This window comes from Balaenoptera borealis (assembly GCF_965194805.1).
Source record: "Balaenoptera borealis genome assembly, chromosome: 4".
Classification (NCBI taxonomy): Eukaryota; Metazoa; Chordata; class Mammalia; order Artiodactyla; family Balaenopteridae; genus Balaenoptera; species Balaenoptera borealis.
Genome location: NC_138861.1, coordinates 147319100 through 147380047, shown reverse-complemented (window position 1 = coordinate 147380047; position 60948 = coordinate 147319100). Strand labels below are relative to the sequence as shown.

The window sequence follows — 60948 nt, the reverse complement described above, 5'->3', positions numbered from 1 at the left end:
GGGGGCTGTCAGGCCTCTGTTCTTGACAAGGGGGGGTGGCGGTGTGGGTTTGTTTTCAGATGATACACTCCACCGTAGGCGTGGGCCCTTTTCTCTATGTGTCACATTTCACAGGAAAAATGATTCTGAAAAAATAAAAACGTTTCAAGCATGTCAACTCTTCATTTACCCACTGTGCCGTTTTTAGAAAACATTTACTTGAAGAAACATTTCAACCAAAACGAAAAAGACATTGATAGAAGAAGACGACACTGAATTCAAGAAAAGTGGGTATAACCTGACACGTGGAATGAAAAGAAATGTGCACAAGGACACGGCACGCTGACAGAGGTGCGGTGGGGAGCAGGGCGATCGCGTGCGTGTGTGCTGTGTGTGCGTGCACATGTCTGTGTGTATATTCACATGTGTGCCCTGTGCACACTCACGTGTGCTGTGTGCACACGTGTCTGCATGTGTATATTTACATGTGGCCGTGTGCATAGTCACATGTGCAGTGTGAGCGCGTGTGCTGTCACATCTTGTTCCGTTTACCTGGGTTTGGAGGGGCCGGGGCTGTGAGTCTGGGAGGGTCTGCAGAGGTGGGTCAGGGCCAGACTCTGGCCTCGCCTCTGGACCTGAGAAGACAGAGGGCAGCCATTTGTGGGACAGCGTGTGGCTTGTGACCACCGTGTGTAGAGATGACGGACGTCAGAGAGGACTTGGGCAGCAGGAGGGAGGAGGGCCCCTCTCAGTGGGTGAGGGGTGAGGGGTGAGGTGAGAGGCTCACCGCCTCTGAGGAGCCCTGGAGGGGTGGCCCCAGAGTGGGGGGGCCTCCTTTGAAGTGAGGGGAGGGAACAGGATGGAGGCCAAATTGAGGAGGACGGTCCATTTCCCCAGGAGGCTCTCCTGGCCGGAGATGTCCCCAGAGCCTGGAGCGGGTCCTGGGTGGAGCTTGGTGACTCCAGGTGGGTAAAGGGACAGCACGTGGTCTGCTCCATCAGAGTGGACACCTGTGGGTGTAGGGAGGCTTGTTCCCGGGGCTCAGAGAAATCCGTGGCAATGAGGAAATTGGGGCCATTCTCCGCCCTCCCCCATTGCCCTTCCCCTCCCCTCCCTGAGTCTCCACGCCCCTGGGTATCTGGCCTTCCCTGATATGGAACTTGGGGGTCTGGCTTGCAGTGACGCGGCAGGCACGGGCCCCAGAATGTTAGAGCTAAGAGGACCTCGGTTTCACGAGCCCCACCTGAGTGGAGTGTTTTCCCTGAGCACCTGCTCTGCTGCAGGCACCGGGCTGGCTCTGGGGGCGTGGCTGGGACTTCAGAGAAATTCACAAACTCCTGGAGCCGGCCTTCTGGGAAAGGAAGCGGTCAGTATACAACTGAACAGTGGGACAGACCGGATGTGGGAAGCAGGGACTTCCCTGGGGGCCTGGTGCGGCCAGGCTTCCTGGGGAGAGAGGATGGATGGGCTTTAGAGAGGGTTCAGGCTCCTGCTGTCACGAATCACCATAAATGCAGTGACTTAAAACAGTGCCACTTACTCTCACAGTTCTCAGGGTCAGTGTCACTGCTGAATTCCAGGTGTGGGCAGCGCTGGTTCCTCTGGGGGCTGCAGGGGAGAACCCATTTCCCCATCTTTTCCAGCTTCCAGGGGCTCCCACAGTCTTCAGCCCCTTCATGTCACCCCAACCTCGCATCCATTGTCTGACCCTCCTGCCTCGTTCTATCGGGACGCTGTGGTCACGTGCCCCCCCCCCCCCCGGAGAATCCAGGGTGACCTCCCATCTCAGGACCCTGCACCTGATGACAGCTGCAAGGTCCCTCTGGCCACGTGAGGTGACATGACAGGTTCCGGGGGGTATGACGTGAACACCCGTGGGACCATTTTTCAGCCTACCACGGAGGGGATGGTCAGTAGAAAGAAGCAGGCACAGGGCAGCCTGGGAGAGCGTCCAGGGAGAGGGAGCGGCTCTCACAAAGGCGGGACGGGGGAAAGTGAGCGGAGGGAGATGAGAGCAGAGCCAGATCCCGAAAGACCTGATAAACATGCAACAAGAGCGGGGCAGCCATGGGGGCTGCGGGGAGGCGGGGAGGCGAGGGTCCACGCCTGCGGTGGAGGGCAGGGGGTGATGGGAGGCGGGACCCGCCCTATGGAGACACAGAGCTGGGCAGTGTTGGCAGGTGGGCCCCAGCCTGGTCTCCCCCAGGCACGGCTCAAGGCTGGGGTATCAGTGCCAGGTCCTCTGCTGTTTCCCTCGCATGTTTCTGACCCATTCCAGAAGTTGCATCTTTGGTCTCTGTGTTCTGGATCCACTAATCCCGGAGGGGGCTGCGGAGGAACTCTGGGAGGAAGATGCCATGACCTGCAGGTCTGTTGCTCACAGCGATCCTACCCCGGAACGCTGGCTCTGGGAGCTCCTGGCCCGGTCCCACGTGCTCGGGCAGATGGATGTTTGTCCAGCTGCAGCTGTGGCCACAGCTGTCTGCTCTGGCCCAGCCCTGTCCCCTGCAGGCCAGCCCCCACCTCATGTGTGACCCCAGGTCCTTCTCCTCTCTGGGCCTCAGTTTCAGCTTCTGTGCAATGGGTTGTTTGGTAAGCTGTGATGCCCCTTTCAGTCCCATCCTTCTGGAACTCCAGGTGTTTAGGGCGGGCTGGAAGCGGGGGTCCCTCTCCCCACGGGGCTCTGACCTTCTCAGCACCTTGTTTACAGCTCCTGGGACGCAGAGTAGGGGGTGGGCTGTGAGCTCAGCCACCAGGGGCTGCGTCAGGAGCCTGGGGGTTGCACACGGCTTGGGCGGCAGCTGGCGGGCTCTGAGAAAGTTGTTCTTCTCCAGGAGCAGCCGGAGTAGCCGCGGAGAGGCCAGCTCTGCCCAGCGGGGGGCGGTCAGGGCTGAGTGGCTGGCGGAGGACAGAGGCCTTGACTGCCACAGAGCCCACCACTGCAGGGCCGGCTGGGGCGGGCGAGCAGGCGGCCCCCAGCATCAGGCGAGGGGTCCCTCCGCCCGGGAGGTGGCATCCATAGGCCTCCCTGGATGCAGAAGCGTAGAGTCAAGGGCCCCGACAGAGGTCAGCCAGGGAGGGGCCGAGCCGAGACCACGGCCCAGGCCCAGCTGACTCCTGAGCTGAGAGCCCCACCTCCTACCTCCCGTTTCACACATGGACAGCCTGAGGTCACGGAGGGTAGGGGAGCCATGTCACCCCGGGGGCTGGTGGCAGGGAGCAAGCGGATGTGAAGTGACACTTTGGGCACTTTGGGGCCAGACTGTGAGTCAGGAACGCCCTGTGCGGCACTTTTTTTTGGCGGTGCCATGCCGCTCGCAGGGTCTTAGTTCCCGGGTCAGGGATCGAACCAGGCCACCTAAGTGAAAGCGCCGAGTCCTAACCGCTGGACTGCCAGGGAAGTGCCCTATGTGACATTTAATTCAGCACTTACTGCAGCAAAGCCGCTTTAGGGACAGATGGGTCTCACCCCGCCCTCTCTGGGCAGCGGGGCTGCGTCCCACGTCTGCCCGCTTCCTCCCTCCCCTCCAAACCCGAGGGTCTCTGGGTGGCAGTGGAGAAGGGGGGATGCTGATGGATTGGTCACCGTTGCTGCCCGCAGAGGCCACGCTCAGGGAGCCCGGTCCACCCCAGCTCCACGCCTCAGGGGAAGACGGTTCCCTGAAATGTCCAGAGGGAGCCGGCGAACCGCCTGGGGCACGGCAAGCACGTGACCCGACTGGACCTGCCGGGCAAGTGCTGGGCACGCCCGACGTCTGTCTCTCAAGGTCTCGGGCAGGAGGGGCTGTCGGTGTCCCCCACGTTGCCCCACCGCTGAGGTCAGAGCAGTTCTGGGCTCGCTGTCAGCCTTACCTCCAGGGCCTGCGTCCCTCTGCCTTTGGCCTGGGGGCTCCCTTCGGGCATAGCGGACACTAGCTCCGCCCCCTGGAATGAGGGAGGGTGGGGTCTGTGGACGACCACCCCGCTTTCCATTTTGCACAGCTCTTTGGAGGGTCCCAGCCGGGTCTGCCCCATTGCCTGAGCCCACCAGCTCACCACCGCAGGCCTCAGTCGGCTTCTCTCCCTTCCCCACCCCCGCTGCTCTGCTAAGGGCCGGATTGTGTCCCCCACATTCATATGCTGAAACCCTACCCGCAGCGTGATGGTAGGGAGAGTTGGGGCCTGGGGGGCGAGCAGGGCTCGGTGAGGGTGGGGACTTCACGGTGGGATTGCCGGCCCTATGGGCAGCCCCCCGCGCCACGTGTGCACACAGGAGCAGCGACCTCGGCAGCTGGGAACCGAGTGGATCCCCTTGATCTTGGACCCCAGATCCCTCTCAGATGCCTGGCCCTGGTCAAGCCTGAGGCTCTACTCTCAGTGCCCTGCTTCCAGCTCACCCTCTGCCCAAGTGCAGGCCCACACGCCAGCGGCCGTGTCCTGGACTGCCGCTTCCACAGCCCCGGGCTCCTTACTCTCAGGGGGGACCAAGTGGCAGCTGGGCATGCGCTCGGGGCGGCTGACGATGGAGAGCAAGGACCACGCTGTGCGGGCCGTTGTGAGTGTGCAAAGCAGGGGGCCTGCCCGGTGGGAGTGAAAGCAGAGACCTCAGAGGGCGGACAGACTTCGGACGTTCGGGCTGTTCTAGGTTGAGGGGTGGGGTGGCACAGGGCCTGCTCTGTGGGGACGGTGTGGCCCACTCTGGATGGGAGGGGAGGGATGGGGGCTGGCTGGGAGGGGGGCCGCCCCACGGCGTGGGCTGAACCAGGCTCGGGGGCCGTGCTCTGATGTTTTCGGAGGATGCTGGCACCGCTCTAACTGTGGGAGTCCAGCGCAGGGGGGACGGGAGGGGGCGGGCCGGCAGGCAGGCGGTGGGGACCACGGCCTGGTAGGGGTTGGGACGTGCCTCGCAGGGCTGCCTCTATGCCTGGCCCCCTCTTTCCCCAGCAGGGCCTGGGTACACCCCAGGGGTGGGGACTGAGAAGGGTCCTCAGTTCACATGATCATCTGAGCCCTGGGATTGCAAAACTGGGATGGTGAACCAGATCCCAGAGCTGTCATTAGAAAGCCGCCTGTGACGGTTTCTGGTTCTTTTCTGCGTGTGGGTGCTGAGTGCTTTTTGGTCTGATTTCCCTTCCCCCATCCGGCCAGCTGGCCACACTCAGCATCTCCAGCGCCCACGTGCCTGTCTCCACGTATCTCCTGTGAGCCCTTCTCGGTACTGAGCAGGATTCCGGCTGCCGCCATGGCCGTCTGAGACCATCTCCTGAAATTCGCCCCGTGGCGGTCATTTAAGTCTGGACCTATTGAACCTCAGGCTCTCGGAGCTCGGAAAAACTTGAAGTCTGCAGTCTGAGGTCACTCCCCCGCCCCACCCCCGAGGCAGAAGGTGGCCGCGGTCACACAGAGGCCGGCTGGCGACAGACCCTGCCGCTCTGTGAGGTTTGGAACCAAGGGGCCTCGATCCTTTCAGGCCGGTGGTCCAGAACACAGGGCTGGGCCCCTCCCTCTCAGCCCTGATGGGCGCCCCTCACCCTCACAACCCCACTTGTGACCCTGGGAGCTGGCCCTGGGCAAGTTCACAGCTCCCGCCATCCCTGGGCAGCCCCGCGGTGTCCCTGGGCAGCGAGCTTTGTCCCTCCCGTTCTGCCTCATTCCCTGTTGCTGGGTGGTCTGCAGTGAGGATGGCACAGCACAGATGCAGGGAAGCCTTTATCACACGGCCTGGCCGCCCACACTCTGCACACTCGGCGGGCTCGCCGCTGCCAGCCGGGCGCCTCTCCAAGGGCTCTGCCCGACTGCCAGGAGGTCGGTGGTCTCAGGACCCTCCTGCCTGGGGGGAGAGGCCACGGCACGGGGAGGGGAGGGGTCTTGCCGGGGACCGGGGGGCTGGGAGTAAGTGGGGAGCCAGGGCTGAGTGGTGGGGTGGCCGGGGCGTGCTCCAGGCGGTTGGCCCCGGGTCTCCGTGCCCACCGATGTGTCAGCTCTGGGTCAGGAGAAGCTGCACAGCGGCGGGTGGGCTGCCCCAGACGCCCCTGCTGGCACAGGACCGTGCGCTTGTAAACTTTAATTCCCATACAGTAGAGAAACGTACAGTACAAGCAACATGGGGGACCGACCGCACAGTGAAGCTCACGGGGCCGCCTGGAAACAGGCTCCCTGCGGAGAGGGGAGCACCTCGCCTGCTCCGGGGCGATGCCGTGAGTCCCGCTCCGCACAGAACAGCCCGGGGAGGTGCAGCCGGCTCAGTCCTCCCCTCCCCTCCCCCTGCAGGTCCCAGCGTCCTCTGCCTTCTGCCCTCTGCCCTCCACCCCAGGGTCCGCTCCCGGAGGACGGGCGGCCTTCCCGGGGGTCAGACACGCTCTGCTCCCTGCCAGCCTCTCTTGCGCCTGGGAAGGCGAACCTCATCGCCAAGCCCCGGGGCTTGGCTGGACAGCCAGGGGACATCCCGCGGTGCCAGCTCCGGGCCAGACCCGTCACACCTGACTCCTCAAGGGGAGCAGATTGGCCGGGCAGACAGCCCTGGTCATTCAATGTGGTGGGCACGGTGCTATTGGGTGTGGGAGGCCAGGGAGGCGCACCTGGGAGAGGAGGAGGCTGGGGGCTGAGACCTGAACAGGTGAGGGTCAGTGAGGGGAGGGGAGGAGCAGCGGGCATTTCAGAGAGGTATCCTATCAACAGGTGCAAAGGCAGGAAGGCGGGAGAGAGGATGGGGCTTCCTCCGGGGAAATAGAAGAGTTTTCTAGATCTGGGAACTTGGAAGGGCCCTCAGGAGCATTTGGTGGGCGGGGGGGGACATTGGGCTGCCCCCAGGGGCACTGTGATGCTGGAGCCAATCCTCCCAGAAGGCTGAGATGCGGACCCCTGGCCAAGCCCAGCCTGTGGCTCTGGCCCTGGACGGCCGCGAGGAGGCCTCTGGCTCTGCTGAGGACCGACCTCGGTCCTTTGTCCCGACCCCATGGGAGGCAGCGGCTCTGGGCGGAACCCGTCTGCTGGCCCCTGTCCCGGCTGCAGGCTCCAGTCGGCGATGGAGGGAGGTGGCCCCACCCTCACAGGACCACCTCGGGCACAATGCTGAAGAGCAGGTCATCGTTCCCCCGCCGCACCTGCAGCAGCAGGGGGGACTCGGTCAGGACGGCCTCCTGCAGCTCGCTCGAGTCGGCCAGAGGGCGCCCGTTGACCTTGACGATGATGTCGCCATCTTGGATGCCCCCTCTGCCAACAGGAGAGACACAGGGTCACAGCACCGCCCCGAGACGCCCGGGCCCGGGTCTGGGCACAGTGGGCTTTAACAGCAGCACGTTAAGAAAATTCATTTCAACAGGGAAGAACGGGGCCCTGACCGCAAGGCTCTCACACCAGACGGAAAGCACTGTCCTACAACGGACTAGCGCTTTGTCGGTCTACTTCTCTACATCAGAAGGGCTGGGGTCACGTGCTGGCTGCAGCCTCCCTAGCTGGGCTGCCTTGGGCCAGGTGCTCGGCCCCTTAGAGCCTCAGTTTCCACACCTACAGCCCTATGTGGGAACATGCCTTGCAAATTACGAGGTCCAGGGGGTTGATTCTAACGTAAGACTTTCCCATCAGAGACAGAGCGAGCTGGGCTGGCCCCCCCATTTCTGCACCTGACTCACCGTGACCTTCCCCTCCACCCAGAGGGCGGGCAGGGTGGCACCGTGGTTAGATGCATGGGTGATAGCTCCCAGATCCACACGTGTGGGCTGTGTGACCTTGGAGGAGTGACTTTGCCCAGCCTTAGTCTTCCCATCTGAGCAATGGGGCGAGAGCAGCAGCCTGCGTGTCCCAGGCTGCAGTGAGGATTAACTGAGATGATGCATGTGGAGCGCACAGCTCACATGCAGCCTTGGTCAGCGGCGGCCACCATCACCACCGAGCTCCCCTGTCTGGCTCTCGGGGTGCCCTGCGTGTGGCCGCTCTCGGTGACTGCTGTCTGCTGAATCAGTGGGGTGCAGCAACTCGGAATAAAGAGCTTGAGTTGGGGTGGTTATTCTTTGGCTTCATGGATCGGTATTTCGACAATTTTTACTGCAGGTCGGCTGCGGGCTGAGCACGTGTGCCGTGTTCACGGCGGAAGGACACAAGGGGTCCGCGTCTTCCAGCCCAGCACACAAAACAGAAAGGAGGGGTCCTGCTGGGTTGAAGGGGCCACAGGGGCTGGGGGGCCCACCTGCCCAGCTCCACTCCGCACTCTGCCCTCACCCCTTACAGCAGCCCAAGACCTCAGCGTGGACTATCTCCAGCTCCTGGCGTTACAGTTAAAAGCAGGATCTGATGCAGCCCACCCACTGCACAGATGGAGCCCTGAGGCAGAGGAGGGGAAGGCGCTTGCTCAGAGCTGGTCTAGGGCACAGGATCAGCCGTGCAAGTGCGTCAGACCCCACCCACCGCACTGCCCGCCTCAGCTCCCAGGGCTGCAACATTCGACCTTTCTCTAGTAGTTGATGGTTTCCAAGAAAACGAGGCTTTATCTCATTTGATCTTGACAATGTCTCACGGGACAGGAAGAGTGGGCTGAATCATGCCCATTTTGTAGATGAGAACACTGGCCCAGAAAGACCCAGGCTGGCCCACTGGGCTGGTGAGAGCCAGGCTGACGCAGAGTTCTCAGCTCAGGGTGACCTCTGCTACCCTGTCTCCCCAGACCCAAGGAAAGGACATTCTGAGCCAAGGAAGGGCACGGCTTTCACCTCTCCAGCCTGCCTCTGGCTTAGACGACTGGCCAGAATCCCACCTGCCACTCCACATTGCGTCATGCTGCCAGGAAGCTAAAGGTCATGCAAATCAGTGAAGCCCAGCCCAGGCCCTGTACCCACCTGCCCAGTCTCCCTGCTTCCTCTGGTGGAGCCTACCTCTGAGAAGGTGAATTCGGGACAACCTCTTGCACGTAAATTCCACTGCTGACCGCCGGGAAGTCTGGGTTGCTGGCCTTTAGTTCCTCCACCAAACTGAAAAGGCAGTTCCACTGTTAAGGCACTTCTTCTGAGCCTCTAAACTGACTCTTCCTTCTCTCCACCACCCAGGCCACACCAGGCGTCTCCTCTGGGCTCCCACATTGCCCCGTCCTGCCACTGACCACTCTGGGTTGTCACTGATTCTTGTCTGTGTCCCCTACTCAACATGGGCTCCTCAAGAGAAACCTTGGTGAAGGTGGATGGTTAGAAGTGTAAAGAGGGGAGGGTGACGGACAGATAGATGGGAGGATGGGGGGAGGAAGGATGAGGGAGGGAGGAAAGGTAGAGGAGGATGAACAGACAATGGGTGAATAATGCTGTGGAGAGACAGAAGACTGGATGGATGGTGCGATGGATGAATGGATGGATGACAGGGAGAGAGAAAGAACACCTTTAGAGGATAAATTGGCATATTGGTCTTGATTCCAAATTGCTTTCAGATTTATTCCCTAGGTGAACAGTTGCTGAAACAGGAGGAAGGTCATTTTAGGGACTGAGTGGGTGGGAAGGTCAGTCAGGTGAGCTTATCTCTTCCCAGAGCTCCCCAGTGCAGTAACCTCTTCCTTCTTCAAACTTTGGTCTTGACGTTGCATTTTCTTCCCTTCAGCTTCCTTTCCTTCCTCCCTCTCCCTCCTCTTCCCCACTCCCTTCTCTATTTCACTCACTTAGTATTTCCAGGCACCCACTCTGCTGTAGACCGGGTTCTGGGAGGGGTGGGGAGCAGACAGATGAGCAGGACCCAGTCCCTGCTCCCAAGGAGCTCATGGTCAAGGTTGAGGATGGGCAATTCTGACACCATGGGACCAATGCGATGCTGGCGAGGTAAGCACAGCTTTGCAAGTGAAGAGGAGGCACCTCCTCCCACTCGAGTAGCCTGGGGAGGTAGAATAGTGTCCCTCCCACCCCCAAAATTCATGTCCACCTAGGGCCTCAGAACGTAACCTTGTTTGGAAATAGGGTCTTTGCAGATGTGGTTGGTTAAGAATCTCTAGATGAGATCAGCCTGGCTTAGGGTGGGCCCTTAATCCAACGGCTGGTGTTTTTATAAGAGAAATAAGAGGGAGATTGGACACAGACACACAGGAAGAAGACGCCATGCAATGAGAAAGGCAGAGCTTGCAGTGATGCAACTACAATCCAAGAAACACCTGGAACCACCAGAAGCTGGGAGGTACAAGGAAGGATCCTCCCCTGGAGCGTCTGGGGGGAGTGCAGCCCTGCTGACACCTTGATTTTGGGCTGTGGGCTTCCAGAACTGTGAGAGAATGAATTTCTATTTAAGCCACCGAGTTTGTGGTAATTTGTTATGGAAGCCACAGGAAACTAATCTGGGAGGCTTCCTGGAGGAGGGGCACCTGAATGGAGTCCTACGGAAGCCAAAGGAACCTATCAGGCAAAGCGGGAAAGGCATTCCAGGCAGAGGGACCGGCGTGAGCAAAGGCTCAGAAGCCCGAGTGTGTCTGGTCTGCTGGAGCACCTGCAGGTGGCCGGGCATGTCGGGGCCAGGGTCTGGGAGGAAGCTCGAGGTGAGGGATGAGAACGGAGGGGTGGCAGGGGGCAGCGTCCTTCAGCACTCACCTTGGTGTGATGGTCCGCATCCGTATGCCAATGAAGCGCTTCTTCCAGTCTAGAAACCGAACATGTCGGGACTTGGTTAGAGCCACCATGAAAGTCTCTGTCCCCAGTGAGGAGCCAGGCAGGGGCAGAATTCCCCCACCCCCTACACCAGTAGTAGAAGGCAGCAGGAGCCACCCTGCTTGGACCAGCCCAGCCCCCTTGTGATGAGGCACCTAGAGTTACCTCTCTCCACTTGGCTGCTCTTGAGGAGCTGGGAGACGTCCTGGCTCTAATCTTGTGGCTTCGTGCCCACCCTCACCCTCTCAGGCACCATCCAACCACCTCAGCTCTGACATCTGCTCTCCTGCTAAGCCCCACATCCAAACCCCAGTGGACAGTGGGGCTCTTCTCTCCAGCCTCCATCCCACAGGTTCCCCAAACTCACCTTACTCTGGTCTGAACTCGTCACCTTCCCCTGCCTTCTCCATAAATAATATATTAATTGATAATACCCAGTGAGCTCTAACCATGTGGCAGGCCCTCTGGTTGGAGCACTATACACATAATAGGCTAAGATGGTACCTCTTTGCCCCCAGCTGCTCCCGCCTGTGACTTAGACCCAGAAATAGCATTTACATATTTTAAACCATACCAAACAAGTTTCAGTACATTTTTAAAATGTCATATCATAAAAATACGCTCTCTGGCCACAATGGAATTAAACTAGAAATCACTAATAGAAAGGTATCTACAAGATTCCCAATAACTTAGAAACCAAATATATATTTCTAAATAACTCATCTTTAAAGATAAATCAAAAGGGAAATTGGAAAGTATTTTAAACTGAATAAAAATGAAAATACAATGTACCAAACTTTGTGGGATGTAGGTAAAGTGGTACTTTGAGGGAAATTAATAGTACTAAAGTACCAATATTAGAAAAAGAGAAAGATATCAAATCAATAACGTCAGCTCTCTCCTTAAAAACTAGAAAAAGAAGATCAAATGAAATCTAATACAGGCAGAAGAAAAGAAATAATAAAGAGTAGAAATCAAAGAAATAGAAAACAGAAATAGTGGAGAAAATAAATGAAAACCAAAAGTTGATTCCTTGAGATCAATAAAATTGACAGGAAACTGATTAGGAAAACAAGAGAAAAGACACAATCATCAATATCAGGAGTGGGAGAGGTGACATCACTACAGATTCTACACGTATTAAGAGAATAAGAGACTAATATGAACAACTCAATGTCAATAAATTTGACAACTTAGGTAAACTGGACAAATTTCTTGAAATTTCCAAACTACCAAAGTTCACTCAAGAAGAAATAGATAACCTCAATAGCCCTATATCTATTAAAGAAATTGAGATTGTAGTTAAAAATCTTTCCACAAAGAAACTTCAGACCCAGACGGCCTCACAGGAGAATTCTAACTAATGTTTAAGGAAGATATCATAACAATTCTACACAAGTGGCTCTAGAAAATGGAAAATGGTACTTCTGTGACATTGTGACTTATAATAAGAAATATATATTTTGGTCTTTGCCCAGAGTTCCTAACACATAGCTCCTGAAACTTCTGTAAGCTCCTAAAGTGATTAGAGCTACAGGGGGCATCTTTTGCTCTCAGTTCCTGAAATAGTTCCAGAACAATAAAGGTGAAATGGGTTTCTGTTATTCATAACAAGTCCCTTTCAATCACACTTGACTTTATGTTAATGAGGTGACTTTTGCAAAGCTCCTAAGGATGGGGGCTGGTTGCCAGAGGAAACAACCACGTAATTAGAGGATTGGAAATTTCAGCCCCAGCCTTCCCTACCCTGACTCTGGGGAGGGGAGAGGGGCTACAGGTTGAATCAATTGCCAATGGCCAATGATTTATTCAATCATGCCTATGTCATGGAGCCTCCATAAAACCCCAAAAAGATGGGTTCGCAGAGCTGCTGGGTTGGTGATATGTGGAGATGCAAGGAGAACAGTGCACCCAGAGAGCATGGACTCTGCACCCCTCCTCCATACCTTGCCCTATTCATCTCTTTCATCAGGCTGTTCCTCAGACATATCCTTTCATAATAAATTGGTAATCTAGTGAGTAAACAGTTTTCCTGCTCTAGCAAATGATCCAACCCGAAAAGGGGGTCATGGGCGATTCCGATTTATAGTCACAGGTGTGCAACTGGCATCTGAAAGCAGGGTAAGGGGGCAGTCTTGTAGGACTGAGCCCTTAACTTGTGGGGTCTGATGCTATCTCCAGGTAGACGGTGTCAGACTTGAGTTAAATTGTAAGGCACCCAGCTTGGCGTGGGGAAACCCCTCACACTGCTGACCAGATGTGTCAGAAGTGAAATAGTATCGCAGTAGAAAATTGAGAGCAGAAGAGACTGACAGAGGGAGTTTTTTTCCTAAACAACTTCTCAACTCATTATCCCAATACCAAAACCAGAAAACTAGACCAATATCCCTCATGAAGATATATGAGAAAAAAATCTTTAAATGTTTTCAGCAAATCAAATCCAACAATATATAAAAAGGATAATACGTCATGACTAAGTGAGGTTTATTCCAGGAATGCAAGGACGGTTTAATATTTAAAAACCAACCAATGAAATTTACCATATTAACAGACTAAAAAGGAAAACTAGTGTCTCAAAAGATGCAGAAAAAGCATCTGACAAAATCTCACATCTACTCCTAGTAACAACTACAAATAAAAGGGATCTTTTTCAACCTGATAATGAACATCTATGAAAAGCCTTTAGTTAATATCATACTTAATGGTGAAAAACTGAAGATTTCTCCCTAACACCATTAATGAGGCAAGGATGTCCACTCTCACTACTTTTATTCAATATTTTTATAGAAGGGTCTAGCCAGGCAATAAAAAAAAGCATTCAGATTGGAAAGAAGTAAAACTGTCTTTATTCACAGACTGCATAATCACCTATTTAGAAAACCTGGTGGAATCTACCAAAAAGAACTAATCAGTGAGTTATCAAAGTTGCAGGATCTCTTATGATCAACATACAAAAATCAATTTTATTTGCATATTCTAGTAACAAACAATCAGACATTGAAATATAGAAGGATAATTTTGAATAGCATCAAAATTACAAAATACTCAGGAATAAATCTGATGAAAGATGTGTAAAACCTGTGCTCCGAAAACTAGAAAACTCTGCTGAGAGAAATCAAAGAAGACCTAAATAGTGAGGCAGTATCTCTGTTCAGGGGCCAGAAGATTTAATATAGGTAAAATGACAATTTTCCCCCAATTAATCTATAGATTCAGCACATCCCAATCAAAATACCAGCAGGGTTTGTTTGGGGGGTAGAAATTGACTAGCTGATTCTAAAATTTGTATGGAAATGCAGAGGATTTAGAAGAACCAAAGCAAATTTGAAAAGGAAGACCTGTTGGAGGACTGACTTCAAGACTCATCATAAAGCTACAGTAAAGAGGACAGTAATGTTGGTATAAAGAGGGACAAAAAGACAAGTGGAACGGAATATACTCATTTTGTTTTTGACAAAGGCGCAAAGGTGATTCAGTTAAGAAGGGCAGTCTTTTCAACAAGTGATGCTGGAACAACTGAATATCCAAAGCAAGAAAAGAAAAAATAACTTGATTCATATTTGGCACTATTTTAAAAAATTAATTCAAAGCAAATAATAGTCCTAGGTCTAAAACCTCACACAGTAAAACTTTTGGGAGAAAATGTAAGAGAAAATCTTCCTGGACCTTTAGTTAGCAAAGATCTCTTTGATATAACACTAGATTCACAATCCATTTACAAAAATTGGTAAATTAGACTTTATCAAAATTTACAAAACTTCTGCTCTTAAGAGAATGAAAAGACAAGCCACCAGGAAAAGATATTTGCAATTCATTTATCTGACAAAGGGATCCTATCCAGAATGCATAAAGAATTCTCAAAACTTAACAGCACGAACAAGTCCAATTTTAAAAATGGGCAAATTCTGTAAACAGACATGTCACCAAGGAAGACTGATGGATGTTCCAGATGGTGGAACCCTGTGGGAGATGAGGTCAGAGCACGTGGGAGCCCTGACCCCATCGATCTGGTGGGCTTTGGGTTTGGGGTTTTACTCCCAGGGAGGTGGAGCCTGGGGAGGGTTTGCACAGAGACACGCCACGGTCTGCCTTAAATTTTGAAAGAAGCTCCTCTGGCAGTGGGAAGAGTCTGGGGTCGGGGTAGGGGGCAAGGGCAGGGACAGAGGAGCAGAGAGGAGATGAGTGCCCCTGGTGGCTGGCTTGGGGTGTGAAGCTGGAGATGGCAAGAGGGCAGTAGGGGACGGACAGATCCCCAAGGTAGGGCCAGCGGGGCTGCCTGATGGATTGGATGCAGGTGGGGAAATCTGGAAGGATGGAGCTGCCGTAACTGAGAAGGGGAATGGTGATGGGGACACACAGATTGTGGGGGTGTGGGGGTGACAAGCAGTTGTACATCTGAGTCTAGGGTTTGGGGAGAGGGTCAGGCTGGAGGTGTAAATTTGGGGGAGTCACTCTCTAGATGGCACTTAAATCCACAAGACTGGATGAGGTCCTCAGAGGAGAGGGGTAGGGCCCGGGAACTGAGGCCTCAGCCCTCCATCCTGCTCCTGACATGAGTACTGGCCACTGGTCAGCTTTGCTCACAGCCCCAAGGTCATGCTTACCAAAGAGGAAGAAAGCCACGGCTTTGAGAAGCGTAGCCCAGGGTCACCTGAGGCCAGCGGCTGTCCTGTTAGATCTCCTGGGGCAGGAGATTCCTGACCTTCCACCGACCCCGGAGCAGCGGGCCCCGCCCACTCGCGGGCTTTCCAGAAACAGAATCATAACTGCAACCCTTCGTCTTCCCGTCCTTATTGGAAAATCACCTAAGGGATGCGTGTCCGATGCTGGAAACAAGGCTTGGAGGGAGGCTGGGTGCCCTGTTTCTTTCTAAACATGTCACGGAACCACGCTGATCCAAAGTGAGGCAAGTACATCAAAGACGGTAACAAAACAACGGTGCGGGCGGGGAGGGGAAGTGATTGCCTGAAGGGGGCGGATGGTCTCCGGGGAAGGAGGAATGCACCGAAGGGTACATTTTCACACGGTCAACTGCACGCCACGTGAACTGACTCTCACTTCAACAAACAAGCAGACACGAGACTGATGCACACACCTGGACTTCTTGGCATCAAGACTGATCTCTGATTTGCCCCAGGGCCCCCCTCCCAGGAAATGCCCCTCACTCCCCCTTGCTCGGGCCTTCGCCATGTCGGTGTATAGTCGACACCCCACGGTCCAGCGGGTCCTATTGGCTCCAAGTGCAAAGCAGATCCCGGACCCAACCAGCCCTCGCCCCACAGCTGCCACCCCCGAGCCTGGCCGCCAGAAAGGCTGCTGTGGGCCCCTAACTGGTCTCCGGCATCGACTCGTCTCCCCGAAATGGACTCTGTAGATTAATGTTGTATCCTGCAACTTAACTGAGTTTTCGGACGGGTTCTATTTGTTTCTGGGTGTCGCCTTCAGCATTTTCTATATAGAGTACCATGTCATCTACAAAGAGTGACAGTTTTCCTTTTTCCTCTGCCATTGGATTCCTCTTATTTCTTTCTTTTTTTTTTTTCATTTAATTATTATGGCTAGGACTTCCTAGACCATGTTGAATGACAGTGGCAAGTGTGGTCAGGGTTAGACTTATGTGTAAGCATAACTGGCCCTCTTCCCTTTCCCCCCTCTCCAACTCTCTGAGGCTTCCAGGAAGGACAGGACCAGTCCAGGGTCACACATGACTCAGGGAGTTGAGCTGAACCATTGTTTTTCTGCCCCTCAGTCCTGGGCATAAGTTTGTGTACTATCTGCCTACCTTCTGGGCGGACACCTAGGATGGCCCAGCCCACTAACTCAATCACCCGCTGTGGGTACACGTCAGTCCTGAACCCCCAGACACTCCTGGGGCCACTCTTACCTTGAAAGTCCCCCAGAGGGCTCTGCCCCCCAATCCCTAGATGGAAACAAGAAACGCACCTTAACTAACATCCCCTCACTATAATAAAAAGACGGTTAGTCTTAAAGAAATTTAGATTAACTGGGTTTGGATGATTTGGTATTTTTATTTCAAAAAAAAACCTTAAAAGTGAACATCAGTCAATTTCAGAAGGCCTTAAAATTATAAATTCAGTCATTCAGCTAAAATTTGTTGGGCTCTTTCATTAGTCCACATGTCCTCAGGGAGGTGACAGCTCTGGGGACAGGGGACGAGTGTTCCCTGGGGCCTGGGGTGAGGTCAGTTCTGAAGGGGACAGTCCCCGTACAACAAAGGATGGGGACAGTCCCTGCACAACAACAGAGGAAGAGAGAAAAAAGAAGAGGATGTTATCACCCCATTTCCAACAAAACAGTCACCCCACAGCTCAATCTGTGCCAAGTACAGCCCCACTGATTTCCAGGAAGGTGGCCAAAGTCAAAGGCACCCCTGGAGCAGAGGAAAATTAAACTGGAAAACTTGGTTATTAGAGAAAAAAACCAAGTGTGGTACGAAGGTGCAGCCCTGGATCAAGTTCTGAGCTTCCTAGCAGCCAAGGAGAAAAGGGCTCAAGAGGTGAGATGATCCCCTGGCCAACAGAAGCCTTCAGCTTCTTTAGGGAAGACCGGCTGTGCCCTGGCTTCAGGCTGTCTTCACATAAGGGACACGGATGAACCAAACGGGGTCCTCAACTGCAGTTCTTCACGGGACCAGTCCTCCTAGCCCTGGTCTGGGCTGTACTGGAGTCTGTATACTTGGCTGGTGGGGGCATGGAGGATGGGGCAAGCGTGAAGAAGTGCCCCTGCCCTCAGTGGACTGCTGGCGAAGGGGCTGGGAGGAGACAGGGAGCAACGTGAAGGTGTGAGCAGGAGGGCTGAGTCAGGTCTGCGTGCTGGCCACGAGGGGTCATGGGAGACAAACTGGGCGGAAGGAGAAGTTGCTCAGGTGAAGAGAATGGTGGGAAGGTGGAGGCCGCCAGGAAAGGTCCTGAGATCAGAAACGCGGCCCTCCTCTGGAGAGTGGCCGTGACCACCGACTTTGGGAAAGTGGCTGGCCTGTCCTTACTAGGGACAGGGGACAGTCACCTGGCCTTGTCAAGGCCTCTCCCAGATGGATGCTCGTGGCCACCTGGGAGCGGGCAGGGTGGGCTGGACACGCCTGTGTGTGGGGGGTAGGAGATGGAGGACGAGAAGAGGGTGATGTCCAAGCATCAGGACCTCGGGCTCTGGTGGATGGGTGGAAGGAAGGAAGGAAGGGTGAATAGGTGGATGGATGAACAGAAGGAAGGAGGGATGGAAGGAAAGAAAGAAGGAAAAGGAAGGAAGAAAGGAAGGATAGATGGATGAAGGAATGAGTGGATGGATGGATGAACGGATGTATGAGTGGGTGCATGGATGGGTGGGTGGGGAGAAGAATGGATGGGTGGATAGGGGGGTGGGTGGTTGGATGGATGTGTTGGTGGGTGAAGGGATGGGTGTGTTGGTGGGTGAAGGGATGGGTGTATTGGTGGGTGAAGGGATGGGTGTGTTGGTGGGTGAAGGGATGGGTGGGTGGATGGGCAGATGGGTGGGTGGGTTGGTGAGTGGGTGGGTGGTTGGATGGATGTGTTGGTGGGTGAAGGGATGGGTGTGTTGGTGGGTGAAGGGATGGGTGGGTGGATGGGCAGATGGGTGGGTGGGTTGGTGAGTGGGTGGGGGGATGCAAGGAAGGAAGCACTGGGTTCTGACAGCTACGGAGCAGCCCAGACAAGTGAAGCCCAAGAGCCAAACCCCTGGAGGTGGGTGGTGAGGTTGATGATCCCCAGCCGGAGGGGCCAGTCTGGAGGGGTAGGCGTGAACGTGGTCATGAAGTGGAAGACCTGAAAGAGGCTGAGGTATCCCGGGGCGGGGCTGTCTCAGGATGTCAGGACCGGGTCAGGAGTGAGCGTGGGCACACAGCACCACAGGATCTCCTGGCCCGGCTGGAGGCTGTAGGCTCAGCCCTGGGACAGCCTCCCTGCCTCCACGTGGGAGCTCCGTACCTTTGCCGTGCTTGTCCTGGAACTCCGTGAGGAAGCGCGTGATGCGGTCTGAGGGGATGGCAAAGGAGATGCCGGCCGCAACCTTGAGCGTGTTGATGCCAATGACCTCGCCGTCCTGGGCAGGTGATCAGAGCAGGTGGTCACTCGGGGAGCCCCAGCGACCTCTGCCCTCAGCAGCAGAGCAGCGTGTCCGCGGCTCGGCTCCCAGAGGGGACCCTGGCCATCAGCGCCCTCCCTGAGAAGCTCCGAAAAGGTGTTCTGGGGTTCACACCTGGGTCAGGGACCCCGACCTCTCCCGCCATTTGCCTCCAAAGCTGACCCTGCCCCCATCGCTGGAGAGTGTCAGCTGGGGAAGCTTGCAGTCTGCCCCTGAGAAGCAGAGCCTGCTGACCGAGGACACCCCCAGGCAGCATTCTGAGGGGCTGGAGCCAAGAGGGACGTGATGAGGACTGTGGGACCCCCCCATCCCCTCCTTCTAGAAGCAGGGTGGGACAAGTGGGCCCAGGGCCGCCCCCAGCATCCCCCCTCCTTTCTGTCCCTTTGGAGCTGGGCTCCCACCCTGCCCTGCCCTGCCCGCCGCGAGGCTGCTGCAGCTTGGCCGGAGCCGGATCTGCAGCCTGAGGCCTCTCTCCTGGACCTAGCCCCTCCCTCAGCCCGGCAGGCACCCCTGCCCTGGCTCTCCCGTTCACCTCGGGGGTGACACCTGCACACGACACCCAGGCCAGGGCCTGGCCTGGTCACCAGGGGTCCCCTCTGGGGCCTGCCTCAGAGCTTTGGACAAAGGCATACTTCGCCTGCCTGGTCCCCCAAGTGCCCATCCCCACCTGTTCCCCAGGAGCCATGAGGTGGGAGGACCAGGCGAGGAGAGGATCCAGGGATGGAGAGTCTCTCATCGGCCCTGTATGCCCATCCCCCTCCGCCTGGACCACAGGGCGTGGCCTCCTGACCTCTGGCCTAAGGTCCTCCCACACGAGCTTTCTTGAACACCAGCGCTATGGCCTCAGCACTGCTGGAAGAGCCTAGGGCTTGTCAGGGCGCGGGGAGACGCACCCTCCGCGTCAGGACGTGGCGCACCAGCCTCCTTGCACTGTTTCCCACCTGTTGCTCCAGCAGCGACACCTGCCTGTACGCCTCCACCCCGTGCCCATGCTCTGCCCTCTCCCTGGAATATCTTTCTCCTGCACGTCCCCATCCACCCAAACCCTCCATCTCCACAGCCCAGATGAGATGCTCCCGCCTCCAGGAAGCCCTCCCTGATATCACGTCAGCTGCCAGATCCCCCGGCCCAGTGTCCCTCTGGAGCCCTCCCTGCTCCTCACACTGTGCTTGGGTGTGTCCCTGCCTGACCCCCTCCTTGGATGGGACCCCCTGCCGAGCACTGTCTGAATGGCAAGGCTAAGGCATTCCCCTGAGATCTGGCACTGGGGGAACAGGCATCTGTGTCTTAGAGAGGGCTGGACCTCAGCTGGCCTGGTCTATCCTTACACGACCCAGACGCAGGGACCAAACCCAGGGAGCCTGGGTGCCGAGGTGCGTGGCACGCCCATCTCGTCTCCTGTCAACACGACAACAGGGGGACCCAGAGGGGGTGACTCGTCCCCAACCTGTGTCCCCTGTCCCAGGTCCACCACAGGCACACAGCCCCGGCCTGGGCTGCTGTTCTCGGGGCGTCCCTCACTCCTCTGACAGCACCAGCTCCCCTGGGGGCACGGGGCAGCTCGTGCTCGGGGTCATATCCTCCGCCCGGGCCTCCAGGCTGTTGGCTGTGTTCTGGGTCCCACGCCTGCCTCGAGGCTGTGCCCCACCCGCCATGTGAGCAGAGCCCCCGAAAACTCGAGGCCCCTGCTCTAGGGGACACTTACCAGGTTCACCAGGGGTCCCCCGGAGTTCCCATACTGCAGGGCGAAGAAATTCGACATTAGCTGTGCCCTGGGCCCCCCGACCCCGAGGGTTCCTGAAGCTTTTTCTTCCAACTACCATTCCAACAAGCACAGAAACATGTAATTGAATGTCATCCCCGGACAACGTCGAAAGGCCTCATCACTGTCTCCCATTTCATAGATAAGAAAGCTGAGGCCCACAGAGGCCAAGTGCACGGCCGTCTGATCATCAGGGTCTGACCTGCCCCGTGCTGTCTGCACAGACCTCGTGGGCTCCCTCCAGCCTCACCTCCACAGGAAGGGCAGCAGCAGGCGGATGCAGGATGGGGCACCATTTCTCATCCCACCAGCCTCGAGGAGTCTCTCAAAGACTAACGCTTCCAGAAGAGGGTCTGAACCACGGCAAAGCCAGAGAGGCAGGCGCCGGCCGTCAAAGTGCTTTGTGAATGCAAAAGGTGCCATCCAACATAATAGTAATAATAACAATAGTAGTAATAATCAATGTTGACCGGGGTGTGTATTTGGGCAAAGATATTTCAGGGGCCTCGGCTATGCCTCTACCTCCCTGAAGGGCTGTCCCGGGTCAGGCCAGCAGCCTCTAACTCCCAGGGCCAGCCTGGCACCCATGGGTAGAAGTCACAGGGAGTCAGAGCTCCGCTTCATCTAAAGAAAGAACTTTCTAGCCAATGGCTGCGCCCAGTGCTGGAGAGGGCTCTGGGGACAGAGCCCCGTGGCTACGGCGGGCGCTCACGTTGATGATGGCGTCTGTCTGGATGTAGTCCATGTCCGAGTCCCGGAGGCCCAGCTCCCGGCCGTCCCGCTGGGCCGTGCTGACGATGCCCGTGGTCACGGTGTTCTGCAGGGCGAAGGGGCTACCAATGGCCACCACAAACTCGCCGGGCCGCAGGTCTGCCGAGTGGCCCAGCGACAGCGCCGGGAGCTTTTTCTGGGGGGGGGGGGGAGGTGGGGAGGACATGGGGAGGGAGGCTCAGCTGTCGGCCTTCGGTGGGACCAGAGCCAGATCATGTCCAGGCCCCCGGCAGGGTGGTCCCTGGAGCAGCTGGACAGAGCCGTCAGGGCTGCAGACCAAGGCAAGTCTGGCTGCCCTGTGGTGGCCACGAGACCCAGGGCTGGCGTTCACAGAGCAGAGGCTCAGCCCCCCAGTGGCCACAGGTGTCCCTAGGGCAGGCCTCAGGGGTCCGTCATAGGGAGAGTGCACAGAGGGTCCAGCCGGGCACGGCCTCCGAGGTCACTGAGCCCAGTGGTTCAGGGGTCCCAGATCCCTCTGAAAATCCAACAAAAGCCACGGACAGCAGCACCCGGAAAACGCACACACTGATGTGTGGAATGGGGTCTGCGGGAGCCCTGGAGCCCAGTGGGGACCCGCGATACTGGTTTTGGAATCCGATGCAGCTCAACCTGATCTCCCAATATAGACACACAGGGAAGCTGAGGCCAGAGAGATAAAGCGACTTAACCACGCTCTGCGTCCCCGTCCCGCCCCTGCACACCGAGGACACCTGCACTCTCCTCTCCTGTTTTCTCCTGGGGCCAGCGGAGCCTGTCTGTCTGTCTGTGTGACTCTGCATCTGGACTGGGAGCTCTGAGGGGGGCCGTGCCTTATTTGTCTCCATGTTCTGGAAGCTGCAGGGAGCAAGCTCAGAGGAGGAGATGCCCGTGAACTTGGAGGGTTTCCTGGTTTTGATGCTGCACCCCTCATGTCGGATGTCACCCCGGGGGGAGGGGCGGCATGTGGGACCCCTCAGCACCACTTCTGCAGCTTCCTGTGGGTCTGTTCTTATTTCCAGATAAAAAGTCTTCTTCACAAGGTGCTGGAGTTTCCCCACCAATGGTGCGTCAGTGACAAAGGCAACTACAGGAAGCGAACTTCCAGGTGAACTAAATAACATGAAATGCATGTGCTAATTGTGGAGGGGAGTAAAGCTTCTAGACTACACAATGGAAAAAGGAAGAAAAGCCCCGGAGATGGCCGCGCTCAGATCACAGGGGGCTCGGCTAACTCTGGAAGTCGGGGGGCAGGATCCTGCACTGTGGACCCTCGGGGCTGTGGGTTCCATCTGGCCTCTGCTCTCTGCTCCCATGTCAGGAGTTTCCCCTTTTTACGCAGTGCCACCACGTCAAATAAGAATTTTTCCCTGTTTTTCATAGCAGCTCTCAATGAAGGTAGAAAGGTAAACGCCTGTAAACGGAGTGAGGGGACCTCCGGGCGGGTTAAGGAGACACCAAGCGGCTGTGCCCACGTGGGAGACGTGGGGTCTCGACGCGCCACTTTCTGTGCCGCTGGATGGCGAAGCCTCAGTAAGTGGCACAAAGGGTCCCAGGTGGAGGACCCGGGCGCTGCAATCGGGGTGAGGACCCAGAGAGACAACGCGGGTTGGCAGCTTTCCCCAAAGCTTGGTTTGATGCCGCGTGCAGGGCTCGGAGGCTAAGAGGCAGACCTGCTGTCAGGAGAACCGCTGCAGGCGTTGGGCATCTCTGGGCACCAGGGCACCTGGGTCTTAGTGACTCTGCTGGCATCTTTGGCCCCACGTGGCCGCTGGGGTGCGCCCCTGCCCCCCCTGGGATTCCAGTGCCTGGAAGGGGAGAGACCCAGAGACAGCCAGACCTGGGGTCTAATCCAGCTCTGTCTCTCCCCACAGGGGTCCTTGGGCAGGGGTCGCAAACTGTGGCCCTTGGGCAAATCCAGCCCAATCCAGCAGCCTCTTCTGTAAATAATCTTTTCTTGGACCACAGCCCAGCCATCTGGCCTGTGGCTATTTTCCCAGTCCAGTGCAGAGAAGTTGCTACAGAGACCACGGGGCCCGCGAAGTCTAAATCATTTACTACCTGGCGCTTCACAGAAAAAGTGTGCCAGCCTCTGTCCTTGAGTACATCCCTCCTCCCCCAGCCCCAGTTTTCTCGTCTTTAAAATGGAGGTGGTGTTCCCAGAGTCAATAACTACTGGGAAAGGGCTCAAAAGTGGGCAAGGGTCTCCGTTAGGATAGCGGCGTGGAGCCACTAAATCTCCTCTCCCGTGATCGGGCAAGAGGACACCTCCTTGCAAAAGACCGATCATCTCAAGTGCTGGCAACTTTATTCAGAGAGAGCAGAAGCCAGGTTCAGACTCAGCCAAGCTGGACTCGCCAGCCCAGATGGGCCCGCCCCTCAGGGACCTCATGGCATAGGCAGGGCACAGGTCACCGCAGGTGAGCCCGCAGTGGCCCCCAGAGTCGTGACCACAACGCTGGACGACAAGAAACACGCTGGAGGGAGTCTAGGACTTAGCCGAGTGGGCCCAACCTGCCCTTGGTTAGACTGACCTCGGGCAATCACCTGACTCCCCAGGCCTCATCGCCGGTCCCCGGGGGTCTCAGTTCCTCCGAGTGTCCGACGGGAGGGCTGGGCCAGCGCGTCTCAGAGCCCCGGGGTCCAGGAAGGGCTCCCCCGCTCCCCCGCCGCCCACTCACCTTGGGGTGGATCTTGATGGTGGCGATGTCCGACTTCTTGTCGATGTCTTTGATGGTGGCCTCGTAGGTGTCACCGTTCTGCAGCTGCACCTTGAGCTGCTGCCGGCCCGAGACGGTGTTGGTGCTGGACACCACGTGGGCGTTGGTGACGATCAAGCCAGCCTCCGACATGATGAAGCCTGAGCCGCTGGACAGGGGCACGTTGCGGCCGAACAGAGGGTGTCTGCGGGGAGGCAAGCAGGCGGGCGTTCAGGACTGGGGTGGGGGTCGGCCACAGCAGTGGGCCGGGGGGAAAGGAGCAGAGCTAGTGCCTGGGCTTGGCATCCACCAGGCCCAGCGTCGAATCCCAGCTCTGCCACCTCCTGGCTGTGGCCTTGGCCAGGTCATTAAGTCTAGACCCACTTCACAGCCGGAAAGAGGGGCCCATGATCTGTGACTTGCCATCTGCGAGGATGAGTCAGGAGGCCCGTGAATGTCAGACCCATGACGATACAGCAGGCACTTCCTGCCCTGGAGCTAGACAGACCAGGATTCTAACCTCAAGTCCAGTCCCCATGTACATCTGCCTGACTGTGGGCAGGAGGCCGACCCCTCTGAGCCTCAGTCTCCCCATCTAGGAAATGGGCTAACAGCACCTGCTGCACTGAGCCGGGGGCCTGCAGGCAGTCGGTCAACGAGCAGGGCTGCTCCTGGCACAGGGAAGACGCAGGGATGTGTACCGGGACTCCGTGGACTGTCACACAGCAGGTCCCCAGGGAATGTCAGTGTCCCAGGTCTCTGGCTGCGCAGAGAGAGGGTCTAAACACCGAGGGGAGCGTGCTCCCACCTCCCTCTGGCGCCTCCCCACTGCTGCCTACTCTGAAGCCCCAGATGGCATAAGCAGAGCTGGCGAGGCTCCGTTCTGTGAATTCCACACCACGCGCCTACAGGGGGAGCCCTGGACGTGGCAGGGCAGGGACACCGGCCTGAGCATCTGCCTCCGTAAAATGGGATGGAACAGGTGATGCAGCTGGCATGGGGCCCGAGTCAGTATTCTCTGGTGGGGGACAACACCCCGCCGCGGCTGGAGCCCTCTGAGAAGCAACCTCAGTTCCCAGGATGCCTGACACAGCTTGGGACCTACCCCGGGAGGGGGGTCGGTCGCCTCTGGGACCCCAGTGCAGGGCCTGGATGGAGCAGATCATCAGTGCCGGAGGCTGCTTGGCAGAGACTACGGGAGGGAAGGAGCAGGGATGGCCGGGAAGTCTCCGGGGAGTGGGTCTCTGGGAGGTGCAGAAACACCACCTCACCACCAGCAGGACCAGGGACAACTAATGTCACTAAGGGCTCCCTCTGAGCCAGGGACCAAGTCATTTCGCGCTCACAGCCGCCCTATAAGGTAGGCAGGCCTCCAGTTCGCAGGTGGGGAAACAGGACCAGTGACACGAACCAGCTGCCCGGGTCAGGCAGGAAAAGGGCACAGCAGGGGTCTGAACCAGGCAGCCTGGTCACTTGGCCCCTCTGCAGGGTGACCAGAGCATCTGTCCGCTCACGCCAGCAACCAGCCTCTGCCCCCGCCTAGTTCCACGTGGGTCCCTGAGTGGCAGCCGCACCTGAGCCCCGCGGGGCTGCCATGTGTAGGATTTGTCGAGTGTCTGCAGAAGGGCCCCAGGCAGCCCAGGGCCTCCTCTCCGGCTCCAGGGTCACAGCCAGAGGTGCCTGTGCTGGAGGATCATTTTCTGGTGTCTGGGATCTCGCCCGCCTCGGCCTCACCACGCGGACATCAGCCTCCAAGGCTGACTTGGAAATGGCATCACCGCCTGCCCTGCTGGTTTGGGGGTCTGATGCCTGGGGCCTTCTGGAAAGACGCTGCCCCCTCCAAGCCACCTGCAAGGCCAGGGACGTGCCACTCACATGTCCAGTTGTCATTTCCTTAATGACACGTCTCAGGGTCTGGGGCCCGTGGAAAGGACAGCGAGGGGTCAGCGTTATCGCAGGGGGATGGGCTCAGCTCTGAGGTCCAAGAGACTTGGGGCAGCTCTGAGCCTGGGGCAGTTCCCCGGGCCTCTGTTTCCACATCCAGCAAATGGGAACATGGGAGCCCGCCTTCTGGATTCATGGGAAGGTGCATAGGCTGTCAGCCAGTGCTAAGGGACAGTTTGCCCGGTCCTGGTGTCTCCTTTAGGAGGCGGGCACACAGCAGGGCTGTTTGGAGCAGCACAGGAGCTGTAGGAAAGGCAGCCCGTGCGGCGATGGGCACACAGCAGGCGCCTGAGGACGTTGCTGAGCTCACACCGTCAGTCTCCCCCGCCCCGCCCCGCACGGAGCACCGTCAGTGGTGAGCACGGTCCGTGCCCTCCAGAGATGGGGGGCAGCGATGCCCAGTGACAAGGGCTTCCACTCGTCAAGCTCCACGGCCAGCGAGCAGGGGGCCCTGTGCTGGGGCCAGGAGTCAGGGCGCGAGCAAGTCTGCCCACTCCTGGGAACCCCCAGGGCCACCTGGTCCTCTGTGCCTCAGGCGGGCTTAATGACACTGGCCGGCCTCCACCACCTGGGGAGAGTGCTGTGAAGTCAAGCGAGGCCCTGGGGTCGTGGCCGAGGCCTCAGTGACCGTCCCCTCGGGCAGCGCAGCACACGGGGGCCTGGTTCCCTCCGATTCCAACAGGATGGAGTGGGGTTCTGACCCTGTGTGTCTCATCTGGGCTGCTACTGGCCAAAAGGTTAGGAAACTCGATGGAAGAAATACTTTAAATGTGAGAAAAGTCATGCTCTTCGTGTCTTCTCTTTGCGGGGTGTAAGTCAATTTGGGACTAGACCCCAGGATTCCACGGGAGCCAGCGGTCTGCAGTGTCCCTGTGACACCTCAGCAACCCCCCACCTCGCACCTGCTCGTGCCACAGCCCGGTCACCTGAGAGGTGCTTTCTGTCTCCTTAGGTGAGGAGGTCAGGGTCAGGCAGGGGGCATCCCCAGCAAGGGCTACAGCAGTCCGGCAGTCTGAGCGAGGCCCGCTGGACCCCACGCCCGCTCTGCTTTCTACTGCCCCCCAGTGCTAGAATTGAGTCTACTTTGGGCCCAGCAGATGGGGGGGGAGACCTTGGAGAGGCGAGGCGGGCTCCACGTACCTCAGGAAGAGTTCTATGTGGACCACGGCCGGCGCGATCTTCTCCACCACGTCAGCGATGAAGTTGAACTTGTACCGCGGGCTGGTCAGCTGGTGGAGACCTGTACTGGCAGAAGAACCAGGTGCTTTAGTGCGGCCCAGACATTTGGGAAGGGGGGCTCACTTGCCCCAAGGATGGTTAATGCTGAGCTTCCTCACCTCACATCGCCAGCCCAGCCAGGAGGCTCAGAGAGGTCAGAACACTTGCCCTGGGCCACACAGCACTGACGTGACGCTCACGCTGGATCTGGGCTAGTCCCCCTGGGCCCTTGCCCTTTCTCTCAGATACAGCAATGCCCTGGCGTGAGGAAACCGACCCTTCCCCTTGCCAGCTCTGGCCTGTCCCTCAAGGCCTTGGGCTACTGCAGTGGCTGGACAAGGTTACAGCAGAAGCCCCTGGGTGGTCCCTTCTGAGCTGCCCGCTCCTGGCCATGGTGTGGCCCCCATCTGGGCCAGGTTGGCTGCCGCTGTCTGAGTCGCCAGGGCCCCCCCACAACCCCGACCCTGATCTGTGTCTAACTTAGCCAGGCCCCAGGCTGGCTTGCCAGGCAGCTCACGACCTTCCCTGGAACATTCGCCGGCTCAGATTTCTGCTGCCGTCAGCAGTGGGGCTGCTGCTCGCCAGGACCACAGGCCTGAGACGTGTGGGTGGCACAAGGCCCACACCCCTTTGGTCTCCCTGTTCGGGCACATGCTGGGGTCTCCCAGGTCCCCGCCAGAGACCGGCGCTGTCTGGAACCCAGCGCAGCCCTGCTTGTAAGGGCTCCCAGGGCCTGAAATGAGTACTGGGCTGAGCACCATTGAGCTCCAGCTGTGTGGCTTTAGGCAAATCACTTACCCTCTCTGGGCCTCGACACCTCACCTGAAATGTGAGACCAAAGGTGCCTCTCCACCCCCATCCCCCAGGGAGCTGTGGGACTAGGCTGTGACTTGCAAACTGAAATGCTTCCTGCCTCGGCAGGGGTGGGAGGGGAAGGGGGGAGCCCACCACCCACCCTGCTCCCTGATGCTGGTGAACAAAGAGGGCTCGGCCTGTAAGGTCCAGCTTTGCAGCTGATGTCTCTCGATGGTCTCTGGGAAGTGACCGATAATCAGGATCTAGTGAAAATCTGGTTTTCCTGGTTGTCCAAAGGGACGGGAGGGAGCAGGTTGGGTGCAGCACAGGAGCAGCGTGCAAGCCCACAGTCGGCGCCTCATAAACATCTGTGGACAAGTGCGGTCCCCATCCACGGCCCGACTCGTCTCCGCAGCTGTCCAGGGGGGCAGCCAGGGCAGGGGTCATCAGCTCCATCCTAAAGGTGGGGAAACTTGAGGCTCAGTTCGAGGAGAACCAGGACAGGGGCTGTAGGGCTCCCTTCCTTAGGGCCCTCCCCTGCCCCCCGTGGCCCCTCAAGGCCCTGACTGTGAATTAAGCCTGAGCTGGGACTCGGGGCCCAGAGGAGAGCTTGCCTTGGGCTCCTTGGTCTGGGGAGGTGAGCAGGGCCCACCCCACGGATCCTGTGATGTCTGCCTCTCAACCAGCCTGTGGGCGCCGGCCACGGCGGGCCCAGCCCCCTGCGGTCAGCCTGAATCAAAGGCTGCCTATCCGGGGTGGCTGGAGACTGGCTGGGAGACGTGGCCCGCTGCGGGCCACCTCGTGGCTCCCTGATGATCAAACTGTGGCCGCCAGGGGCCGCTGTGCCCAGAGCCCTCCTCCCAGAGGCAAAGCCCAGTGGAGGGGTGGCATCTAAGATTCAGAGGTTGTGTTTGTGGGCAAGGCCCATGCCGGGCCACGGCTCTGCCTCTCCCAGAACACGTGGGTGCCAGGCACGTTTATTTCCACGTGGATAGCCAACAGTCCCTGAAACTCTGGAGGAGAAGCTACCCGTCAGCTAGCCCGTGGGGCCCGAGCCTAGCTCTGCCTGCCCAATCCCAAGGGCACTGGGAACCTGCATTCATGCTCTATCTTAAAGGCGCAGGGAAGGAAGCCAGCCACCAACCTTGTTGCCCCTTCCAGGTTCTGCTTTCTGACAAGAAAGCTCCCCCGCCAGGCAACCCCCACGTCACCAAGGTCCCGGAGGACTCCAGGCAAGGGGGAGGACTCAGCACCAGGCCTGGATTTCCTCTGGCCAAGGCTCGTGCCCACCATGCCATGCTGGAACAGGCAAGCCCAGGCGGGTGAGGCCAGGTGTCACCCCTCCCTGCTCTGTAAACCGTGGGGGCCACTTACCCCCAGTCTCTGCTCCATCATCCACCATTCCCACGTGGACCACTCCCCAGTTTTCCCTACCACGATGCTCTGGCCTGTCCTGGGTGCAGCTCAAATCTCTCCTCCTCCAGGCAGCCCCCCTGGCAGTCTTCTTCCAGCTCTCCTTGGGGCTCCCAGCATAATGCCTCACCCACCACACTCGCTCTCATAGGGAGGCTGAGTGCCTTCCATGTGTGTGCTCAGTGCTGGGGACAGGCCAGTGACCAGCCAGGCACAGCACTGTGTGACCAGTGACGGGATGGGGGGAGGCCCAGGGTGAGATGGGGGAGTCCAGTGGCACCCCTAATCCAGGCCTGGAAGAGCACACCGGGAGGGGAACAGAGATGCAAAGACACAGCATCACGCATGAGGGCAGCTATGGGTGGATTCGGCCGACTCCAAACCGGGCCCAGTGTGAATAAGACAGAGGAGGGGTGAAAACATCTGATCAGAAGAGGCTGCGTTGCCACGTGACTCGATCCCAGATCTCAGTGACTCCAAAGCTTTAGGCGCGTCTGTCCAGCCCCTGGCTGACCCAGCCCAGGTCCCGCAGGCTGCGCGCCCCGAGCTGCCCAAGCAGCCAAGGAGCTGACCTGGCCACCCGCAGATCTGGACGGCACAGCGGCCTCCCTCCAAATGCTTTTCTTTCCAATGTGGCCTCTCCAGAGATCACTTAAAATAGGCGACATTCAATTTCATATGACGATTTAAAAACAAAAACCCTCTGTAAAATATTCATAAGCCAAAGGCTGGCGGGAAACACATCAGAATATTTCATGGTGGATATTCGGGGGCAGAGGTAAAGTTATGACTGATTTTGTTTCCTTTTGTGGATTTTCCAAATGTTCTCCCGTAAGCAAGTTAGATATAGAAAGAAACAGAAGGGAGAGAGGAAGGCCTGGACGGGCTGTGAGCTGGGCTGGGGTGTGAGACAGCGAGAGGCTGGGCTGTGTTTCCCACCGTCCCCGGCAGGGCCCTGGTGACTGGCGGGCTGTGGAAGCTCAAAGGAGAAGCCGGGCAGGGCTCACCTCCCACCCAGGCACCAGCTCCTCTGGGACACAGACATGTCCGGATCCCCCGATAGCCCAGCTGTAACCAGCATACGCGAACCCCCAAGGCAGCCCTTGAGAGGGGGCATGGGAGGGAGGGCCTAACCCTAACCCTAACCCAAGGACGAGCATGCTCTGCTTGACCCCATCCGGCCCAGCACACAGTAGGTCTGCAAACACCGCCACAAAGAACATCGTTCAGCCTGTTAACCAGCTTTTGGGGGGAGCAGCCTTACACGAGCAGCGTCAGTGTGTCCCAGGAAACAGGCCGGAGACAAAGATGGTTTAGGGTGGAGACAGGCCTGGAGCTAGCGCCAGGTCCCATGGACTTCAGAGCCCGCGCCCGCCCTGACCCCACGGCCTGGGGCTCCCGTGCGGAGCTCCTGGGTCAGCCGGCTGGTGCCACAGGCCCCGCCAGGCCCTGTCCCTTTAAGCCGGCGAGGTGGGTGGCGGGGAGGAGGTGGGAGGCGGGCAGGGCCTGCTTCCTGGTCCTCCTCCCCACACAGAGATGAATCATCCCATGAATCAGTGGGAAGGGAAGACGTGGTTCCCACTGCCTCTTTCCACATGAAAACCTTGGGCCCCACGGCTGGGAGGCAGACTCTGTTTATTTGGGGGTTTTGACAACCCCCATCCCCACCCTCACACTGTCCTGGAGCCAAAGTTCTGAAGTCAACAGTCAGTCTTGACCAGATTCAGCTGTTAGCATTTTTTTTGTTTGTTTTCAAAAATAAGCTGCAATCCACAGGCTTTGGAAGTTCTAGTCAGGAAGAACTTGACACAGAGCAAAGCAAACAAGGCCAGGTGTCCAGCGGTAGCGCCCTCCCGCAAGAGGAAGGGGCACAGCCAGGGCGGAAAGGGACGGGGAGAAGGGCTGGCAGGGAGCCAGGTGGGGCCCGGGACTCCGCCTCCAACATTTCTGCATGGCAGGGCTTCCAGCACAGCGGCAGACCCTGAAAGAGGACCTATGATGTGCCTGCTCTGGACAGTCACGACTGCCATGGAATGGATGGGGAAATCGAGGCCCAGGGTGGGACACTGACTGGCCCAGACACCCCGCAGGGCCACTGATACTGCTGCACGGGTTGTGTACTGCACAGCTCCAGGACCATTCTTAACAAACATCACAGCGTGACTACCTCCCTTGGAATTGTGCAGTGCGCAACCTGCACAACCGTATGCATTACCCGTCCAGCGCACAATGGGCAGAGCCAGGACTGAGACCCAGTTCTTTCCTCTAACTCCGAGGTCACTGCCCCTTCTTCTATTGCCTCCTGCAATCAGAAGACACCGCCCCTGCGTCAACCAGTAGTTAGGTAAGAGCTGGGAATGGAAGGGCCATCCGCAGGTGCCCACAAGGTCCCAGGCTGTGCCCATCTGTCCATAACGCTGACTACAGCCTGCAGGCCAGATGGCAACGTCTCAGCAGGGCTCACAGACCTGGGTGTCCAGGTCCCATTTACATCTGCAGCCTTGCTACTGCCGCACGCCCCCGACCCGGTACCCTCGGCTCTGGTGCCCCAAGCAGGCGTGCTCTGAAGTGCCCCCCACAAACCTTTGTAATCAGTCCCTCCCTCATCACCCCCAGGCCCAGGCCAACACACCTCCCCTGGGGAGCCTGCCCTGACTCAGTGGGCTCAGTGACCGAGCTCACTCGTCTGGGGCCGAAGGCACCTGGCGACCCCTCCCAGACCTGTCCTTCGAGACTGTCCCCGTGGGCTGGGCACCCCTGACCCACAGTGGTGAGCAGAGAGCAGCAGGGGAGCAGGGGAATTACCAGGGCCTCCTCCACAGCCTCTCGCCCTCACCCCAGGCCCCACCCACCACCCACAAGGGGCAGGCTTCGAAGCCCCAAGAGCCGCCCTCCGGGTCTGATTAGTTCCCAGGATGGCTCCCTGCCTGTGTTTTTCTTTTTCTTGAAAACATGCCTGTCCCCGAGTGAACTGTCTCCCCCCAGCCAAAGACGGTGGCTACAGCTCCCGGGGGGCGATGCTGCTGTCTGCGACCCCCCGGCTCCCGTCTCTGGAACCCAGGGCTGAGGGCTGCAGCCGGAACTCCCTCTCCGTGGGCCACGCCAGCCGGGGTTCCGGGCACTTATGATAGCAGGGAGTTCTCACAGCAGTTCTTCAGGGCAGGAATCTTCACCCATTTTACAGGTGAGGAAAAAGGCTCAGAGAGGTCAGGAGACCCGCCAAGGCCCGCAGCCAGGTCCCAGACCCCTGACCCCCGGCACGTCTCTCTCCCCGTGCTGGTCCTCAGCCAGGGTGACTGGCTGTCCCGCCCCCAGGAGAGCCCAGCCTTGGCCGGTCCTCAGCTTAGGGCCAGCCTGGCTTTTCTGGCTGTGAATCCCACTGGGGCTGCAGCCAACCCTGTGGAGGAGAGGGCTCGGCTATCAGCTCGTTTGTGCTTTGTCAAAGGGGCCCCACAGGCCAGGCAGGACTCCGGCCTGCCCACAGGGCCGCCCAAGCCACGGAAGCCACGGTGGGGTCAGCCCCTGCTCCTCCTCTTACAGGAAGCCCTCCCTGCCCTGACTGGTCCATCAGCTGACTCCTCTGGGTTCAGGCTCCTCAGCTGTGACGTGGGTACTAAACGAGGCCAGTGGAACCGCCGTGGGCAGGGCCTGGCACGTGGCAGCCGCTCCACAAACACTGCCCTCCAGCTCCTTCCTGTCCTCCACTGCCCCACCTTCCTCTCACAAACTCCACTTATGTCAGATACGTCCACTTGTCAACATTTAGGTTTATTCCCACTAACGCCTATTAATTAACGCTTACATCGTGCAAAGCACTTGAAATTCATTATCTCATTGATTGTCAATGACCCAGTGAGGAGGATCTGTTGTCCCCATTTCACAGATGAAGAAACTGAGGTGTGGAGAGCTTAGACTTGCAGCGTCTCTCCACGGGAAGTGGTAGAGCTGGGACTCACCCCTGAGCAACCGGGAACAGAACTGGGTCTCGGTTGTGGCTCTGCCCATTATTTGCTGGAGGGGCTAGAGAATACAGTTGGGCAGGTTGTGCACTGCTACCCTCTGCACCAGACCGGGCATTCAGTTTGGGATGCGCACACACCCACACGTCCTGGCCACATCTTTGCTACACTGACGCTAAGGGGTCTGTGATTTTATTCTCTTTCCAACCTGTTTATTCAATACCCTTATCAAAACGAAGCAGGGGGGCTTCCCTGGTGGCGCAGTGGTTGAGAATCTGCCTGCCAATGCAGGGGACACGGGTTCGAGCCCTGGTCTGGGAAGATCCCACATGCCGCGGAGCGACTAAGCCTGTGAGCCACAATTGCTGAGCCTGCGCGTCTGGAGCCTGTGCTCCGCAACAAGAGAGGCCGCGATGGTGAGAGGCCCGCGCACCGCGATGAAGAGTGGCCCCCACTTGCCGCAACTAGAGAAAGCCCTCGCACAGAAACGAAGACCCAACACAGCCATAAATAAATAAATAAATAAATAAAATAAAAAATATATATATATTAAAAAAAAAAAAAAAAAAAAACGAAGCAGGGAGGCCACTTCCTCAAGGTGCTGGAGACCTGCCCGGGGTACAGGGCACTAGATGCAGTCAGGAGGACCCGGGTTAAGCACAGCTGTGCCTCCCCACCTGGTGACCTCGGGCAGCCCACTACACCTTGATGAGTCTTTTCTTCTAAAGGGCCGTGACAAAAACACCCAGACACGATGTGTGTTTAGCCCAGAGCACAAGGTCTCACCCTTGACCCTGGTAAAGACTGGTGGCTTCTCACCCTCACAGCAGGCCCAGGAGGAGGCCACTTTCAGACCCTCTGGCAGGACATGCCGGCTCACTCGGTCAGCCGAGGGCTACTCCGTCAGCCGAGGGCTACTCCGTCATCCAGTGTGCACAAACCCCAGGCTTCCAAGGAGGCCAAGTGAATCTCTGCTTGGCCTCATTTTCCCCAGAGCTCCCGGCAGCTGAGAGGTACGTGTCAGGCCAGGTGGACGCAGCCAGTGGGTTGAGCCTGGCACACCCTTGCTCCAGCTCACCCAGCACAATGCTCGCAGTGTGACCAAGTCAGGGCAGTTCATCCCCAAAGCGGCTGGGTGCCTCTGCTGGGTCCCCTCGGATGTGAACTTGAAGGCAAGGACGGACCTGGATTTGGGCTGGGGGGGGGGGCAGTGGGGCTCCACAGGCCTCACAGGTCATGGCGGGGCCCCCAAAGCCTGGAGAGGTGATAAGCCTGCTACCCTGTCCCAAACCTAGGCCACCCCTTCTCAGTGACACAAACAGAGCAGTACTGCCACCAACACACAGACAGGGCCACGCATCAGCCAGGCTCTTGTCAGGGAACCCCGTGCCCCACTAGACACCCTCCACGCCAGAGCCCCCCGCCAGAACCTGATCACAACTCTCCGAACCCGCTGCTCCAGGAGAGGCCCCGCCACCCACCCTGACCCCCTACACCCATCAGTCAGGAGATACTAATGCCTCTGGAGCCTGCCCCCCTCGGCTGTCCCCCTAGCTCAGGCCTCATCAGTTCTTCCTCCTCAGGGCACCAGACTCGCACTAGCTGGGCCCCTGTACCCACTCTGCACACCTGTTACCCATAAGCCTTCAGGGGTCCCTCACCTCCAAAAGATGGGTCACCCTCACAGCTCCTCCATCTGGCACCAGCTTACGCTCAGCATTTCCTGCTGTCCTCCTCAGCACAGGCTCTCTTTGCATCAACCTCTCCATGGCTGTTTAGATGCCACCTCCTCCAGGAAGCCCTCCCTGATCTATGTCTCTCCCCATCCCGGAGATGGGTTCTCCCTCCCCTGAGTTCCACACATTGTCATCTGTCCCTCACAACACAGATGATCAGGGATTTCACAAGGACTCGGCTGGTGGTGGTGATGGTGGGCAGGCTGCAGAGGCCAGGACGTACTGAGCCTGCAGGCTGCATCAGAAGTCCTGCTTGGTCCCAAAGGCAGTGGTCCCAGAGTCACAGCAGGGCTCTGGGCTGGGGAGATGTGCGTCTCATACCCGCCCCCTCAGGCCACTGTGTGGAGGTGCATGGGAAGGGGAGAGGCCTGGGAAGACAGACTGGACGGGGTGCTGTGGGATCCCAGTGCACCTCCAGACCAGCTCAGTGAGTGTGGAGGGCGAGGGTGCTTCCCAGGCCAAGCCCTGGAGGGAAAAGGACAGCTGCACAGCACCCTGGGCCTTAAGCTCCTCTTGGCTGGACTCCTGGCTCTTCACGAGTCCTCAGGAGCCAACAGATGCTGCAGTTCAGCTCTGCTGTCTGGGCAGGGGGAGTGAGAGGAGTGGGGATGCCTGATGAGTCCTGAATGCAGAATTCTGAGACCCACAAGGCCCCAGGAAGCTGCTAAGAGGATTAAAAATCGAAAGCCAACAAAGCGCTTAAATAAATAGAGCCGAGAGCCTCTGTTGGCACCTGCACTGGGGCTGAACAATAAAAGCTGATGATTAAATGCCACGTTGTGAACCGCCCAGGGCTTGAGATTCTGATTTAACTGCACGCTTGAAGGCCTATTTGTCTGCAGTTGTAGGCAGACAGGCTGTGAAAAGGGACACCTCTGCTCTACTCAGACCCTCTGCACACAGTTCTCTGGGTTTTACTCTCCCATTGATAGATATTCACCCACACCGCGTAGTATCTGCCTAGCACAGACATGGGAGTACACAAGAGCTCCACGGATAGGTAGTGAACCCTCATCACTGGAGGTATGCAAGGAGGGACACCCACCACGTGGGCCAGTCTTTCATTCCACAGCACCTACTGAGCCCAGGTGCTGGACAGACGTCTGTCTGTGGTCACGGAGCTACCGTCCTCTTCTCACCCTCCTGTGTTTCCCCCACCGTCTGAGGTTCTCCAGGACACAGATGGGGTCTGCCTCATTACAGGGGGCCTTGTTACCAGCCCATGGCCAGCGGGACACACAGAGAAGGTGCTTCACATTCGTGGACTCCCTCAGTCAAGAATAAAGGTTTCAAAATGCCTGGACCACCTCCAACCTCCCTGCTGACCCCCGGCACCCTGAAGCCTGATTCTAACAGCATCCACTACTTGGGGGGGTTGGCACTGGGAAGGGGCCCACAGACACCACCGAGCTGCAGTGGGCAGGCGCCAGGCCCACCCTGAGCCCTCTGCCTCCCAGACCCACCAGGTGGCTGGTTCCAAGCCCCAAGTCAGAAGGTGCGGTGGGTGCTCAAGAAATGATAACGCCCATCTCCATGATGCCGAGTGGCACCATGCTCCCAGTCTCCTGGGCACAATCCAAGCACAAGACTGACCTCATCACCCTCACTTCTCTTAAAACCCTTCAGTGGCTCTCTCGTGTAATCATGGCTAATCCCACATAACGCTTCCCAAACCGGGCTCCCCGGAACCCCGGTGTGCCAGGAGGAGGTCATGTGTGTCCTGCCAGGAAAGAGCTCTGTTGAAGTTCTCTTGGGAAACCCTGGGTTTTATCATTTTGTGGGTTTTTTTTTTTTTCCCTTGCTGTAGGTGTTCTCAGAAGCTCTGATAGACTCAAGCGGAGTGTGAATCCCCATTGCAGGGCTGGCGTTCACTTTCCCAAACTTTTGGGGCCACAGGACACTTATTTTCAGAATCCCAGACATGATTCGGGAAGCCTGGCCTACAGGATGAAGCCTAAAACACGACATTTATGGGCCACTTGTGGTCCTGTCCCAGCCAAGCTGCCCAGCCTTGGGCGTCTCTCACAAGCCTACGCACGCACGCGCGCACACGCATCCGCTGCACAACAATTGCTCTGGGCTACGTGGCTCACCATGCACGTGCCTCCACGTGGTGGTTCACGCTGTCTTCTCTTCCCCGAAAGCCTATCCCTCCCGCTACCTGGAAGACGCGTCCCCATCCTTGGAGATTCAGCTTAGATGCCCCTCACCCCTGAAGGATTCCCGGCACCCCGGCAGCCGTGCTCCCCACGGTAGAGCCTGTTCTGGCGGTCAGCATCTCCTGGTGGGCAGCTGCGGGCTGAGGGCACACACGGGGCCTGACAACTCCATCGCCGTGAACTCCGGGCCCAGCGCAGGTGGTTGCACTCAGAGCTCCTGCGGAACCAACGCCGGAGCCTGCATTCCTAAGAGGTGCCCCAAACAAATAAGGGTTTTCCAGCATTTTCTTCCACAGGGTCAACCTGTGTGGCAAGAAGCCACCCAGAGCCAAGGCCAGGTTACGGGAGGCTGTTCTAAGGTTTGACGGGACTGAGAAATTTCCTACCCCAACGGCCGGTCCCCACGGAGCTCCAAGCGGTCCAGAGGCTCCACAAGCCCGCTCCCCATTCCTAAACAGCCCTCCGGGGACATGCGTTTTAAGCGCAGTGCAAGACAAGAAAGAAGACACCACATGTCACTCAGTTGGTGTCTCTTGAATATCCAGACCAGATATTTAAGGCCAGGAAAGACTGCTTTGCATACAACACCCAGGCAGGGAGGGATATGGGGACCAGGGGAAATGAGACACCACATGGGTAAGTTTTGATGAGGCCAGAGGCTGGAGAGATGTAGAGCTAGACCAGGCCCCTCGGGGTGGTTAGGAGAGCACCGGGTTTCACCTACTTCTGTGACCCTGGGGACAGCACTTTACCTCTCCCAGCCTCAGTTTCCCCACCTGGAAGACCAGAAGGCTGGTTGGATGATTTCTCAAAAAAACCATCCCTTGTGCCGGGGAAGTGTGGACCTTGAGGCTCCGCCCCGGCTCTGAGCCTGTTTCCCCAGGAGACTGCTTCATTCCACCCCCCGCAGTGCTAGCGGAGCAGCCCGACCGAGCGCTTACCCGATGGGCAGGCGCCCTTCTGCAGCTGGCGCACGGGCGTCCCGGAGAGCCGCAGCGCGCGGCGGCTGGCCGCCTGCAGCGCGCACACGTTGGCGTAGGTGTGCCCGTCGGTGCCGCACACGGCGTGCGCCCAGCGACACCGACACACGCCGCGCACACACTCCAGGCTCTCCCCGCACGGCGGGTCTACGGCGCGGCCGCACGGCTCGCCCTCGACGGCGGCGCACACCAGGCAGCAGTCGCAGAGGTCGGGCACGTAGCCGCCGGGACAGCGGGGACTCGGGCACCGTGACACGTCGCAGCGCGCGGGGCACGACGTGGCCAGGGGCTCCCGGGCCAGCGCCAGCGCGACCAGGGCGGCCAGGAGCAGCGCCCGCGCCTGCATGGCGGACGGGCCCGCGGCGGGCGGCAGCGCGGGGGACCGGCCAGGGGCGCACCGAGGCCGCGGCTCCGGCGCCGACGGAGGGAACGCGGGCGGGAGCGCGGCCACACGCGCCGGCGGCTCAGGCGGGCGGGCGCCGGGACCGCAGAGACATGCCCGGGGCGCGGAGAACCCGGGGGACTGGGGAGGCGCCCGCTCCCTCTGGGCAGACGGTCTGCGGGTAACCGGCCCCTCCGCGTTTAAAGGCGCCGGCCTCCCGCCCGCCCTCGCTGGAAGGGGGCGGCGCGGCCCCTCCGCCAGCTCCGCCCCGGCCCAACCGCCCCCGCCCGGCCTTCCGGGCCTGGACCCACCCGCGGCCGAAAGCTGGGCCTGCCCGGTCTGGGAAACCGGTGTGATGGATATTCTGCGACCCCGCCCCCGGGTAGGGGCCTTGGGGAGGAGGAGCCGCCAGTGTGTAGGCCTCCGGCACCCCTGGGAACCCCTGAGCTAGCCGAGTTCATGACTGAGCTCCGGTGACCTCAGCTACTCCCCCCATCACCCTCCCCCTCATAGACATGGGCAAGGCCAGACCGTCCCAGCTCCTCCTCCCCAGCCTGCCGCCCCTCCCTCTCCTCCGCCCCCGGCGCCCCTCCCGCACCCCAGGCCGCCTCAGCCAGGAAGCCCTCCGGACAGACCCGGACCAATCCACGTTGGTGGGAGGGATGGATGTCACCCCTCCTGGCTCCCCACCTCCTCTGGGGACAAACCTTCAGGAAGTGCCCCCCCACCCCATTGTCCTCAGTCTTTAGAGCTTGGAGGATGTGCTCCCCCAGGCTCTGGACACGGTCTGTCCGGTTGCAGCCTGGCTCTCGGTGCTCTGTGGCCCTGGCAGTTGTCTTACAGCTCTGTGCCTCAGTTTCCTCTGCACGAAAGGGGAAGGAATAGCACTTGCTGCCTCACAGGATGTAGGGAGAGTCCCACGCAGTGGATGGCGGAGGAATGTCCGCAAGCACCTTGTGCGTGGCATGCGGTCGGCCCACGGGGACCGGGAGGCTGCTTCATCCTGATTATTCCACACACGGCCTCTGAAAAGCCACTTCAGACCCAGGCCCCGCCCGAGGGCCCAGAGCCTGGTGACCATGATGTCATCAGCATGACAAGGGCTGTGGGGATCCGAGGAGAGGGCAGAACCCTCCTTTGGAGGTGAGCTTCAAGAGGGTGTAGGGTCTGGGACTTCCCTGGTGGTCCAGTGTTTAAGACTCCGTGCTGCCAATGCAGGGGGCCCAGGTTCGATCCCTGGTCAGGGAACCAGATCCCGTATGCCGCAACTAAAGATCCTGCATGCCGTAACTAAGACCTGGAGCAGCCAAATAAATAAATAAATAAGAGGGTGCAGGATCTGGATGTGGTCATGGGCCTGGGGGCTGGCAGGGTCAAGCCAGGAGCTCTGCCCCACCTAGGCCAAGGGTCCAGAAGCAAAGGCAAGTCAGAGTGGCGACCCATTCGGCAAAGAAAGCCCTCGGGTGCAGACCCTGGAGCTGGGGGTCTGTACCCTCTCTGGCAGGCCCTTAGGCTGCCTGGTGAAGTCTGGAAAGCCCTGCTCGGAATAATGTCTTTTAAATGCATAAAACAAGCTGCACGGCGTTACTAGGGGAAGTAATGCTCTTATTAATCCAGTTATTTAAACGTATAAAACTGCAAATAAATCCACGGTAAGTACATGGCTTCTTTGTGAACCCCTTAAATAAGATCTGGCCAGCAGTGGGACACCCGGCCAGATTTCAGAGCACAAGGGGGTCTAGAGGTGCCCGCAGCCGCTGCAGCATGGAGGGAAATACCTGTGTTCCTCTCGGTGACAGGGTCACAGGGGCCCTGTGGCTTGGGCCTGCTTCACCATGGAAGGATATGCTGGGCTTCAGGGGAGGGGTTGGTGAAAATAAACGTTTTTTCTTTTTTCATCCAAGTTTTCAGACACCCAGGTTAGGAACCTCTGGCTCAGAGGAGGGAGAGGGAGCTGGGGGGGGGGGGGAGGGACTGTGTCTGGTCCCTGAGAGCCTTGGTGTCCTTGAGGGACTGGGCACTGCTGAGAGGTCAGACGGGATGTGGCCCATCAGACAGGCATGCTGGAGGAAGTGGCTCAGGCTGGGGTACAGAAGGGGAGCTGGGGCCCCTGAGAGGCAGTGGCTGTGAGTGTAGGGTTGAAGGTCAGCAGGAGAACGGGCCGGAGGAGCCTGGGTCTTCCCTTTCTAAAAGGCCCTTTGACAAAGGGCAATGGGATATGCACTTCTGCCTCGAAAAACTGGACATGCATTTTGCTTTGAAGATGTGGAGAATTTCAGGCCTTTCTTGGAATAACCCAGAATGCCAGGGGTGGGGGACCACAGGGCTGGTCTGGGCCTCCCCCAACCCTGGCCAGGGCTCCTGGTTTGTCTCTCCTCTAGGGAGGGTGCAGGCCTGAGGGGCAGAGGGAGTGGCGCATGGGCCCAGGACGTCCTGGGGGCACCATGACCCAGAGTAGGCTCCTTGGGGGACCTCGGCATGCCAGACACCCAACCCTGCCGGGATGCTCCAGCGCACAGAAAAGCAGAGACCTGGGTAGGACCGAGAGCTCATTTCTTCTAAACCTTTTGTCTGCAGGTGGGGAAACTGAGTCTCAGAGAGGTCCCTGGGCTGGCCACAGCTGCAGACCAGAGCTCTCACAGCCCTCTACAGTTTACACGGGACAACGCCTGCTGTTCTTGGGCCCTGCGGCTGTTCAGGTGCTCTGCTTACATGATTTGATGCCATATTCACGGCTGCCCTGGGAGGCGGGTATCGCAATCCTTGAAGGAAGCTGTGGGATGCACGTGTCACAGTGTGTGGCAGCCTGGGACTCAGTCCATGCTCTTCCCTCAAGACCACACTGCCCCCAACGGTCACCTGATCTGACCTTTACAACCGTCGTGCGAAGGGGATATTTATTCCCCTTGTACAGATGGGGAAACTGAGGCCCGAAGTGAAAGGACCCATCCGTCGCTTCCCTTCTCCCCTCTGAAACTGGGGTGCACTCCCTGGGGTTGCCTTTGTTTTTGCCTGAAATAGGCAGGCCCCTCTCACAGAGGCTGCAGTGAGCATGGCTGGCCCCAGGCCCAGAGTGCTCTGCCGGTAAAAAGGGAATCTGTTTCCACATGTTAGTGCAGCTGCCGGGGAGACGGAGGGAGCAGCGCCCCCTGCTGCTCCCTCTCCATCCTGCCTCTGGGTGCAAAGCAGGGCACCTTCGGTGGCTTCCCCCCCGCCTGCTGCAGGAACCCCTCCCGCGGGATCTGAGTCTCCCCTCCTGTGGGTGAACGTCCTCGAAGGCCTAGGATGCTCCCAGGTGGTGCTTCAAGGAAGGTGGAGGCTCTTCCTATTTATTATTCATTCATTTATATTGACTCCCCGTTACCCCCACCGTTGCTACTTAAGGCCTTTTACAAACAAGAACAAGATCAAAAGGAAGGAAGAGAAATCAAGTAAAGAAAAAATGAGTGATAGAAAAATAATGGGAAACCAGAGGTGGAGCTAAGATACAAATTCTTGTCACAAGATGCTATTTTTGAGTGCATGCCCATAAATTTGGCTCCCAGCTTCCTGGTAGCCAAGGCGAAGATGGAAACGTGATGTCCATGTTGCAGAAAGAAGCCATTACTCCAAAGCAGCCTGACTTCTCACTACTAAGGGGAAAGAGGTGTCCCCAGGGAGCCTCAGAAAGGATTCTGCAGGATGGCCTGACACCTTCCACAGCCGGTCCCGTGTGGCTCCCCAGAAAATAGCTGTCAGTGGGAATGAGGGGCAAGCCAGCCTAGGGATCCTGCAAGAAGCTTCATTCCTTAGCAGGTGGGATTCAGCCTGGCCCAGGGGGAGCAGGGGGCCTCTGCAGTAAGTGCCCAAGCTTGGTGGGACATCCTAGAACCTCATTCAGAAGCAGGAGCTTGTGATACTGAACTTGATGAGAGCTGGCCTCACTCGCTCGTGAGAACGCCTTCCCACGTAACACACTACACCGCAGGGAAAGAGCTCCACGAACCTTTCAGTGCGCGGGCTGGGTCAGCCCATATGACTCTCAGCACACAACACAGCAGGGCGAGAAGGTTCCAGAAGAGGGGAGCGGGCCATGAGGACTGAAGACCGTCAGAACCATGTCAACGAGGGCCCCAGACACTCTGCTCTGGGACCCTCTAGCAAAACACAGCCCAGGGGACCGAGGCGTTCTCCCCATAGCCTGGCGCCCAAGGGCCCAGGCGGGGAGACCGGTGGCGTGGCCTGGCACGTCCCTGACCACCGGCAGAGCAGCGAGCGGTGGGCAGAGGGCAGTCGTGTTCCCTGCAGACTCTGCCTCATTTGTGAGCTCAGGAGAAGCGCCCTATGGGAGACGCCCCCGAATTCTTGGGCCAAAGGGATATTTTCTGTGGGGCTCAGGGTCTTGCATCTGCAGGTAGGGGTTCCTGCTATAGAGAGTGACCTTGCTCCAGGTTGCCATCATAGTATGGTCACCACCTGGGTCGTGCCTGACTCCGCTCCAGTTGTCAGCCCCTCACAGAGAGGGACAGTGTCTCATCTCCCCAGCACTGGCCAGGCTGGGCGTTGGCCAAGGTTACTTACACTGATCGGAATGGAATTGAGTCCATCCAGGCGGGAGCCCTGGGGGACCTCCACCGCAGGCCTCTGTCTCTGCACAGAGTTGGACAGCCGGCCGGGCCTTGGTCCTCGGGTCGAACTCTACAAGCTCTGGGAAGCCTCTGCCCTTTGACCTGAACTTTGTCTAAGGCTTCACATTGGATGAGGTCATGACTTAGGTCACTTTGGGGACTTTGCATCCCAGCCGCACCTCGGCCTGCAGTAAGATTCGTCAGCCCACGTTAGTGGGTGACTCAGAGGGTGGGCCCCCGGCACAGGGTTGGGGGAGGAGGGGGTCAGGGTGGGTGGGACCCGCTCTGTCTTCAGCCCCCAGCCCCTTGGCCCTTACCACACTTGGAGGAGGTGAGTCTCTCTGAGAGAGAGACTTCCCTCCTCACCCCTGTGTCCTCCCTGGCCCCTGGCCTCCAGGGGCAGAGGGGGAGGGACAGGCACCAGCTAGCACTCAGGACTGCTCGGGGGACCCTGGGGAATAGGTGCTACTGTAATCCCCATTTTGCAGGTGGGGCAGCCAAGGCACAGAGAGGTGGGGTAAGGTGGCCAAAGGCACAGAGCCTGCCCGAGACGGAGCAAGATATGGACCCAGGGTATATGACTCCAGAGCGCATGCCCACGGCCAGTTCACTGCGCTGTCTCGGGGCAACCACACCGTGACAGCACGCACGGAGGATGCTGGGACAGAGGGAAGCCTGGGGGCTGGACGGGGGCCACTCTGGGGCCCAGGGGAAAGGAGGGCCTTCCCTGAGTGGGCTCTGAATGCTGGGGAGGGGTTTGCTGGACAGAGCAGGAAGACAGGGAGCCCCAGGAGAGGGTGCAGGGGTGCAGAGGGGGCCAGCAGGGTTAGGGAAGGCAAGCCTTCTCTCTAGGGCAGTGGGGACCCCTGGAGGAGGAGAAGGGGCAGCACAGCAAGGTCAGCTGTTTTGCGACAGCTCGCTCTGGCTACATGAGGGCCTGGATTGGCCAGAAGGGGGTGTGCAAAAAGTAGGGGACCTGGTGGGGGATTCTGCAGAGATCCAGGTGCAAGGTGATGCCTTGGCCCCAAGCTGTTTGCAGGTAAGCGACAGCAAGCCCCACTCCAACTGGCTTCAGCAAAAGAGGGCTTATCGGTGCACCTTCCTGGAAGGTGCAAGGTGATCTAACGTCAGGTATGGCCTGATCCAGGAACTCACAGTGTCCTCTGGCCCATCTGGGCTGTGCTCCCCGTGGCGCTGGTTTCATTCTCAGGCTCTAGGGGTTGCAGGATGGCTGCCAGCAGAACCAGACTCACATCCTCTAAGGGGCCTCTTCCCCTGCAGTCCCAGCAAAAGTCTCAGTGTGTCTTATGATGGTTCTCACATCCATCCCTGACCCAACCACGAAGGCAGCAGAGTCAGGAGCAGCTGCCTGCAGTCCAGCTCTGATCACCCCCTGCTGGGCTCAGCATTTTCCAGCCAGATGACAGTCCCAGGTGGCAGGAAGGTAAGTCTCAGAGACTGAGCTGAAAGAAGCTACACAGTGACTGAGACCAGCAGATCTGGGCATTCCCTTCACAGAGGTGGACACTCTGCTTGCACACCTCTAGTGACGGGGAGCTCACTATCCATCAAGGCAATCCTTCCCGTTGTTAGAATGTTCTTCCTTCGATTGAGCTAAATGCTGCTCCTGTAATTCCCACCTCTGGACTTTGCTGGACCCCAGGAGACTGTGGAGAAAACATCAGTTCCCTTATCTACAAAAGAAGGCTGCAGGGACTTCCCTGGTGGTCCGGGGGTAAAGAGTCCGCCTTCCAATGCAGGGGTTGTGGGTTCGATCCCTGGTAGGGGAACTGAGATCCCACATGCCATGGGGTAACTAAACCCATTCACCACAACTACTGAGCTCACGCGCTTCAGTGAATATCCCGTGTGCTGCAACTAAGACCCGACACAGCCAAAAAGCAAAAATAATAGTAAAGAAAATTTAAAATAATAATAAAGAAAAAAAAGAAGGCTGCAAACATCAGAGGCTGGTCATCATGTTTCTTCTCTATTAGTTGCCTTGTGACCTTGGGCCTCAGTTTTCTATCTATCTAGAGAATGAAAAGAAGGAAACTTCCTCCTGGGGTTCCTAAGGACCAACAGAGGCAGTAGGTAGGGCTGTAAGATGGCCCCCAAGGTTCCTGTCCCTGGTGTACACACCCTTCATATGCCCCTTGAGTATGGGTGGGCCTGACCTAATCAGGTGAGCCCTTAAAAGGGCCTGGGCCCTTCCTGAAGGCAGAGGCTCAAAGTGTAGAGAGATTGGAAGTGTGAGGGACCCATGGAGGGGGCCACAAGGCAAGGACCTGGGGTGACCTCTAGGAGCTGAGTGGTCCCCAGCTGACAGTCCACAAGACAGTGGGGACCTCAGTCCTACAACCGCAAGGAAATGAATTCTGCCAACAGCCTGAAGGGCCTGAAGATGTCTTCCCCGCTGAGCCTCTAGTCGGGGGTGCAGGCAGCCAACACTGTGTGAGACCCTGAGCGAGGACCAGCTAAGTCGTGCCGGAGTCTTGCCCCACAGATACCATGAGACAATACATGTGCGTTGTTTCCAGCCACTAGGTGTGTGGCGATTTGTTTTGCGGCACAGAAAATGAATACAGGAGGTGAGGGCTGAGTGTGTCGTTAACTCTGAGGGGACAGAGGGAGCAAGTCAAGGGAAGCAGCTGGAGGGGTGGGGGGACAACAGCCTGGAGGAGGGGAGGCAGACCTTGGGGCCAAGTCCCAGCCCCGGAGACAGCCGCTCCTGGGCCCCGCCTGCTGGCCCAGCTCTGCCCTTTCTCGGGGAGTTTCTTTAAGTACCACAAGGCGGGCACTAGTTACACCCACCTCACGGGAGCAGAAAACCAAGCTAGGAGAGGTTGAGTGGCTTTCCCAAGACCCCGAAGCCATTAGGCAATGGACCCAGGGTTAGAAAATAGTTGGATCTGACCCCAAAGTTCATGCTCTTACCCCAGCACCACACTTCTGTTCCACGTCCATTTTATAGAAGGGAAAACTGAGGCCCAAGAAGGGGAGGTGGGTTGCAGAGATGCCAGGCTAATTGTTAACCAAAGGTCACATGACTGAGCCTCTACTACGTAACAACACAAAGCATCTGTGTCTGGTCCTCACCACATCCTCCCATTGACATGCCCGTTTCACAGATGAAAAGAGCAGGGCACAGAGGTTCGATAACTTGCCCAAGGTCACACAGCGAGCAAGGGAGCTGCAGAATCGGGATTAGAACCCAGGCAACGTGCCTCTCCTACAAAAGCTGGTTTGGAACCAGCAGACCTGAATGAGGGCCAGGCAAGGAAAGCTGAAAGGAAGGAGCGGGCAGACGTCTTAAAGGGGTCCCGGCTGATTGAAATGATGAAATCAGAGCCGCCTGGCCAGCAGGGCTTGGTCCTTTTCCCTTCTTTTAAGACAACAGTTCTCAGCTTTGACTGTCTGCAGCCCAAGCCCTTCTTGGAAATCACCCTGCCCCACCTCAATGCTGACAGGAGTTGGACGTGACCCTCCCCTGGACCAGAGCGGCCCACCCCACTCCTGGAAGGGTACATGCTGTCCAGCAAGGCGGCCCTTCCTGGACAGCCGACTCACCCCCCAGCCAATGGAGCAGCTGTCCTGGAGGCTGCTGGGCCTCTGTCCACCCTCTGAGGAGCCGCCAGCCTTTCTTTCAGCCCCTGAGGCCCTCCTCCATCCTCGCCGGAGCTGGGGGGGCAAGTTGATGCCCAGAAACAGTCACTCTGGCCATCCAGGGCGTCAGGATGGACAGGCTTGTTGGGAGTGATGGGCAGGGATCTGGCGCCCCTTTCCCCTCGCCCCTGGGCCACACTGCTCTTCGGGACCCCTGAGCTGTGTCCACACGGTCCCAGCGGGCTGCTAGACTGAAGGTGAGCCAGAGAGGAAGCACTTCAGAACTGAGGGCGAGGAGGCCGCCTGCTGGCCCGCCGGGGCTCCGCTCCGAGCTCTCCTGCCGCTAATGGGACACAGGTGCTCCCTAGGCCCCCGCCCCATCAACGGTCCTAATGTCAAACCCGTTCCCACCATGCTCTGTGCCCAGGTGTGGTTTAACCCCCGGGGAGGGGGTCCCTGTGCAGAAACTCTTACCATCCCCATGTTTCAGGCCTAGGGAGGTGCAGTGACTCACCCAGGGCCACACAGCCAGGCACGGCAGACCTGGGTGCTGACCGGTGGGCCACACAGCTGGGCCCTGGTTTGTGGGGTGGCCAGTTGGAGACTGAGGTCACACAGTCACAAAGATGACCTGCTCCGGGCCAGAGGGAGCCCCACAAGAGTCTAGAGTCCCCAGTGAGCGTCCTCCTGATGGGCTTGCACCCCCTCAGGGATGGGAGCCCCTCCCACACACCCTCCAGGACAGCCCGCCCCCCTTTGTTCCTTGACCTGGCAGAACCTCACACCCATGTTTCTCCTGCCAGGCCGGGCTCTCCGCAGCTACCTCAGCCTCTCAGCCTGGACCCAGGGCAGACCTCCCAGCACCCACCCTGTGACAGTATAAGCTCTGGAGGCAGATCCTGGCGCTTTTTGAGAACCACTTGCCATTTTCCCAATCAATTGGAGCCTGGTTTCCTGTCCTCCGTCATGAAACTCAGGTGGGTCTGAACCCAGTGCCATTCAAGCGTGAGCCCTGATGGGTTGAGCTTGTCAGCATATCCCATCCCCCTTCCATGGTGATTGGTTCAGGGGTGGGTCCTTTACCCAACAAGAGCCAATCCACATAAGGTACCATTCGCTGACACTGTTAGGAAGAAACATTTTCTTCTGCCCAGACACTTTCCCTCAGCGTGGGAGCCAGGAAAAGTGGGACTGACAGCCATCTGATGACCTTGAGGAGACAGTCTGCCTTGAAATAGAGCTAACTGAGGAGTGGAACTGAGAAAAGGAGAGAAAGCAAGCTGGTCTTGAGCCTGGATCATGCCATGCCTGAAGCTGTTGTTTCTAAGCTATCAGTCGATTGAGCCAGTAAATCCTCTGTAATGTTGAAGTCAGCTTGATTTGAGTTTCCTGCAGTTACCTGCGACTTAGGTTGTTGTACAGGGGCTGTGCCCAGCCAGACCCTGACAATAAACATAGATTCAAGAGGAGAGCTCAGACAAGTGGTGGGGGTTATGCACCTGCCACTTACAGAGCACCTGCCATTGCTGGGCACTGTCTCTATTATGCCCCCATGACAAGGTTCCCTTTGTGCAGGTGAGGACCTGAGACCAAGAGATCACCGAGTCTCACCCAAGGCTAGGATTTGAACTTGGGTCTGTCTGACTCCAGAGCCCATGCCCTTCTCTGCCCCTAGGCAGTCCCCAGGCACTGCATGTGTGCTGGAGCCCAGAGCCTGGCCACACTGGACATCCAGTACCAGGGAGGCCATGGGGCTCCCCACCCTGTGGACCCCACCGTGCGCAGCCAGCCTGCCAAGTCCACTGGCACTCTCTGGACCGCACATGTCAGGGGAGAATCGCTAGCTGGCTCTGAGTATCCCTGCAGGAGGCGTGGGCATGGCCTACGCCTGGCACTTTGGGAGGCAGCGCATGGTATAGCCATGAGCCAGCTCCAGGATGCAGGGGGCTGCAAGCTCAAGTTCTAGGCTCTGCCACGTCCTGCTGTGTGACCCTGTCAGTGCTCTTTCACCTCTCTGACCCTCGGTTTCCTCCTCCTTAAAATGGGCACACTGGGCTTCCCTGGTGGCGCAGTGGTTAAGAATCCACCTGCCAACGCAGGGGACACGGGTTCGAGCCCTGGTCCGGGAAGATTCCACATGCCGCGGAGCAATGAAGCCTGTGCGCCACAACTACTGAGCCTGCGCTCTAGAGCCCACGAGCCACGACTACTGAGCCCGTGCTCTAGAGCCCGCAAGCCACAACTAATGAGCCTGTGCTCTAGAGCCCGCGAGCCACAACTACTGAGCCTGCGCGCCACAACTACTGAAGCCCGTGCTCCGCAACAAGAGAAGCCACCGCAATGAGAAGCCCGCGAACCGCAATGAAGAGTAGCCCCCACTCGCCGCAACTAGAGAAAGCCCGCGTGCAGCAACGAAGACCCAACGCAGCCAAAAATAAAAATAAGTAAATTTATTAAAAAAAAAAAAAGGGCACACTTGGCTCTCACCCTCCTGTGCACCACATCGCTCTCGGCTGCCGCCAGGTAACCAGCTGACAGGAGGTAAAGAACCAGGGCCGCCGTCCCCCCTTCTCAGCCTAGGTACTGCCTCCTCTAAGTACCTCAGGACTAAATGTACCCCACAACTTCCAGCCCTGTGGATGACGGTTTCCAGCCTAAACACACGCCCCTCACCCACCCATCATCTCTTGGACTCTCATCCACTCCCCTGGCCCGAGCCCACCCCTCCCCTCTCTCCCAAACCCCGGACGTCAGTCCCCAGCCCCACCGAGTGACTGTGTGACAGCACATCTGGTGACCTGTTCCCAGGACTCCTCACCGCAGGGAATTCCTCCTCCAGCCCTCCTTGGTCCCGGCTCTTATATCACCAGAAACTGCTCCACCTCTGAAATCTCAGTTTCTAACCATCCCCCTTGGTTTTATTTATTTTTTTTTCTTTTTTTTTTTCCTTGGTTTTATTTTATCTATTTATTCTGGCTGTGCCATGTGGCTTGTGGGATCTTAGTTCCCCGACCAGGGATTGAACCTGGGCCACGGCAGTGAGTCACGGCTGAGTCCTAACCAGTGGACTGCCATAGAATTTCCCCTCCTTGGTTTTAAAACAATATAACAACTTCATCGGGATATAATTCACATGCCATACAATTCACCCTTTTATAGAGTACGATTCAGTGGTCTTTCAATATATTCACAAGTATGTACGACCAGCCCTACAATTAATTTTAGAACATTTCCATCACCCTAAAAAGAAACCCTGTACCCGTCAGCTGTCGCTCTCCATTTCCCCTTCACCCAGCCCCTGGCTAACTGCTAATCTATTTTCTGTCTCTATGGATTTGCCTATTCTGGACATTTCATGTAAATGGAATCATACAACACGTGGTCCTGTTGTGACTGACTTCTTTCACTGAGCACCACGTTTTCAAGGTTCAACCATGTTGTCACATGTATCAGTTCTTCATTCCTTTTTATGACTAAGTAATGTTCCATCGTGTGGATATACCACATATTACATGTCCATTTGTAATCCATTGTTATCCATTAATGGATGTTTGGCTTGTTTCCGTTATGGAAAACACTGTGAACATTCATATGTAAATTTGTGTGGCCATAAGTTTACAATTCTCTTGGGTACATACCTAGGAGTGGAATTGCTGAGTCATATGGTAATTCTATGTTTAACCATGTGAGGAACTGTTTTCCAGAGTGACTGCACCATTTCACGTTCCCATCAGCTGTGGGCATCTTTTCATGTGCTTATTGGCCATTTGAATATTTTCTTTGGAGAAATGTCTATTCAGATTATTTGCCCAACTTTAAACTGGGTTACATGCCTTTTTATTATTGAGTTATAAGAGTTCTTTATATATTCTGGATAAAATCCCTTTATGAAATATATAATTTGCAAATGTTTTCTCCCATTCTGTGAGTTGTCTTTTCACTGGTATCCTTTGAAGCACAAGACTTTAATTTTAACATGGAGTCCAATTTGTCTATTTTCTCTTTTGTTGCTTGTGCTTTTGGTGACATATCTAAGAAGCCTCTGCCTAACCCTGACATATCTAAGAAGCCTTTGTAACCCAAGGTCACAAAGATTTATTCCTGCATTTTCTTCTAAGAGTTTTATAGCTTTGGCTCTTCCATTTAGGACTATGATCCATTTTGAGTTAATTTCTGTATATGGGGTGAAGTAGGGACCCAACTTCATTCATTTGCATGTGGGAATGCCGTGGTCCCAGCACCATTTGTTTAAAAGGCTATACTCTCCCCACTGAGTGGTCTTGACACCCTCTCCCCTTCCCCACTCTGATTTACAGCACTTTGTCCATCGCCTATCCTGCTCACGTGCCCCTCTGCTACAGTTCTGAGTCCCAGACCCCCTGGAGACGACCAGGCCTGACCTTTCCCGTTTTCTGGAGTCAGCCATCGTCCTGGGGATTTCCCTCTCCCTTCCTTGGGCGGCTCTGATCTTAGTGTCCATTCCTCAAGAAGTCCTCGCAAAGCCCATTCTCTCCTCTTCGCTCTCTGTCTCTGTCTCTCTTTGTCTCTCTACCTCTGTCTCTCTCTATCTCCCTGTCTCTGTCTCTCGCACAGATTTTCTCCTGGGGTATCTGAGGGCGTGGTGCAGACGTGACATCCCTTTACCTTCAATTCCTCGGCGTGCGTGTCCTAAGCACAGGGGCACCCCCTGCATATCCACAACACAGTGAGCAAAGGCTCAGGTCTGCTTCTGGGGAACCCGACCAAAGGCGGGGCGAGGTGAGAGGGCAGACCGTCTGAGTGTCCAGCCTGACGTGAGGCTGGGAACCCAGCCCAGGAAGGGGCGGCGCTGACATCTGAAACCAGGAAGAAGCCACAGCATTTCTGCAGTGCCCTGGGGACACTGGCTCATCAGCGACTCTGCCCTCGAGGCTTGCAGCTTACGGGGGTGGGGGTGGGGGGGACAGAGGTGCTGACCCCGGCGCTGGGACCCAGGCAGCCTCTTCGCCCTCCCCGTGGCAGGCTCGTGTCGCTGTCTGCAGCGTGTCTCCCCACCAGCTGGGCAGACAGGCAGGCACACTGCCCCGCCCCACCGCACACACCTGCCTTCCCACCTGGCGTGTGAGCTGCCAGGTGGCTGTGAGTTGTAAGTGTGTCCCGCGAGGGAGTCGAGGTGCAGAGGGACGGAGCTGCTGCTCGCAGCGCGGGGGCGCCAGCTGCTTCCCAGGATCCAGATTCTGGGCCGAGTGCCCATGGCCAGGGCCGTGCTGCCCGGGACTGGGCGCAGCTCCTGCCCCCCAGGCCCAGCCAGAGGGCACTGATGGTGGCGTGGACGTCCCCACCGGGCGGCACTCAGCATAGCCGGAATGTCCCACTCCCTGGAGGAGGCTGAAGGAGGCTCTCTGTGGCCAGAGCGTGGGCAGGGATGGAGAGGTGGGCTCTGGCCGAAGATTCCAGGCAGGGCTCCTGGGGGGCAGGGGCTGGAGGGTGAGGTGACGTGTGTCCTTGCAGGGTGGCGTTGGCCGCTGTGTGGCCAGGAGGGGCGAGGCAGGGCTGAGCGAGGATGGTGCCTATCCGGGCCGCGTCCCAGTGGTGCCCAGCATTGGGCTCGGCGCTTTGAGCTGCAGACACGATGCCCCTTTAACCTCAGCACCCTGTGTGGTTACGGTCCGTGCAAAGCCTGCCAGGCTGTTCCCATCCGGCGCGCGGCCGGGGGCCCCTATAATTTCCCTGCGGGATGGGCCGGGAGCTCCAGCCTCATGGCCCGAGGTTCCCTGTCCCCTGTGAGGCCCCAGCACTAGGCCAGCTCCGGTCACCCCCCAGCCCTCCCTGACTTTGTGCAGACACAGCACTTGGGCTCCTGCTCTGGCCCAGCCGTCCTGGGTGACCTCACCTCCGAGGCATGCCCCCTGCCCGCACCCCTTCCCCCTCCCCCGCTCCGGGCCTGGCGCTCCAGTGCGTGGACTGGGCTGCAGGGCCTCCTCAGGGTGGGGCTCAGGCCCCTCGTCTCCATCTCCTGGGGCCCTGCAGCCCCCACTTCTCTGCCTCCCCGCTTGGCCAGGCTCCCTGCAGTGACATATCTGTCTGGAGGTGGATGGTGGTGACGTTGGCACAACATTATGAATTACTTAATGCTGCTGAACTGTACACCTAAAAATGATCTAAAAGGTGAGCTTTGTGTTATATCTATTTTACCAAAATTGAAAAGACCCAACCCTCGTTTACTGGCAATAAAGGGCCTCATGCTGTGATGGGGTCAGCCCCCGCCATCCCATGTCTGTCGCCTCTGCGCCACCTGGGGAGATTTTGGCTGGCAGTGGTCACCCCCAGGCCTCTGCCCACACTGCTTTCCCTCCAAGTGGAGCGCCCGCTTCGTCTGGGAGCGCCCTCTGTGTTCTGAACCTGTGCAGGGTGCCTTCGGGGGACGGGGACACCTGGACAGACAGATGGACAGGGACGGATTCTCGTACAGGCGAAACGGTGCTCACAGCAGGCTCCTAGGAGTGTATCCCGAGGAGATGAACAGTTAAGGCTTTGCACAGATTCTGAGCTGTGATGCTTCCCACGGCGCTATTTATGACCCTGCAAACCAGGCGTGACTTAACGCCACGTGGCAGGGGGTCTGAGGGATGGTGTGCCATGGGGCACGGCAGTGGCATGCAGGCTTCCACTCAGAGCAAGTGGACAGTGTCACGTTACCTCCCAGGGTGACAAAAGAGGTCACACCCCAGAGGCGCCCTATGATGCCATTTTGGTAAAACTTAGACAGGATGTATGCCTGTACATCTTTCTATCAAAATCTGGAAGGAAGTTCTCTAACATGTGCACCATGGTGGAGGGACCCTGCTGTGCTATACAGCGGGTTCTCATTAGTTACGTACTTTATACATATTAGTTAGTCAATCCCGATTCCCCAATTCACCCCCCGATACCCCACACCCCCGCTTTCCCCCCTTGGTGTCCGTACGTTTGTTCTCTCCATCTGTGTCTCTATTTCTGCCTTGCAAACCGGTTCATCTGTACCATTTTTCTAGATTCCACAGATATGCGTGAATATACGATATTTATTTTTCTCTTTCTGACTTACTGCCTTTCTCCCCATTGACGCGTATGGTGGGTATAACTTTTAATATTTGTTTTATAGAGATGTGTGTGTGCGCGCATGTGTGCACGTGCATACGTATGTGCAATGTGTGTGCGTGCACGTGTGTGTAGTGTGTGTGTGTGTTGATGTGGTGTGTGTATTGCTTTGGGTGTGCAGGCGCCCACCTATGTGTGCTCACGCATGCATATGTGTGTGCGTGTGCAGGGTGTGTGTGCTGGGTGCAGCGTGTGTGGGCACGCTCTGCCTGGGTGTGTGTCGGCGTCTACACTCTAGCCAGTGTCCCGCCCAGCAAACAGTCCTGGTCCCCGAGGTGCATTCCCGGGGCCAGGAAGAGGGTTCTTCCCAGACTTCCTCTCCTGGGACTCATTCCGGAGGGGAGGAGGAGAAGCGGGGAGGCCCATGGCCTCCAGCGGGGTCTGGGCGGGGGCCAGGGTGCTGAGAGCGCAGTGCCGGTCAGTTTCCCGGGGACAAAACACTTGCTTTTCCCTTCGTTACCACGGACCAGAAGAGCAGAGCTTGGCAGGGTCTCAGAAAGCACCCACCTGGGGTGTACAAGTGGGGAAACCGAGGCCCAGGGAGGGCATGAACTGCGCCCAAATCAGAGAGCGAGTGAGCGGCACAGGGGACACAAGGACTCATGACTCAGAGCCCTGCAGCTCCTGCCCTTTCAGCCACCACCCCCAAGGGGTCCCTCCCCCTCAGACTGGCCGCTGGCTGCACGGGAACAAAATAGACATGAGCCCTGCCCTCGAGGAGACAGGTCCAGGAACATTTATTGAGCACCGCTGCGTACGCCGCCGGGACAGGCCAAGGGACAAGTTTCCAGGCTGCATTTGGCCAGAGTCTGCATTGGAAATTGTCCTGGAGACCACGTGCCCTGTCCCAGTCGCAGCCCTGCCACTCCCCAGCTCTCAGCCGCGAGCAACGATCCAGCTGTCTGAGATGCTGTGTCCCCACCTGTGAAGCGGGGGTGACCACGCTGACCTGCCCCAGTGGGGCCAAGGGTGACCTCCCCAAAGCGCTGCCCAGACAGGGCTCAGTAAACAGGCTCACGGCCTTCCGTCTGCCGCTCCCCGACACCCCGCATCACCCCCGCCATGTCCCCATCCTCTCGGGCCACGGGCCCCCCGCTCTGTGCCTGCACACCGGGGAAATGCCTGTGTGATGCTGTCACCTGGACACGCCGACACAGCCACTCGCTCAGGCAGCGTCCAGCCCTCTGCCATGCGCGGGAGGGCCGGGGGGTGGGGGGGGACGGGCATGTCTGTGCACCCGGGTGGGTCTGGCCCTCTGTTATCCGTTCTTCTCCACTGTCTCTCTGTTTCTGTCTCTCTCTCAAGTTGAGAAAAGTAATTTATTATTATGCAACTCATTTCTTATAGTATTGTGATTCCTACGGGGGCTTCTAATAATAAAACATTATTGTGGATCATTTAGAAAGTAGCAAAGAATAGGCAGACCGTTTTTTTTTAAGTGTTTTTTAAAATTTATTTATTGATATATGTACATATATATGTTTGGCTGCATAGGGTCTTCGTTGCTGTGTGCAGGCTTTCTCTAGTTGCGGCAGGCAGGGGCTACTCTTCGTTGTGGTGCGCGGGCTTCTCATTGCAGTGGTTTCTCTTCTTGCTGAGCAGGGGCTCTAGGCGCAAGGGCTTCAGTAGTTGTGGCTCGTGGGCTCTAGAGTGCAGGCTCAGCAGTTGTGGTACACGGGCTTAGTAGTTGCGGCACATGACCTTAGTTGCTCCACGGCATGTGGGATCCCGCCGGACCAGGGATGGAACCCGTGTCCTCTGCATTGGCAGGCGGATTCTTAACCACTGCGCCACCAGAGCAGACAGTTTTTAAAGCCACCCCCTCGTAGTAGGTTGGATGGTGGCCCTGAAAAAGATATATCCAAGTCTTAACCCCGGTAGGAATAAATTGAGTTTGGGATTGACAAACACACAATACTATATATAAAGTAGATAACCAACAAGGACCTACTGTATAGCACAGGGAACTCTGCTCAATATTCTGTAATAACCTAAATGGGAAAGGAATTTGAAAAAGAATAGATACATATTCAGATAACTGAATCACTTTGCTGTACACCTGAAACTAACACAACATTGTTATTCAACTCTACTCCAATATAAAATAAAAATTAAAAAGAAAAAAAACAACAGACCCTGTGACTGTGAACTTCCTTATTTGGAGATAAGGTCAGGACTTCCCTGACGGTCCAATGGTTAAGACTCTGCACTTCCATGCAGGGGGCGCAGGTTTGATCCCTGGTCGGGGAAGTAAGATACCGCATGCCATTTGATGCGGCCAAAAAATAAGTCAAAAAAAAAAAAAAGAAAAAAAAGGAAATAGTGTCTTCACAGATGTAATTGAGCTAAGGGTCTTGAGACGAGATCACCCTGGGTTATCTGGGAGGGCCCTAAATCCAGTGACGAGTGTCTTTGTAAGAAACACACACAGTAGGAGGGGGAGATGTCCACACCGAGGGAGGCAGAGATTGGAGTGATGGGGCCCCAACCCAGGAACACCTGGAGCCCCCGAGAGCCTCTGGAGGGAGCCCGGCTCTGTAGACTCCTTTATTTGGACTTCTGGCCTCTGGGGCAGTAAGAGAATCAATTTCTATCTTTTTAAGTCACCACATTTATGGTACTTTGTTATGGCAGGTCCAGGAAATGAATACTGACTCCGACCCCAGCTGTCAGGATGGGTCCTGGTTGACAGGTGGGGTGCTGTCCTCTGGCCTTGAGTCTTGGGGCGTGTATGTGTGTGTGAGTTTGTTATGTAGTTTGGATCTTACTGACAGACTTTGTAGTATCTTCATTTTATGAACTTTTTTTTTTTATAGCCTAATTTTCACTGCTCTTTTCTTTTTTTTTTCTTTATTTCTTTATTTCTTTATTTATTTTATTATTTTTGGCTGTGTTGGGTCCTCGTTTCTGTGTGAGGGCTTTCTCTAGTTGTGGCAAGTGGGGGCCACTCTTCATCGTGGTGCGCGGGCCTCTCACTATCGCGGCCTCTCTTGTTGTGGAGCACAGGCTCCAGACGTGCAGGCTCAGTAGTTGTGGCTCACGGGCCTAGTTGCTCCGCGGCATGTGGGATCTTCCCAGACCAGGGCTCGAACCCGTGTCCCCTGCATTGGCAGGCAGATTCTCAGCCACTGCGCCACCAGGGAAGCCCCAGTATCTTCATTTTAAAAAACAGGGTTTCATGAAAAATTTCTCATTTTATCCAGTAATTTTCACAGAATGTACTTTTTTCTGACGACCAAATGTATGTTACAAAATACGTGTGTATTTCATAAAATTTGGAAGGTACAGAAATATACACATAAGGAAAAAACATTATACTTGACGATGGCAACCAGAGATAACAATCATGTTTGTGCTTTTCTGCGAGGCGTGCACCTCGGTCAAAATCTTGTCAGGACATGTAAAATAGTGCGGCCACTCTGGAAAATAATCTGGCAGTTTCTTAAAAAAAAAAAGAAACCTAAACTAAACATATACGTAGGACTCAGCTATCGCATTCCAGGGTGTTCATCCCAGAGAAATGAAGACTCGTGTTCACAAAACCTGCACGTAATCCTTCAGAGCCGCTTTCTGGGTAGTGGCCCAAAGCGACGACTTACATGAATGGTTAAGCCAACCGCGTGTGTCCGTCCATCCCATCTGCACCGTGGACGCCACTCCCAACACAAAGGAGGAACCCACTGATAAACACAACGACCTGGGTGGCCTCCAGGACATCATGTGGAGGGAAAAAGTCAGTGTCACAGCTTCACATACTGTGTGATCCATTTACGTAAACTTCTTGGAAGGACAAAATCAGAGACAAAGAACAGATTCGTGGGTGCAGGGGTTTAGGGATGGTGAGAAGGGCATGACGTAGGGAAATGGCCGTGGGGGAGGACTAGCTCTGTGTCTTGATTGCAGGGTGGTTGCATGAATCTGCGTATGTGACAAAGTGACACAGACACACACATACACACACCTTCTAATGCCAGTTTCTGTGCCGTTGTTACATAAGATGCAATCAGCTGGGTGAAGGGTACGTGGGACCTCTCTGTGCTATCTTTGCTACTTCTTGCAAATCAATAATGATTTCAAAATGAAATGTTAAAAAAATCCTCCTGGGAAAACAGACACCAGTCTCGGCATTTCAAACAGGTGATGAAGAACAGGCACTGGTCACGGGACAGCAATGGAGGCACAGAAAAGCTGCAACAGTGCACGAAGCCACCTCCACCCCTGGGGCCAGAGGAAGGAGGGGGGTTCCCAAGCTCTGGGGTCCCCTGGCCGGAGCTGGGGGAGATCTGGGGATCCCTGTCCCTCCCTGACTCTCCCGGGAGCTGAGCCCAGCTGGAAGCTGGCTGGCAGCCCTGAAGGAGTTTCTCCCCCAGACATAGGGTGGATAAGGAAGACAAAGGGGTGCTGGGGAAGCCCGGGTCAGTGAATAGCAGGGTGTGCGTACTGGACGCTCCCATCATGGCTGTGCGCCACGTGTATCGACTCACATCACAGAGCGGCCATCTCCCCCTTCGTTAAACCTTCTCAAAAGCATGCTTTCGCTGGCCACATGTCACCTAGCCGGGTGGGTGCTGTCATCTGTTCAGTCAACCCCGCCTCCTCGCACGGTGCGCTGCCACTGATGACGCCGGGGTGAACGTCCCGGGCGTGAATGTTTGCGGGCATCGTGATGGTGTCTTTGGGGTGGAGTCCTGTAGGAGTCGTCACGGGGTCACGGATATAAACTCCCTTAAGACTTGGCACGGAGAGCCAACTTGCTTTCTAGAAAGGTTCTACTGGTTCATCCCTCCTCCAGCAGGAGGGCCCGTCTTGGCACACCTTTGCCATCCTGGAGTCTTACCTCTAAAAGAATATTTGCTGCGCGCGGTACCCCTACAGCCCAGTTCCTGCTGCCCGAGGAGTGTCCCCGGAAGGTGACGGGGAGGGTGTCCTGCACGGAAGGCCGGAGAGCCGCCTGTGCTCGGGGATGACCCCTGGGGTCTGGCCGGCAGCCGCTCACCTCGAGACCCTCCCCCCTGCCGGCTGCCGGCTGGGCCCTCCCTCCAGACCTGCCCTCGGCCACACCCTGCAGGCCCGGCCCTGGCCCTGGCGTGGCTCTTCCTGGAATCGCCCTGGACGCCCCTCTACCTGCTGCCGCCTCACGCCCACTCACCCATCCACACACGGCATCCTGGGGACGCACAGACAGCACTGAGAGCTGGAGACATTGGCTGTCACACAGAGTCAGGCCCCTGAATGCTTCCCCTCTGTGGAACCCTCCCCTGTCCCCAGGCGGGATTTCCAGCCCCTTCTCTGCGCCCACTTCCTGCTTTCTGTCTGCCTCGTCTGATGGCGAGAGGAAGGAGCATCTGCCTTTACCCCCAGCGTGTGCTGCATCGTTCCTCCCAGCGGCTGCAAGAGGACCCCAGACCCAGCACCCACCCGGCAGCGGCTCCGTGAACCCCTCACCTCACTGATGGGACCCAGGTCTCTCAGGTACACTGTTTGCATCCCGCCCGCTTCCTGTCGCTCTGAAACGTGTTCACCCCTTCTCCCATCACCATTTTATAGATGAGAACCCGGGGTCCAAGAGGGGGGTGGCTGGTCCCCCGGCCCACAGCTGGCAGGTGTCTCTCCAACCTGAGGTTAGGCCAGAGTGCCCTCCCCGGGTCCTGCCAGCTGCAGGAGGTTGTGATTCTGTGCAGGGGACACCGGGCTGGATGTCCCTGGACTGAAAGAGCCCCCATGGGAGTAGGGGAGGCTGGGCTTTGAGTCAGAGGCTGTCAGAGCTTGGGGGCGCCCACGAGAGGCAGTCGACAAACACCCCCCCAAGTTCCAATCACGACTCGCTGAACCTGGAGTTCAGACTTCTGGTCTCCCACACCCTGGGGCGGGGGGCCGTTGTTTCTCTTCCCGTGTGGCTGGTGTTTAAACCGAGGCTCAGAAGAGGGAGGGGCCCATGTTTGACAAGGAGGGGCGTGTGAGTTGCAGGGAAGTGAGAAGCAATTTTACGTCTTCTCACTGAAGTGCAGCATCGCGCTGCGGCCAAGGGCACAGGGCCTAGGTGGATAGCTGGATGGATTTTCACAGACAACACTCCCGTATCACCCCACCAGGTCAAGAAGCAGGTGGCGACCAGCCCTAGGGGCCCCTCGTGCCCCTACCTGGTGAGGGCACCGCAGTCCAACATGTAAAGCCATAAGCACCTCTTAAAAAGCATGATAACAATATGAAAGTTCCCCAAAGTTATTTCTGCTCCAGGACCACTGCTTCGACTCTGATACCTCCCTTGCTGAGGAGGCCAGGAAGCAGACGTGCGGGGACCACCGAGGCGGGTGCAGGACCAGCTCCGCCATCCCTCCTGCTGTCAGGATGGCGGGCGGTTACCTCCCCCCTGTTCGCCGCCTGTGGCTTCTCGGCTACTGAAGCCAGGGCGGGGCTTACCGGCCCCGAGAGTCAAGGTAGATTGGACACAGCTATCGCCCTCACTGTTTGCCAAGACAAAGTATCACGAACTGGGGGCTTAGAACTCGTTTGCTTTCGCAGTTCTGGAGGCCAGAAGTCTAAATCAAGGCCCTGGCAGGGCCGCTCCCTCCTAAGGCTCCAGGGGAGGATCCTTCCTGCCTCTTCCAGCTCCTGGTGGCTCCAGAAGTTCCTGGGCTGGGGCCACATCACCCCAACCTCCACGTCTGTCACCACCTCTTCTATCTCTTATAAGGACTGGTCTTTGGATGTAGGGCCCATCTGCATCATGCAGGATGATCTCATCTCCAGGTCCTTAACTAATTACACCTGCAAAAACCCGAGTTCCAAACAAGGTCACATTCTGAGGTTCCGTGTGGACCTGAGTTTGGGGGATGCTATTCAACCCACTACCTGTCCTCAGGGCCTTCCCAGCCTCCTTGAGATTATAGCTACATTTTAAGCCTGACCAATAGGCAAATAATACTTGCCATGAATTTTTTACCCTGAATCGCAGTGCCATTTTATTCCCCCAGCTGTAGGCCAAGGGCCCTCATGCAACAGTTAAATAAATAAACCATTAAGGAGACAAGCAAAGCACTGAAACTGACACAGGTGATGAGGGGAGATTTGTGACATTCACAGCCCCTACTGGACACCATCCAGGCTCCAGCTCCAGCCCACTTCCCATAAGGGTAAGCCCA

At 57.2% G+C, this 60948-nt stretch overlaps 1 protein-coding gene across 4 annotated transcripts; it reads right to left on the bottom strand.

Annotated features, from left to right (window-relative positions):
- Positions 1-5654: 5654 nt before the first annotated feature.
- Positions 5655-38583, bottom strand: HTRA3 (HtrA serine peptidase 3). Of its 4 annotated transcripts, none has more exons than XM_082390967.1 (9): positions 38054-38583; positions 26973-27072; positions 23871-24093; positions 21155-21349; positions 20386-20418; positions 18524-18638; positions 10506-10554; positions 8826-8921; positions 5655-7170 (listed from the first exon to the last, which is right to left on the bottom strand). In XM_082390967.1, the coding sequence occupies exons 1-9, from the start codon at positions 38436-38438 to the stop codon at positions 7005-7007; spliced, it is 1362 nt and encodes a 453-aa protein (XP_082247093.1). In that variant the 5' UTR covers positions 38439-38583; the 3' UTR covers positions 5655-7004. The 4 variants fall into 4 exon arrangements, with proteins under 4 accessions (XP_082247093.1, XP_082247095.1, XP_082247094.1 ...); XM_082390968.1 differs by having other exon boundaries at positions 7044-7170; positions 8790-8921; XM_082390969.1 differs by lacking the exon at positions 21155-21349.
- Between the last annotated feature and the right edge of the window lie 22365 nt (positions 38584-60948).

Bases quoted from the DNA above. Each gene is read 5' to 3' on its own strand.
- HTRA3 (XM_082390967.1), bottom strand. From the start codon at position 38,438: ATGCAGGCGCGGGCGCTGCTCCTGGCCGCCCTGGTCGCGCTGGCGCTG. The intron at 24,094-26,972 runs GTACGTGGAGCC...GCCTCCCCGCAG, and splicing joins CACATAGAACTCTTCCTGAG to ACACCCTCTGTTCGGCCGCA. The intron at 18,639-20,385 runs GTAAGTGTCCCC...TCACCTGCCCAG, and splicing joins GGGGACCCCTGGTGAACCTG to GACGGCGAGGTCATTGGCAT.